The 66,792-nt window shown below is 43.8% G+C and overlaps 1 protein-coding gene and 1 long non-coding RNA gene across 2 annotated transcripts; both read left to right on the top strand.

Moving 5' to 3' along the window:
• Positions 1-6,116: 6,116 nt before the first annotated feature.
• Positions 6,117-21,540, top strand: LOC311134193 (uncharacterized protein). The gene is made up of 3 exons (XM_084167804.1): positions 6,117-6,838; positions 18,777-18,964; positions 19,769-21,540. Exons 1-3 carry the CDS (start codon positions 6,233-6,235, stop codon positions 19,986-19,988), a joined length of 1,014 nt encoding a protein of 337 aa, XP_084023930.1. The 5' UTR covers positions 6,117-6,232; the 3' UTR covers positions 19,989-21,540.
• Positions 21,541-49,819: 28,279 nt separating this feature from the next.
• On the top strand, positions 49,820-51,417 carry LOC311133334. The gene is made up of 3 exons (XR_014613581.1): positions 49,820-49,894; positions 50,017-50,102; positions 51,375-51,417. It is a non-coding gene; the product is annotated as an uncharacterized lncRNA (long non-coding RNA).
• Positions 51,418-66,792: the final 15,375 nt, after the last annotated feature.

The following is a 66,792-nucleotide window of genomic DNA, read 5'->3' as shown; positions in this document are numbered from 1 at the left end:
AGCGTTCGATTGAAGAGCATGCATTTAGTTTTACTAGCGCGTAAGAGCAGTTGGAGGCCACGGAAGGAGTGTTGTATGGCATTGAAGCTCATTTGGAGGTTTGTTAACACAGTGTCCAATGAAGGGCCAGATGTATACAAAATGGTGTTGTCTGCGTAGAGGTGGATCTGAGAGTCACCAGCAGCAAGAGCGACATCATTGATATACACAGAAAATAGAGTCGGCCTGAGAATTGAGCCTGTGGCATCCCCATAGAGACTGCCAGAGGTCCAGACAACAGGCCCTCCGATTTGACACATTGAACTCTATCTGAGACATAGTTGGTGAACCAGGCGAGGCAGTCATTTGAGAAACTAAGGCTATTTAGTCTGCCAATAAGAATGTGGTGATTGACAGAGTCAAAAGCCTTGGCCAGGTCGATGAAGACTGCTGCACAGTACTGTATTTTATCGATTGCGGTTATTATATCGTTTAGGACCTTGAGCGTGGCTGAGGTGCACCCATGACCAGCTCGGAAACCAGATTGCATAGCGGAGAAGGTACGTGGGATTCGAAATGGTCGGTGGTCTGTTTGTTAACTTGGCTTTCAAATACTTTTGAAAGGCAGGGCAGGATGGATATAGGTCTGTAACAGTTTGGATCTAAAGTGTCACCCCCTTTGATGAGGGGGATGACCGCGGCAGCTTTCCAATCTCTGGGGATATCAGACGATACGAAAGAGAGGTTGAACAGGCTAGTAATAGGGGTTGCGACAATTTCGGCGGCTAATTTTAGAAAGAAAGGGTTCAGATTGTCTAGCCCAGCTGATTTGTAGGTGTCCAGATTTTGCAGCTCTTTCAGGACATCAGCTATCTGAATTTGGGTGAAGGAGAAGCAGGGGGGGCATGGGCAAGTTGCAGCGGCGGGTGCAGAGCTGGTGGCCTGGGTAGGGGTAGCCAGGTGGAAAGAATGGCCAGCCGTAGCAAAATGCTTATTGAAATTCTCGATTATCGTAGATTTATTGGTGGTGACAGTGTTTCTAGCCTCAGTGCAGTGGGTAGCTGGGAGGAGGTGCTCTTATTCTCCTTGGACTTTACAGTGTCCCAAAACTTTTTGGAGTTAGTGCTACAAATGCACATTTCTGTTTGAAAAAGCTAGCCTTTGCTTTCCTAACTGATTGTGTATATTGGTTCCTGACTTCCCTGAAAAGTTGCATATCGCGGGGGCTGTCCGATGCTTATGAAGAAAGCCACAGGATGTTTTTATGCTGGTCAAGGGCAGTCAAGTCTGGGTTGAACCAGGGGCTATATCTGTTCTTAGTTCTGAAATTTTTGAACGGGGCATGCTTATTTAAGATGGAGAGGAAAGCACTTTTGAAGAACATCCAGGCATCCTCTACTGACAGAATGAGGTCAATATCCATCCAGGATACCCGGGCCAGGTCAATTAGAAAGGCCTGCTCGCTGAAGTGTTTTAGGGAGCGTTTGACAGTGATGATGGGTGGTCGTTTGACCTCAGACCCATTACGGACGCAGGCAATGAGGAAGTGATCTCTGAGATATTTAGAGGGTAAATTAGTCCGGATGACATCTATGAGGGTGCCCATATTTACGAATGTAGGGTTGTACCTGGTAGGTTCCTTGATAATTTGTGTGAGATTGAGGGCATCTAGTTTAGATTGTAGGACGGCCAGGGTGTTAAGCATATCCCAGTTTAGGTCACCAAGCAGTACAAACTCTGAGGATAGATGGGGGGCAATCAATTCACATATGGTGTCCAGGGCATAGCTGGGGGCTGAGGGGGGTCTGTAGCAAGCGACAACAGTGAGAGATGGATTTTTTGAAGTAGAAGCTCAAACTGTTTGGGCACAGACCTGGATAGTATGCTCTGCAGGCTGTATCTACAGTAGATTGCAACTCCGCCCCCTTTGGCAGTTCTATCTAGACGGAAAATGTTGTAATTCGGGATGGAAATGTCTGAATTTTTGGTGGCCTTCCTAAGGCAGGATTCAGACACTGCTAGAACATCAGGGTTGGCAGAGTGTGCTAATGCAGTGAATAACTCAAACTTGGGGAGGAGGCTTCTGATGGTAACATGCAAGAAACCAAGGCTTTTACGGTTACAGAAGTCAACAAATGATAGCGCCTGTATGGGGGGTGGGACAAAGGAGCTCTCTGAGGCTGGTTGAGTGGGATTGGGGGCTCTACAGTGAAATAGTACAATAAGAACTAGCCCAAACAGCAATAGGCTAGACATATTGACATGGGAGAAAGGCATAACACAATCACAGGTGTTATTCGAGAGGGCTAAGACAACAACTGGTAATGGCGACGAAAGTTTGGGCTGAGGTTAAACAGATAAACAGGATAAGGTACCATGTAAAATGAACAGTCCAGCAGGCATCAGCTGTGTAGCTGAGTGATCATAAGGTCCAGTGAACAGCAATAGGTAAGTCTGGGAGCAGCTTGTAGGCTGCTGCAGCACATGCGAGCAGGACGCATGGCTGTTGATTGCGCGTGCTAGCGGGCCGGGGCTGGCAGATGGATCTTCGTGGTCGTCGCAACGGGAAGCCTGTTGAAACCACATCAGACGATTACATTTAAATGTACATTTACGATTACGTCGGCAGACCAGTCGTGATGGATCGGCGGGGCTCCGTGTCGACACTAGGAGGTCCCGTCCGGTTGACAGAGAAGTAGATAGCCGGGAGATGGGCCTGGCTCAAGGCTAGCTCAAGGCTAACTGCTGCGTCGGGACAGTGGTGAATTAGCCAACAACAGCCATTCGGTTGCAGCTAGCTAGTTGCGATGATCCGGTGTTAAGGTCCAGTGATTCAGTGATTCCGGCAGAAAATCCGATATGCTCTGGGTCGATAGCACGCTGTGCAGACTGGCCGATAATTGTCCAGGCTAGAGCTGGCTGGTAGGTAGTGCAGGCCACGGACAGTGGTGAAGACCGCTAACGGTAGCTAATAGCAAGTAGCTAGTTAGTTAGCTGGCTAGTTTCAGCCGTAGGTTCTTGATAAAAATAAAGAAATAATAGAATCCGTTCCACATTGGATAACCTTATCTGTACCCAGACACAATGGGGCAAATGAATATCTGAAAAACTGATAGGCTACACTTGAACTGTTTTTTAGTTGGTATACAGCCCTACAGTTTACGTACACTTAGGTTTGAGTCATTAAAACTCGTTTTTCAACCACTCCACAAATTTCTTGTTAACAAACTATAGTTTTGGCAAGTCGGTTAAGACATCTACTTTGTGCATGACCCAAGTAATTTTTCCAACAATTGTTTACAGACAGATTATTTCACTTATAATTCACTGTATCACAATTCCAGTGGGTCAGAGGTTTACATACACTAAGTTGACAGTGCCTTTAAACAGCTTGGAAAATTCCAGAAAATGATGTCATGGCTTTAGAAGCTTCTGATAGGCTAATTGACATCATTTGAGTCAATTGGAGGTGTACCTGTGGATGTATTTCAAGGCCTACCTTCAAACTCAGTGCCTCTTTGCTTGACATCATGGGAAAATCAAAAGAAATCAGCCAAGACCTCAGAAAGAAAATTGTAGACCTCCACAAGTCTGGTTCATCCTTGGGAGCAATTTCCAAACGCATGAAGGTACCACGTTCATTTGTACAAACAATAGTACGCAAGTATAAACACCATGGGACCACGCAGCCGTCATACTGCTCAGGAAGGAGACGCGTTCTGTCTCCTAGTGTTGAACGTACTTTGGTGCGAAAAGTGCAAATCAATCCCAGAACAACAGCAAAGGACCTTGTGAAGATGCTGGAGGAAACAGGTACTATTGTTTGTACAGATGAACGTGGTACCTTCAGGCATTTGGAAATTGCTCCCAAGGATGAACCAGACTTGTGGAGGTCTACACATTTTTTTATGAGCTCTTGGCTGATTCCTTTTGATTTTCCTATGATGTCAAGCAAAGAGGCACTGAGTTTGAAGGTAGGCCTTGAAATACATCTACATGTACACCTCCAATTGACTAAAATGATGTAAATTAGCCTATCAGAACATTCTACAGCCATGACATCATTTTCTGGAATTTTCCAAGCTGTTTAAAGGCACAGTCAACTTATTGTATGTACATCTCTGACCCACTGGAATTGTGATACAGTGAATTATAAGTGAAATACACTGTCTGTAAACAATTGTTGGAAACATTACTTGTGTCATGCACAAAGTAGATGTCCTAACCAACTTGCCAAACTATAGTTTGTTAACAAGAAATGTGTGGAGCGGTTGAAAAACGAGTTTTAATGACTCCAACCTAAGTGTATGTCAACCTCCGACTTTAACTGTATGTACCCTGCCTACATTACATAATACGTTTCTGAAATGTAAAAGCTAGATAGGCTACGCAGAAAATTAGGCTCCCTATACAGGATCAGTGAGTATGGTAATGACATACTTTTGTGTATATAGTGTATGTGGACACCCCTTAAATTGAGTGGATTCGCTATTTCAGCCACACCCGTTGCTGACCGGTGTATAAAATCGAGCACACAGGCATGAAATCTCCATAGACAAATATTAGCAGTAGAATGGCCTTACTGAAGAGCTCAGTGACTTTCAACATGGCACCGTCATAGGATGCCACCTTTCCAACAAGTCAGTTCTGCCCTGCTAGAGCTGCCCCGGTCAACTGTAAGTAATGTTATTGTGAAGTGAGAACATCTAGGAGCAACAACGGCTCAGCCGCAAAGCGGTAGGCCACACAAGCTCACAGAAGGGACTGCTGAGTGCTGAAGCGCATAGAAATCGTCTGTCCTCGGTTGCAACAATCACTGCCGAGTTCCAAACTGCCTCTGGAAGCAAGGTCAGCACAATAACTGTTCGTTGGGAGCTTCATGAAATGGGTTTCCATGGACGAGCAGCCGCACACAAGCCTAAGATCACCATGCGCAACGCCAAACGTCGCCTGGAGTGGTGTAAAGCTTGCCGCCACTGGACTCTGGAGCAGCAGAAATGCGTTCTCTGGAGTGACGAATCATGCTTCACCATCTGGCAGTCCGACAGACGAATCTGGGTTTGGCGGATGCCAGGAGGACACGAATGCTATTGTCAACTGTAAAGTTTGGTGGAGGAGGAATAATGGTCTGGGTTTGTTTTTCATGGTTCGGGCTAGGCCCCTTAGTTCCAGGGAAGGGAAATATTAACGCTACAGCATACAATTACATTCTAGATGATTCTGTGCTTCCAACTTTGTGGCAACAGTTTGGGGAAGGCCCTTTCTTGTTTCAGCATGACAATGCCCCCGTGCACAAAGAGAGGTCCATACAGAAATGGTTTGTCGAGATCGGCTGTAGAATAACTTGACTGGCCTGCACATAGCCCCATCGAACACCTTTGGGATGAATTGGAACGCCGACTACGAGCCAGGCCTAATCGGCCAACATCAGTGCCCGACCTCACTAATGCTATTGTGGCTGAATGGAAGAAAGTCCCTGCAGCAATGTTCCAACATCTAGTGGAAAGCCTTCCCAGAAGAGTAGAGGCTGTAATAGCAGCAAAGGGGGGACAAACTCCACATTAACACCCATGATTTTGGAATTAGATGTTCGACGAGCAGGTGTCCACATACTTTTGGTAATGTAGGTTACATGTATTGAAGAGGCTCGATTAATCTCTCCCGGGCACCCATGTAGCGTTTGCACCGGCTGAAAATTGATTACATTGGTGAGCGAGTTGCCCCACTCTGTCTGACTCTGCTCTAAACAAACGTGATTTAGCCTAATTAAGCACGTGTAGTAATTGTTAGGATTCTGTGTTTTCCCATGCAAAAGTGATTGCTTTTGATAAAGATTGCTTTATCTGCCTTCCCAATGAAAACTACTTGGAAAATTGGAAAAAAATATTTCATGGAAAAGAGACGATGCACCTGCTGCCTTATTGACAAAATGACCTATCGGCTCAGATTACTGTTCGATTGGAGAATGGAACTCCTCCATCCCCGCCTTAGCCTGATAACGTGACGTGCCTTTGCCGGGTTCAACCCGGCCCAGTTTAAAATAACTCCCTCATTATTCCAGTTTTCACCTACATGCGGGCTCGTTATTGGTGGAGCCATGTCTGTCCCCTATTGGCTGTGCCACACACGACCTAATCAGCAGCGCGAGATGGACAGCATGTTGATAGCTATTTTTATTGGTATCCTCAACAAATGTTAGTTTATTTTAACTCATCCGCTTTACAGTCCGTGCTTTGTTTATAGTTTGAGAGACATGTTTTTGTGTCGAGGAGCGAGGCTCTCGGCGACGGCTTTGGAACAGGGTTTAAACTCCACGACAGCGGCAGCATTGCAAGCAGCGGCGCAACTTAAAACAAACAGACTAACGTTAGCTGACATTACCTGCCCATTGCCATTACGTAACATCCATACATTCAAATGTTCCCGAGCTTTTTGTGGATATATCGGTGGTGATGGTTGGGAAAAGGATGATTCTGCACTTTCGCCTGATGGAAAGCGAGAAAAAAGGGAGAAGGATATGTTTTCCGTCAAAAACCGGGACTCTGTTAGTTTCATAATCACGCATCAGGAACAATTAACTCGAGTAAACTCATTTGCTTTCCATCTCTCCAACAAAAGTAATCGTAAAAGTTTCTTCAGCCGTACACTTAACGTCACTAGCCCAACGCTTTATCGGACGAATGAAGGCCAAAGCTGGCAGAAGAAACTGAACGTAGATGCACTTGAATCTGTGTTTACGTCTGGCGCCAATGTCTGCAATCATTGCTTCAATCCCACATCGACTGTGCAAATGAGAGCTTTTTCCTCGGTTGATGTCGCTCCCAAACGGGTGGAGGACTTGCCCGCAGATCACAAAGTGGTAAATTCAACTTTGAATGCTATTTGTTTAACCCATGTGACTGTGACATCGAATTTAACAATGTTTGACCGTCAATCATGCCAGTGGTGTAAAGTACTCAGTGGTGATTTAGCATGTAAATCTTGGTGGGGAAAACAAAACAAACATTTGGGGGATGCATGCCATCAAAGCCATAACACTAAACAATACATTCACTGCACTATAACGGTGACAAACGGTGCCCACAATCTGTTAAGGCCTAGGCGGCAGGTAGCTTAGTGGGTAAGAGGATTGTGCCAGTAACCGAAAGGTCGCTGGTTCTAATCCCCGAGCCGACTAGGTGAAAAATCTGTCGATGTGCCCTTGAGCAAGGCACTTAACCCTAATTGCTCCTGTAAGTCGCTCTGGATAAGGGCGTCTGCTAAATGACTAAAAATGTAAAAAAATATATATACATAATGCTGTCCCAACAGCATTCCCAACACCTTACCACTACTACACCACAGCGGAGTCTTGTCTGGCAGCGAAACAGTTCATTCGGCCTCATTTACTGCCTTTTTAAAAAACATTGCTGATATGGCTGACTTGCTTAAACACATGTGGTTTCTACTGACAATTGAGATGTACAAAGTATGTCATAAGGGGACGAGCGGATAAGAGGCAATCCGTAATTTCGATTAAGACATTAATGAGCGAGTTAGGACGGACCTAGTCAATATAACTATTTGTTAAGCACTTTTGAAATGCACAGCGACAGAATTCAGAACATGGGCCGTCCTTAGTGTTCTCCCTGTAGACCAAGTCAGAACCTTATGATAAATAAAAGGGTGCATATAAGCAGACAATTCAAGTTCTTAGAATATTCAATGATTACATTTCTCTAAAACAGGTTATAGGCTACATGTGCACTACCAAGTCAGAACAGTAGGCGAAATTAAGAGGGGAAAAGGGACCAAATTATTAGGGTGAGGCACATGGGCTACTAACAGCTTACTACACAACATACACTTAGTATTACTTTCTTGCCTTCTGAAAGTTTTCAGACCCTTGACTTTTTCCACATTTTGTTACGTTACAGCCTTATTCTAAAATGAATTAAATTGCTTTTTTCCCCCTCAATCTACACACAATATCCCATAATGACAAAGGAAAAACAAGTTTAGAAATGTTTGCTACTTTATGAAAAAAATCATTTACATAAGTATTCAGACCCTTTACTCAGTACTTTGTTGAAGCACCTTTGGCAGCGATTACAGCCTCGAGTCGTCTTGGGTATGACCCTACAAGCTTGGCACACCTGTATTTGGGGAGTTTCTTCCATTCTTCTCTGCAGATCCTCTCAAGCTCTGTCAGGTTGGCTAGGGAGCATTGCTGCACAGCTATTCTAAGGTTTCTCCATAGCTGTTTGATCGGTTCAAGTCTCAGCTCTGGCGGGGCCACTCAAGGACTTTCAGAGACTTGTCCTGAAGCCACTCCTGCGTTGTCTTGGCTGTGTGCTTAGGGTCGTTGTCCTGTTGGAAGGTGAACCTTCTCCCCAGTCTGAGGTCCTGAGCGCTCTGGAGCAGGTTTTCATCAAGGATCTCTCTGTACTTTGCTCTGTTCATCTTTGCCTCAATCCTGACTAGTCTCCCAGTCCCTGCCGCTGAAAAACATCCCCACAGCATGATGGTGCCACCACCATGCTTCACCGTAGTGACGGTGCCAGGTTTCCTCCAGATGTGACGCTTGGCATTCAGGCCCAAAGAGTTCAATCTTGGTTTCATCCGACCAGAGAATCTTGTTTCTCATGGTCTGAAAGTCTTTAGGTGCCTTTTGGAGAACTCCAAGCGGGCTGTCATGTTCCTTTTACTGAGGAGTGGCTTCCAGACGGCCACTCTACCATAAAGGCCTGATTTGTGGAGTGCTGCAGAGATGGTTGTCCTTCTGGAAGGTTCTCCCATCTCCACAGAGGAACTCTAGAGCTCTGTCAGAGTGACCATCGGGTTCTTGGTTACCTCTCTGACTAAGGCCCTTCTCCACCGATTGCTCAGTTTGGCCAGGCGGCCAGCTCTAGGAAGAATCTTGGTGGTTCCAAACTTCATCCATTTAAGAATGATGAAGGCCACTGTGTTCTTGGACCTTCAATGCTGGATACATTTTTTGGTACCCTTCCCCAGATCTGTGCCTCGACACAATCCTGTCTCGGAGCTCTACAGACCATTCCTTCGACCTCATGGTTTGGTTTTTGCTCTGACATGCACTGTCAACTGTGGGACCTTATATAGACAGGTGTGTGCCTTTCCAAATCATGTCCAATCAATTGAATTTACCACAGGTGGACTCCAATCAAGTTGTAGAAACATCTCAATGATGATCAATGGAAACCAGGATGCACCTGAGCTAAATTTCGAGTCTCATAGCAAAGGGTCTGAATACTAATGTAAATAAGGTATTTCTGTTGTAATTTTTTTATACATTTACATTTACATTTACGTCATTTAGCAGACGCTCTTATCCAGAGCGACTTACATTATTATTATTTTTTTCATACCCCCTGTGGGAATCGAACCCACAACCCTGGCGTTGCAAACGCCATGCTCTACCAACTGAGCTACATCCCTGCCGGCCATTCCCTCCCCTACCCTGGACGACGCTGGGCCAATTGCGCGCCGCCCCATGGGTCTCCCGGTCACGGCCGGCTACGACAGAGCCTGGATTCGAACCAGGATCTCTAATGGCACAGCTAGACCACTGCGCCACTCGGGACACATCACCTTCTGTCTGAAATGGCACGCTATTTCCTATAGACTGCACTAGCCGGGCCCTGGTCAAAAGTAGTATACTATATAAGGAATAGGGTGCCATTTCAGACACAACCTGTCTCTTTGTCATGGTTTAAAGACAGCCTAGTTCTGTCTTTGTCATGGTTTAAAGACAGCCTAGTGACCAATGCAATGACCCACAGCATGTACTGAAACGTACACAAACAAAACAGACATGAGTTCCACCAAACACGGGCAGTTTGACATGGTATTTTAAGACAGGGAATTTAGCAGTAAACTAGGAAGAATGCCTTGGAGTTCAGTGTTTTATTGAGTAGCTTAATTATACCACTACTATATATTCTCACAACGCTTCTCATTCACCAACCTGTCCAATATGTCTAGGTCTACTATGTCCATATTTATCAGTGTTGTAAAGACACGACAGACAGAGACAGGCAGGCAGACAGAGACAGGCAGGCAGACAGAGACAGGCAGGCAGACAGAGACAGGCAGGCAGACAGAGACAGGCAGGCAGACAGAGACAGGCAGGCAGGCAGGCAGACAGAGACAGGCAGGCAGACAGAGACAGGGAGGCAGACAGAGACAGGCAGGCAGACAGAGACAGACAGGCAGGCAGACAGAGAGACAGGCAGGCAGACAGACAGAGATAGAGAGACAGGCAGACAGACAATCAGACAGACAGATAGACAGACAGCATGTCCTAAGGGTTAGTGTCTCAGTTATTTGGGTCTTCCCATTTGTATGCAACATTTCCTGTGATTGAATGAATCATTATTTAAACTATCATATAAAAGCCCAATGTATTTGTTAACCTACAACCTCTCCTTTCCAGCTAAGAGTGGAATAAAACTATAGTTAGTCATTAACAGGAGAGAAACGTAAACATAACGAAACACATAGCGAAACCGGTGTGTCAGGAATGTATGGGGATTATGCTAGACAAAAGGGTGAATGAAGCCTAGCAATGCTGTCATGGATGTGTTCTGAAAAAGAAGACACTTGGAAAAGAGGCGTCAGCCATTTTGGAAAGGGCCCTGAGGTTTGAATACAACAGGTTCTGTTGTTATTGATGAGCCTAATTAAAAGGAAAACAAATTACATAAGAGTTTCAGTTGAACAACGGTTTGAGACTCAGAACAGCATCATAATGGGGTATTGTGTGTAGATTGCTGGGGATAAAAAAATATATATCTGTTTGAGAAAAAGGCTCTAACATAACAAAATGTGGAAAAGGTCAAGGGGTCTGAATACTTTCCGAAGGCACTGTACATATCTCCCTGGCATATTACATAATTTATGCAGCAGCATACAATACATTTTTGGACTCATCTTGCTTGTTGTGCTGTGCTCACTTGAACAGGAACAACGTGGTCCTCTGTAGCTCAGCTGGTAGAGCACGGCGCTTGTAACGCCAAGGTAGTGGGTTCGATCCCCGGGACCACCCATACACAAAAAAATGTATGCACGCATGACTGTAAGTCGCTTTGGATAAAAGCGTCTGCTAAATGGCATATTATTATTTTATTATAGGAAGGTGGCGCGGTGGTCCTTCGTGGGCAAATTTTGTCATCAAACTTTGTCATCAAATTCTGGCATTCTCTGGATTTATGGTTCTTTCAAGACAACTGGGAACTGGGAATCAAATCATGATAACGTCAGTGATCTTCAGGTCGTAGCTCTAGAAAGAGGCCAGAGTTCCCGACTTACAATTCCGAGTTGGATGACCGTTCAAAACAAATTTTCCTAGTCGGAGCTCGTTGTTTTTCCCCCGAGTTCCCAGTTGTCTTGAACTCACTGAAGTCAGTTTTCCCAGTTCAGCGTTTCCAGTTGTTTTGAGCGTGGCAGAAGTCATGCTGGCTTGACAGCATGACCAATGTTGAATGTTTATCCTTTTAAGCTTGGGAAAGAGACCCTTAAACCCAGACTTGGGTCCACACACCCACTCCACTGAATAGCAGGCTAGTGATTGCTTTGAAATGCTTGCAGTTAGCCACTGATTCCTTCCAAACCACTCATTGTTGAATTTGCAATTTCCAACTTGTTGTGTAATGTGTATGTCCAATGGCCGATGAGCACGGATACGTTTGATCTATAATTTCTCTTCATTATTTCTCTTCATATGACAAGGATTTAAAATAATTTGCCAGTAGATTGTCGACTTGATTCATGATGATGACTGCTAGCTAAGATTTTGAAAGTATGATGTTGACATGATCAGTCCAATCAGTGTTGCCAGGTTAAGCAAACATTTCTAGCCCAATGACCCCTCAAAACCCGCCAACAAGGCCAGAAAACTAGTCTACATTTTTCTTCCATTAGCAAGAGAGGAGTTCGCACATTTATCTAAATACTTATGGTCAAATTGCTTCTGCATTTCTCCCTTTGTTATTGGTTCATCACACCAAATTATTTAATTTGAACTATAGAAGTGATTGATAGTGAATGGTTAAGAGGTATGTTTTTTTCAGAAAATATTATTGTGAAATGGTGTTAACAAAATGTTAATCATTGAGAAATAGTGTTAATACAAGTCACATTGCTCTAAAATAATCGTATTCCTTTAAACTGGAGTATTAAAATCTCTAAGCCCTAACAGTTTGCTTTTGGCTTCTTTTCATAATAGATGTCAATGTGTAGAGATAAGTACTCACCAAAACAGTAGTGCTGGTTTGGTAATAACCCTCCATCTAGAGGATCCCCATACAAGTTGGTGCTGCTGCTGCCATTCCCCATATGTTGCTCTACAGAGAGTAGAGGAAGAGACCTAGATTAAATGAGGGATGCGTTAGAGAAACAGGGGGAATGAGACTTTACAGACAGATGACTGAAGGAAGTGTCTGTGTGTGTGTTCTGCTCACCCCCAAATTGCTGGGTTAGGCCAACCAGGAGCCTCACTACCAGGTTGAAGCCATTTATTGGACTTTAGGGGACACTCAGCAACAGGGTTTCAGCCAGTGAGGGGCCAAAGGAGGTACATGCTTGTGATCCCCATGCATGCTGGTGCTCCTACCATTCCTCATCACCACATAACAGAGAAAGAGAGTAGAGGAACAGACAGAGATATCATGAGGGGTGAGTTCGAGAAACAGGGGGAATGAGACTTTACAGACAGATGACTGAAGTGTCTCAAATTGATTAGTAGATGTCTGTGTGTATACTCAAAAATAACGCTTGTAAAAGTTATTCACCCTGGTTTTTTCTTGTGTTTAGCAAACTCCCTGCCCGTATCCAGTGCACTCTTCTGCTGTGAACTCTGTTCTTTTTTGTTCCACAGATCCAAACGATTCACATCAAATCGAACTATTTACAGTCTGTTTCCTCTTCTTTTAGATAAGAGGGTTGTCCTTATCTACCTCAGCCTGTTGTGCTGAGTAGATGTCAGCGGTGAACAATGAGAGCATCCTTGCTGACGGTCTGAATTTGTGACGGCCTGAATTTGTGGCAGCATATGTCGTTCCTTTGAATGTGGGCTCGGACTCTCATGATGTTCTCAAGGGATCTTTCCTGTATTCTGTTTCTCAGCTTGTTGTTAATCAGTGTCATCTGGGAGATGGCATGTTTAACAGAAGCATTGCTGAATGGCAAAGAAAGCATGGAGAGAGCAACATTTCCAAGTTCCTGAAAAACACTGGACGCTCTGGCTATTTTTTGCCAACGTTTACTGATACCGGCCATATTCAACGGGTGTTGAGCATTCGTAAATTCGTCTGTTATTCTGCGCTCTGGTACACTCAGACGAGAGTGCTCTGAAATCGGAGTAGATAGCCATAGCGAATTTACCAGCTACATCTATCGACAGTTGTCGCAGTGACCTCATAAACATTCTATTGAAATAGTTACTGGCATAGTGGAGTATTATGTTTAGACATGTAGCTAGCTAGCTAAACAATGAACCATAATCCCTACTCATAACGTTACTACCCTGCATGAATCTGCAGGTAGCTAACCAACTAGGTTCAATGTTAGCTAGCTAACATTAGGCTATAACTAGCAATGCAAATGTCTCTGAGATACGAATAATATTACTACACAGATCATAATGTAATGTTAGCTAGCTAACGTTAGCTAGCTAGCTAACAGTACACTTTAACACTTTAAATGAAAACGACTTTCTGACAAAATTAGAAATGTGTAATATCTGAAATTGTAGCTAGCTAGACTATCTTACCCGTATACATGGATGGACGCTTCTCCCTTTCTGTCACGGATGCCATGGTTGCCCTTAGTTTGAAGATGTAAACCAGAGACAGGTGTTTTGTATAATAGCCTTCTGTGTGTTCCCTTTTCGACTCCAATCTGCATATATTTTTTTGTCATTTAGCAGACGCTCTTATCCAGAGCGACTTACATATTTGCAATCAAACGCCAGAATTGTCTCTGTCTCCTTTGCTATCATACTCTAATTCCACTGATTTCAAAACTTGGTCCTCCAGAAAGTGGAGAGCAACACTTATGTAGTTCTACTACGTGATATCTTTAAAAAAAAGCCAGGATTACCTACACATACTGACCAGCTCATGTTTATAGACAGAAGCGCACTACATGGCAGACTAATCCGAACTCATCTCTCGGCATGTCCAGCCCACTCATTATCTCAGCCAATCATGGTTAGCGGGAAGCTTGCTGTCTTTTTCCATGGCTAAACCAACTAGGCTTGTAATTTAACAATTTTATTCGTATTTACAGATTGCATACACGTTTGTTATTAAGGCACATGAAAGTTCACATGTTCCAGAAGGCATTTCTGCCAAAAAAATCGCAACTTTCTAATGGCCCTTCTGTGAAGTAGTGACGCATGACATACGCCTAGTTTCCTGAAACAAGTCATATATTCAACATTTCGTGGAAGAACATTCACTGCTTTGGAGTTGCAGGGAATGACGCATATATTTAATGTAAACGATATTCGGATTCAGTGTTTGAAGTTTTGTCAGTACAGAATTGTTTTTTGCCACACATTGTATTGCTGCCATCTGTGGCTAGACGGATGCTGTTGTCAATGTGCATTTTATTGTCATTAAGAAACTTGAACATGGCATTGGCAATGGTCCGTGAATAACCAGGTGGAATGTTGATTATTCCTCCAGATGTCCTTATGATTTCAGAGTTTCTTGCTTCGGTATCTTATCACCACACACAGTTGCTTCTTGGTTGTGACATCAGTACTTTCATCAATAATCAATGAGTAAGACTCATTCCCAATGTCCTTTATTAGTTCCTCATGCACTGCAGGCCCTATAACTGCATTTATGAGCGCTGTGCATTTTGTTCTGTGGATATTGATTCCTTTCTTTGCAGTATCTTCAACAACACATCCCAGGTGATCTACAGTTGCAATGCTGGAGTGGCATGCAATATGTGCAGCCATCTGTAACTCTGATCGTTTAACTGTGTTATTATCTCTTACAAATGTAGTTTCAAACAATGTTCTTGCATTAGAAAATGGAGTAGCATCTCTTTTGTGTTTCTCTGCTTGTGCATGAGAAATACCTACAGTAAACCTTTCTGTTATCTCCTGGGATGCTCTTAATCCATTCCATTATACCTGGTTCTCTTTCCCAGTCTTTGCAATATTTTTGCCCACTTACCTGCCATTCTGACAGTAGAATAGTGTCTAGCCAGTAAACTAGCGTGTCAAATCGGTTCGTTCCCATGTCCTCACCTCTGCTCGTTGTTCCCTCTCCTGACTTCAACTTTCTGGCCAATGACGTTAGCTAGCTAGCTACATACCCAGAGAGAAAGCACATTGTTCGATTCTCTCTGAAACTGTTGGATGATTATTATTTTTTTGTTGGTTAAGTATATTTAAAACCAAATACTTTTATTAGACTTACTCAAGTAGTATTTTAAGGGGTGACTTTCACTTGTACTTGAGTCATTTTATATTAAGGTGTCTTTTACTTTTACTCAAGTATGACAATTGGGTACTTTTTCCACCACTGAATCATGCCCCACTTAGCTATGCCAAACATTGCGACTCTAAACCCTGTGGCTGTGATTTTGGGTCTAGTCAACTGTTGCAGTTGTCTAAATGTCAGACTGTTACCATGGTTACTCCATGGATTATCAGTCTTACCCAAGTCCACCGTAAAAAAGACGCAATAGTCTCTAACGTTACAATCCAGAATGTTCAATGCATTTATATTTACCCTTACTCTACCGGTTGTGCATGCTGTTGGTCCTTTTGGCGGTAGGAGGTGGAGATAGGGTATCCAAAGGAAAGGGTCGTTTACCCTATTTTTTGAGGTGCTGGTTGGTTCTGTCACTAGTATTTTCAATCTCTTCACGCACAATATGGCAACAATAGCTGAATGTAACCAAACTTAGTTGACCCCACCCCCTCGAACATCCCATTGGTTCCTGCATGACCCCCCCCATTTCCTCTTTTGAATATGGGTCAAAAGGGAAATAGAAGTATTATCTGAGTTTCTTCACCCCCGCCTACCAGAGTCTTCCTTGCTAGCTAGCGGTGTCCTTCGCTCCCGCCTGCCGAATACCTGCCCACACCGTCGTTAACAGAACTGCAGGAAAACGGTGCCAGACAGGCGGGGCCAAAGGGCATTGTCTAGCGGTCGCCCCCGCCTCCCGCTAGCATAGCAGGCGGGAGGCTGGGGTGACGGCGTGTACTAACTAGCTTGATAGTTAGCAACACTGTGTGCTTGCTAGTTAGTTAGCTAGCACACAGTGTCGCCCCCGCCGGCTGTGTACCGGAGTCCTCCTTAGGACTAACTGGCTAAGTTAGCACACAGTGTCCTTTGGTCCCCGCCTGCCGATCACCTGCCCTCACCGTCGATAACAGAACTGTGGGAAAACAGTGCCCTACATGCGGGGGCGAAGGACACTGCCTACCGGTGTATGGTTAGCTAGCTACCGTTTACGCCCCCGCCCCTTCTTCTGTGGGGTTTATCGCCGGCTGGCATCCAACATTATTGTACGTTAACACCACCTAATTTACTGGAGAACCCCCGTATCCCTCCTGTCCTAACTTCAAAATGGATCAATAGAAGTATGAAGAGGGGTTCCTGCCAATGCAGGAATGCCCAAATGCAGGAACACCCCGAATTGCGGGCTGCAATTTCACCCTTCTCTATCAGCTCTGGTTCGGTTATGCTCGGCCATATAGAGAGAAATAGTAATGGCCGTCTTTTTGTAGACACTAACTGCGCCATGGTTCGTTGGACAAAGCCTATGAGGAAAATGAATTTTTGGATAAATGCCAAAAAAAATATGTTCTGTGGTAAACATAGGCTTAGGAGATGTTATACGTTTTGTATGAGAGAATCTTGTTTCTCATGGTCAGAGTCTTTAGGTGCCTTTTGGCACAGATCTCTGGAGAGACCTGAAAATAGCTGTGCAGTGACACTCCCCATCCAACCTGACAGAGCTTGAGAGGATCTGCAGAGAATAATGGGAGAAACTCCCCAAATACAGGTGTGCCAAGCTTGTAGCGTCATTCCCAAGAAGACTTGAGGCTGTAATCGCTGTCAAAGGTGCATCAACAAAGTACTGAGCAAAGGGTCTGAATACCTATGTAAATTAGATATTTACATTTGCAAAAACGTCTAAACCTGTTTTTGCCTTGTCATCATGGGGTATTTTGTGTAGATTATTATTTATTATTATTATTATTATTAGATTGATGAGGGGGGAGGGGGGGGGGGACATTTAAATCAATTTTAGAATAAGGCTATAATGTAACAATGTGGAAAAAGTCAAGGGGTCTAAATACTTTCCAAATGCACTGTATCTTTTAATCATAATTCGGAGTAGATATTTAACACTGTTTTTGGAAAACTTGGTCACATAAAGAACTGAGGGAGATTTTACCATCATTCTGATACTACATTTTACATCTGCACTGTTCTTTGAGTAAACGTGTTTTTGTAAAAATGTCTGTGTACATTTTTTAAACTAGTCCTTGTGCACAGTTGTGAGGTTTATTTAACTTTTCAATCAATAGTTTTTGTTTGGCTTACTTTTAAAGTGAAAAGTCTGTCATTCTGTTTCCGTGGAATTGCCTTTCTCTATCTATCCAGAGAGAGAAACTCTGTATTTGTCCAAATTTTGAGTCTGCTTGATGCGGACCGTGGCTAGTTATTTTCTACTCTGCTATGTCAGCCCCTCCTGGATTCCTATTGGTCTTGGAATGAGTTGTTGGCCTCCCTGTGACACTCAGCAGGCAATATCATAGCACTCACCACTCTCACTCTGACTGGCAGTGGTACAATAATGTACACTCCAGATTACACTCCAGCTTCTACCCTCTGTGTGTTTATGATTTGCATCTTATTTGGTTCTTACCTATTGGAGCACGGCTGCTTTATGGGGCTGACTATAGCTCTATGTCTACCCTATAATACCTCTGTATTCCATGCCAATAATACAGGCTGACGCTCTATTGCCTCTACTACATGTAATCTCTGGAAGAGTGTGTGCTGCCCTGCATGCCGCAGTACATGTAATCATCCTACAGATAGTGTCTAATCTCCCTTCCTGTTCATCTGAGTGTGTCTGTGGCCCTGGGTTCACAGACAAAGAGTAATCACAGCCCCGCGTCATGTCTCGTGAGTGAAGCACCCGCCCGCCTGCCATCAGCTACAGGCCTCTCAGACGATCTCCTTTCTCTCCCAGTAGATTACATGAATAACACAACACTTCTCCAGGCAGACTCCATCTAATCAGCTGACTCAGTAGTACACTGATTCAATATTCAATAGAGTCTGCAGTACCCAGGCTCGGTCAGGACCCCCAGGTTTAATGAATAGTGTGTGGAATGGTTGGGAAGGGTGCTGTGGCTTATTATTCAACATATTGGCTATGTATGATGCATATATATATGATAAAAGCACATTATGACAACTGCTGATGTAAAAGGGGCTATATCAATTTGATTGATGATGGTACCTGCTTGTTTATTTTCTGCTGACTCATAGGCTGAGGCTAACACTTCTTACTCTCACTTTCTAGACTCACTCAACCAAACCCATAGGTGAGTCTCAACTAATACAAAGGCAGAATTCCATTTCACATACATTTCATGACTACTTTTTGAATTAGACTATTTTATATGTGGAACCAGTATTGATCTTCCTCGTCCAGGGCTCATTTGAAAACGATGTAAATCTCAATGTGACTTCCCTGAGTTTAATTAAAGGATAAATACAAAAATGTATCTCTCTCTCTGACCCGATCAGGACCAGACTCCAAAGGAGGCCTCAGCCAAAGGCCCTGAGGAGCCCAAGGTACCGGAGCCTGAGGAGGACAAACCTAGCAAGACCCAGCAGCTGAAGAAGATCTTTAAAGAGTACGGAGCAGTGGGAGTCTCCTTCCACATATGTATGTCCCTCATGTCTCTGGGCATGTTCTACCTCGCTGTGTCCAGGTACTGTATGTTGCAAGACTTCAACAGTATTTGTCACATATACAAAAACATTACATTTGTCTTCCCAGTTGACATGGCTCTGTTCATCCCAAACTGTTTGAGGCCTGAAAACATCTTGATTGATTTTGTGAACTACTGTAGCACTTTAAGCACACTGCATTCAGTCATTTCACATGCCATTTTAATTTGGAAGGTGCCAATGACAATAGGGGGAAGGTCCTCGACTGATTGTGTAATGTAGGCCAAGCTGTTGTTAGTAAGACTGTCTGTAGCCGTGGACCCATGGCCTGGTTATGTGAGCACCATCTCTGACTGACTGCCTGCCTGCTGGCTCTCTGCCAGCCCAGTAGGCTGAATACCAGAGGGATTGAGTCCAGATTATCAGCCAGCTCACAGATCTCCCCTGATAGCTGTAATGGCCCTTGGATTCAACACCCTATTGGCCCGCCCGGTGCTACAGTTCACTAAAACACCACATAATTGCTGTGGGAGAGACATGGGGACATTCTGAAATGGCACCCTATTCCCTATAGTGGTCTGATAATACATTGCAGTGCAATAGGGAGCCATTTTAGACTTAGTTAGATGAGTGTAGAGCAGCATTCTAATGGGATGAGCAATTAGAAACTTTTGATACATTTGATTACTTAATAGTTTATTTCTTCATAAAGCCTTTCAATAGTCTGCATCTTTGAGGTACAAGTTAGCAATATCCAACAATTGCTTTGAGGACCATGATGAAATCCTATCCAGTGCTAAAGTTATATGGCTCCCTCTGGTGTGTGTGTGTGTTCCTCTCCACAGTGGGATCGACATGGCTGCTATCCTGTACAAGATAGGGTTCAGTGAATCTCTGGTTCAGTCCAAGTTGGCAGCAGGGACAAGTACGTTTGTCCTGGCATACGCCATCCACAAGCTGTTTGCTCCGCTCCGTATCAGCATCACTCTGATGTCAGTGCCTCTTCTTGTACGACACGTCAGAAAGACCGGCCTCTTCAAGACACCCACCTCACCTACACCCTGAGTGGCTGAGACACCAACCACCTCTAACTTCGATAACTGAGACTTTCCAAATATTACCAGGGTTTTTTTCTTAAGAAATTCAGGATTTCTGGAATCAGGAGGGAATAAGCTGTGAGAAATTCCTCCAACCATCCATCATTCTTCAACTGGAATTTCTGCGGGAGGAAAAACAGAATTTTGAATCTCCTCGATAACCCACCGAGGCTCACTTTTAACCCACCTGTAAATCAATGGCGGTCTGTGCCGTTTTAAGATTTTTTTTATGAGCATGTTCTTATTTCTATTACAGTATATTGGATGACTGTCATTCATATTCCATTCACCCAGCTCAATGTAACATCGATAGGTTTAGGCTACTACAAGATACTCAATGTCCCTGCACCCATCATGAGGTTGCTACAACCTAGTTTATGAATGAATTTTGAGTAATCAAGGTGACAGACAGTAACACATTAAATACCGCTGTGAACTCTTGTGCCTGCATCTAGCTGATCTAGGGTGTGATCATTAGTCCAACAGTTGCAAATGAGAGATTCTATTGGACAAATTCAGGTATGTTTATCCCCGTTCCATTTAAAAAACGTTTTTAAACAGAATCGGCAGAATAAATACACCCCCGATCACACGCAAACACAGATCACTTTCATAGCAGCCATATAAAAACAGCATGATCACTTTGCTCGTTGTATACAGTGCATTCGGAAAGTATTCAGACCCCTTGACTTCTTCCACATTTTGTTATGTTACAGCCTTATTCTAAAATGTATAAAATTGTTTTTAGAATTTTTTGCAAATGTATTACAAAAAAAAAAAAAAACGGATCACATTTACATAAGTATTCAGACCGTTTACTCAGTACTTTGTTGAAGCACCTTTGGCAGCGATTACAGCCTCGAGTCTTCTTGGGTATGACGCTACAAGCTTCAAATACACCTGTATTTGGGGAGTTTCTCCCATTCTTCTCTGCAGATCCTCTCAAGTTCTGTCAGGTTGGATGGGGAGCGTCGCTACACGGCTATTTTCAGGTCTCTCCAGAGATGTTCGATCGGGTTCAAGTCCGGATTCTGGCTGGGCCACTCAAGGACATTCAGAGACTTGTCCTGAAGCCACTCCTGTGTTGTCTTGGCTGTGTGTTTAGTGTCATTGTCCTGTTGGAAGGTGAACCTTCACCCCAGTCTGAGGTCCTGAGGGCTCTGGAGCAGGTTTTTCATCAAGGATCTCTGTACTTTGCTCCGTTCATCTTTGCCTCAATCCTGACTAGTCTCCCAGTCCCTGCCGCTGAAAAGCATCCCCACAGCATGATGCTGCCACCACCATGCTTCACCGTAGGGATGGTGCCAGGTTTCCTCCAGACGTGACGCTTGGTATTCAGGCCAAAGAGTTCAATCTTGGTTTCATCAGACCAGAGAATCTTGTTTCTCATGGTCTGAGAGTCCTTTCGGTGCCTTTTGGCAAACTCCAAGCGGGCTGTCATGTTCCTTTTACTGAGTGGCGGCTTCCGTCTGGCCACTCTACCATGAAGGCCTGATTGGTGGAGTGCTGCATAGATGGTTGTCCTTCTGGAAGGTTCTCCACAGAGGAACTCTGGAGCTCTGTCAGAGTGAACATTGGGTTCTTGGTCACCTCCTTGACCAAGGCCCTTTTCCCCCGATTGCTCAGTTTGGTCGTGCGGCCAGCTCTAGGAAGAGTCTTAGTGGTTCCAAACTTCTTCCATTTAAGAATTATGGAGTCCACTGTGTTCTTGGACCTTCAATGCTGCAGAAATGTTTTGGTACCTTGTCTCCTGAGTGGCGCAGTGGTCTAAGGCACTGCATCGCAGTGTTAACTGTGCCACTAGAGATCCTGGTTCGAATCCAGGCTCTGTCGCAGCCGGCCGCGACCGGGAGACTCATGGGCGGCGCACAATTGGCCCAGCGTCATCCAGGGTAGGGGAGGGAATGGCCGGCAGGGATGTAGCTCAGTTGATAGAGCATGGCGTTTGCAACGCCAGGGTTGTGGGTTTGATTCCCACGGGGGGCCAGTATAAAAAAAAAAAGATGTATTCACTAACTGTAAGTCGCTCTGGATAAGAGCGTCTGCTAAATGACTAAAATGTAAATGTAAATGTACCCTTCCCCAGATCTGTGCCTCGACTCAATCCTGTCTCAGAGCTCTACGGACAATTCTTTGACCTCAAGGCTTGGTTTTTCCTCTGACATGCACTGTCAAATGTGGGACTATATATATATATATATATATATATATATATACATACACAGGTGTGTGTGCCTTTCCAAATCATGTCCAATCAATTGAAATTACCACAGGTGGACTCCAATCAAGTTGTAGAAACATCTCAAGGATGATCGATGGAATTAGGATGCACTTGAGCGCAATTTCGAGTCTCATAGTAAAGGGTCTGGATACTTATGTAAATACATTCTAAAAACCTGTTTTCGCTTTGTAATTTTTTTTTCTTCATCCATTTTAGAATAAGGCTGTAACGTAACATGTGAAAAAAGTCAAGGGGTCTGAATACTTTCCGAATGCACTGTGTATAAGTCCTTCTCGCAACTATCTATGCGTTCTCCTCCTCTCACTTTTTCCCTTCACTTCTGGACTTCAGTGCACAACACCTTCATATCATGACCGCTGACCACTACACACAGCCTACATCGTTGTCACCTCATAGTCAACATAGCTACTAGAACTAACGCTGTAATAAACCCGCTAGCTACAATCAAGCAGTACAGTCAGAAAGCAGTTTAGCAGTTACACTGGCAGCAAAAGCTTACCTTGACTTTGAAGAGTTCCAGTGTTGGATAGCCATAGCCAGCTAGCTAACATATTATCCCTTTCTGTTTGAGTAGGCTAAACTAGCTAGCTGCATTCAGCTAGCTAAGTGAAGTTTCAAATAATACAACCAAATATAGCTAGCCAGCTCGCTCTCTCTTGCTTCTCCTTCATTTTTGAAGAAATGAATTTGTTCAAAACTGTTCAACTATTATCTTTCTCTCTCTTCGAGTCAGCTACTCACCACATTTTATGCACTGCAGTGCTAGCTAGCTATAGCTTGTGCTTTCAGTATTAGATTTATTCTCTGATCCTTTGATTGGGTGGACAACATGTCAGTTCATGCTGCAAGAGCTCTGATAGGTTGGAGGACATCCTCCGGAAGTTGTCATAATCACTGTGTAAGTCTGTGAAAGGGGATGAGAACCATGAGCCTCCTAGGTTTTGTATTGAAGTCAATGTACCCAGAGGAGGACAGAAGATAGCTGTCCTCTGGCTACACCATGATGCTACCCTACAGAGTGCAGCTGAGGCTACTGTATACCATTGCAAAACATTGTTTTAATCAATTATTTGGTGATGTGAATATATTTAGTATAGTTTTATCTAAAAAGTTTAACTTTGTTTCACTATTTTTATTAAATTCACTAAGGATGGTCCTCCCCTTCCTCCTCTGAGGAGCCTCCACTGCTGTAAATATCCATATCCATTTGCCTTTACAAACTCAATATCCTCAATATGCATGTTTTAAGATTCTCTGCAGTTGCCCTTGTGTTTTGAGGCAATTGTGTTTACCTTAGCTTCTGCTTCCTTTTTGTTACAGAAGTAAGTAAAGCATCTGTCTGAATTATTGAAAGAAAATAATGAATTCACTGTTACAGGTTTATCATTGATTTTATAGTGATATAACTTGAGTTGAAATTCATCCATTCATGACCAAAAAAAGACAACACAAGGGCCATCTGTCTTAGATATATTTATTTACAATCATATGGAACCAGTGGCACTGGACGAAGTTTGATCATCAGGGACTTTCTGAATGATACTAGAATCTAAACCCTACCTTGAAGTTCTGAAGGTTCTAAGGAATGTTCTAAATAATGTTTTTTAGGAATAGGAGTTGTGGATGCAGGTCGGTCAGTCAGCATCTCTTTGTGCTGTGAAGGTTCTCTACGGGGAAGGTTTGTAAAAAAGCTGATCACTCACCTCCACTGGCGGGTCTTGCTGTTAGCTGAGTAGCCATGTTCTCTTCTGTTCTTAGTGCTAGGTGAATGAATCAGCAGAAATATTCAGGTTACCTTCTTAACTCTCCCCCTTGTCATTTAGCCTGGAAACACATATGCTACGTTAACTCTGGTGAAACAGAGCATACCAGTTTGGATTCCAGACTAGTTGTAATTAGCTAAGCAATAATTTAGTGTCCAATGCAAGTTCTTGTCCGATTAGCTCTGTATGAAGTAAGGATTTACAGGGATGTTTGTATCCTTCCATATCATAATTATGTGTGAAATATTTTTTGGAAATGTGTGGAGTTGTATTTAACTATTAAAAGGGACTGTTATTATTTCTATGTGGGTTTATTCTGACTGTAAGTAGCTCTGGATAAACGGGTCTGCTAAAGGACAAACGTTTTATATAGTTTATATAAAATGTGTAATACATTTTTTTTTGTCAAGGATACAGCCATGATTATAATCTGCATTATCTATGGCTGCTCTTAAAGGAAAGCATGTACACACAGTCAAATACCACCAAGTGCCACACAGTGGCGGTCCTGAACTACAAATCATTCTGTTTCCATCCTTTATGGATGCTATGATTGTACTATAAAGAGCTTTACTGCGTCTCTACACAGCGAACAGCATTTATTAAAACCTAATTCATTTAACCAAGACTGTTCAAATAGCCTCCAGAGCAGCAGCTTGTTTAAAAGGAAACATTTCTCTTGAAAATGCCCTAAATATCTTCATAAAAATAAAAAATATATATACTAGATTTATTTAATTAATCTCAATGGCCCCGTACATATTCAGCTTGAACATGCACAACAGTTGTGATACAACAGATAATGTTGATGAGTTTGTCTGCACAAAAAATGTTTTCACATTTGGTTTCATAATTTTCTTTCTGCTCAACCCTAAAACGTTTGGTTATAGCCCCTGTTCTATCAGGTCAGGTCTACAGGAGCTTCTCACTCTCTTGCTTCCCATTTTAAGGTTTCATAGGTCAGGGAAAAGGGAAACTACCAGCCCTGTCTGACTCTGTATCCCCCAATAACCACTATTGTACAGGCCTGTCTTGGACCCACGCTAGACCTGGGTTATAATTTTTTTGGTCAGAAAGCTAAATAATTTATAGTGTTTTCAGAGTTGTATAATTAAAAAAATCTCTGTCCAGTTACAGTAGAGAAATATGAAGTGCCAGACAGTTATCAGTCACAGTCTCAGGGAAATGTACAGGTATATGGCTCAAGCAGCTTGAACACAGGCACGTACATGCACACAGACAGGCACACACACACTCAAGGCTCATTATCTGGGCTGAGGAGGACTTTTAGTTGCCATCACCTCGCCATCCCCTGGATGTCCCCCATGGCTAGGAACAAATTGGTGACAGCTAGGCAGGATGGCAGCACTTCTAACCACACTGGCAGGCTGTTCTTGCTAGCCTCTTTCCCTCTTGCTCCACTCTCTCTCTCCCTCTCATCTTTCTCCCTTTCCATGTCTCTCTCCCCCCTCTCTCTTCTCTCCCCTCTCTCTCTGAGGAGCAGGTCAACTCCCTGGGTACTCTAATAATAATCACCCCTAGCTGAGTCCCAGATGAGTCCAGTTGTGATGAGGAGTTAAGGACATAAATACTGTTGTTGACACAGTATGAATGCTGCCTGCCATCCACAACATCTTCTACCTGTCTGAGACCCAGTCTGCGTTCCAAATGGCTCCCTATGTAGTGCACTATTTCCCCAGTGTGACTTGTCCTCTCGGAGTCTGAATAGAAAGTCAACAATTCAACAAGTCTCACTACTTGCAACAGGATCTCTGAGCAGGCGAGCCGGCTGGTCTACAGTGAGGAGCTGAGCACTCTTCCCTTTCTCACGCTCGTTTTCTCTCGCTCCCTCTCGCCCCCCCCCCCCCCCCCCCCGTTCTCTCTGTCTCTTCCTCTCTGAGTTAAGTTTTGTGGCTATAGCGGATGGTGGAGTCAACCTGGCTGTGCTGTCAACTGTCTTCCTTCATCATGACGAGGCTCAGTTGCCATAGAGGCCACAGAATACTGGGGTTGAGACAATGACGGTTAGAACTCAGAACAGCTACATCTTATTATTTTAAAAACAGGAGCTTCTGCCAGTCTCAAATAGATTTTATTTATTTTTCATTCATTGCATTCCCCTCTCACATTTTCCTCTGGGTTTTTGCAAGATTGTGGCAATTTATAGTAGAAGGAAGGAGGCTGGCGAGGAGAGGTAGGATACTGTTCCAGCTCTGACAAAGGTAGGAAAGTGTATATAAAGTAAGGTCACAACCTGTCACAGTATTTTTGACAGTTGGATTGGTGTTTATTTGGGCTGTGTCATCAACTGAGGTGAATCTAGTAATTATCTGTAATGGCCAGCCAGGTAATAATTTGGTGGGGGCTCGATTTTGTTTCCACTCGGCTCCAGTCAATTCAGGAAGTGCATTGAAATTCTATTCATGAATTGAAAAGCGAGTCCACCTAGAAAAACGAAATGTTCATTTTTCAACTCAATTCATGAGTTGAGTTTTAATTCCTTGAATTGACTGAATTGAAATGACACTGACCCTAACCCTGTTAGAACTAACCTTAATCCTGTCCATCCAGTAGCTGCAGAGCTCAGCTGTGTGCTGGTGGCTAAAACCTTCAGCTTTAAAACCAACCCTTCTCTACTTCCACTCGACTGACTCCCCAGCCACCTCAGAACCTTCTCAAACACTGTGGAAAGCAAACAGACAGACAATTTCTTTCAATTAGCCCATGCAGGCCAGCCCAATCAATTTTAGTTTGTACCTTCAGACGCAAGGGCCCTGTTGCGCGTCCGGGGCCAAATGATGACTAATGGCTGTTGGGGAGCTGCTGAGCTGGTCTTCCACTCTGCTCTCTTTCTTTCTCACCTTCTCTCTCCCTCTTTCTCCTCTCTGTCTCTCTCGGTCTCTCTCTCTCTTTGTGTCTCTCTCTCTCTGTGTGTCTCTCTCTCTCTGTGTCTCTCTCTCTGTCAGTCAAATTCAGATTGCTTTATTGGCATGAAATACAATTAGTAGATCTTGCCAAAGCAGTAGTGGTACAGCATTTCAGTAAATACAGTAAAATGCAATGAGGTTAATAATAGTGTGTGTGTATATATATATATATATATATATATATATATATATATATATATATATATATATATATATATATATATATATATATATATATATATATATATATATATATATAATCATGTATACAGGTACAACACTACTGCTGTTGTGTAATCTACGGTCGATTTAAAATAAAAATACGATTCTAAAAAGAGAAAATTGCTAATAAATAAACAACTAAATGTACATGGATGATGGTTACACTATGTATTACTTGTAAGTTATATACAATGTTATATACAATGTACAATACATACTTATTAATGGTCATGGGATGTCCCTGAGGCTATGGCAATCATATACACCCCCTTATTTGAGCTGTTCTTGCAATAATATGGACTTTTACCAAATAGTGCTATCTTCTGTATACCACCCCTATCTTGTCACAACACAACTGACTGGCTTTGTGAAATAAATTCCACAAATTAACTTTTAACAAGGCACACCTGTTAATTGAAATGCAGCTGGTTGAGAGAATGCCAAGAGTGTGCAAAGCTGTCATCAAGGCAAAGGGTGGCTACTTTGAAGAATCTCAAATATATATATTTCGATTTGTTTAACACTTTTCTTGGTTACTACATGATTCCATGTGTTATTTCATAGTTTTGATGTTTTCACTATTATTCTACAATGTAGAAAATAGTAAAATAAAATAAAAACCCTTGAATGAGTAGGTGTGTATAAACCTTTGACTGGCACTGTACATACAGTGGGGGAAAAAAAGTATTTAGTCAGCCACCAATTGTGCAAGTTCTCCCACTTAAAAAGATGAGAGAGGCCTGTAATTTTCATCATAGGTACACGTCAACTATGACAGACAAATTGAGGGAAAAAAATCCAGAAAATCACATTTGTAGGATTTTTAATAAATTTATTTGCAAATTATGGTGGAAAATAAGTATTTGGTCACCTACAAACAAGCAAGATTTCTGGCTCTCACAGACCTGTAACTTCTTCTTTAGGAGGCTCCTCTGTCCTCCACTCATTACCTGTATTAATGGCACCTGTTTTTAACTTGTTATCAGTATAAAAGACACCTGTCCACAACCTCAAACAGTCATACTCCAAACTCCACTATGGCCAAGACCAAAGAGCTGTCAAAGGACACCAGAAACAAAATTGTAGACCTGCACCAGGCTGGGAAGACTGAATCTGCAATAGGTAAGCAGCTTGGTTTGAAGAAATCAACAGTGGGAGCAATTATTAGGAAATGGAAGACATACAAGACCACTGATAATCTCCCTCGATCTGGGGCTCCACGCAAGATCTCACCCCGTGGGGTCAAAATGATCACAAGAACAGTGAGCAAAAATCCCAGAACCACACGGGGGGACCTAGTGAATGACCTGCAGAGAGCTGGGACCAAAGTAACAAAGGCTACCATCAGTAACACACTACGCCGCCAGGGACTCAAATCCTGCAGTGCCAGACGTGTCCCCCTGCTTAAGCCAGTACATGTCCAGGCCCGTCTGAAGTTTGCTAGAGTGCATTTGGATGATCCAGAAGAGGATTGGGAGAATGTCATATGGTCAGATGAAACCAAAATAGAACTTTTTGGTAAAAACTCAACTCGTTGTGTTTGGAGGACAAAGAATGCTGAGCTGCATCCAAAGAACACCATACCTACTGTGAAGCATGGGGGTGGAAACATCATGCTTTGGGGCTGTTTTTCTGCAAAGGGACCAGGACGACTGATCCGTGTAAAGGAAAGAATGAATGGGGCCATGTATCGTGAGATTTTGAGTGAAAACCTCCTTCCATCAGCAAGGGCATTGAAGATGAAACGTGGCTGGGTCTTTCAGCATGACAATGATCCCAAACACACCGCCCGGGCAACGAAGGAGTGGCTTCGTAAGAAGCATTTCAAGGTCCTGGAGTGGCCTAGCCAGTCTCCAGATCTCAACCCCATAGAAAATCTTTGGAGGGAGTTGAAAGTCTGTGTTGCCCAGCGACAGCCCCAAAACATCACTGCTCTAGAGGAGATCTGCATGGAGGAATGGGCCAAAATACCAGCAACAGTGTGTGAACCTTGTGAAGACTTACAGAAAACATTTGACCTGTGTCATTGCCAACAAAGGGTATATAACAAAGTATTGAGAAACTGTTGTTATTGACCAAATACTTATTTTCCACCATAATTTGCAAATAAATTCATAAAAAATCCTACAATGTGATTTTCTGTTTTTTTTTCTCATTTTGTATGTCATAGTTGACGTGTTCCTAAGATGAAAATTACAGGCCTCTCTCATCTTTTTAAGTGGGAGAACTTGCACAATTGGTGGCTGACTAAATACTTTTTTCCCCCACTGTATCTGGCAGTGATATTTGTGGTTTCTCCCTCACCCAAAATAATTCCCATCTTTGTCATTAGTACAGTGCCTTCTGAAAGTATTCATACCCCTTGGCTTATTCCACATTTTGTTGTGTTACAGCATGAATTGAAAATGGATGAAATATTTAAAAAAATCTCACCCATCTACACACAATACCCCATAAAGGCAAGTTTTTAGAAATTGTAGCAAATGTATAGAAAATTAAATAGTCAATACTTTGTAGAAGCATCTTTACAGCTGCGAGTCTTCCTGGGTAAGTATAAGAGCGTTCCACACCTGGATTGTGCAACATTTGCCCATTTATTATTTTCAAAGTTCTTCAAGCTCTGTCAAATTGGTTGTTGATCATTGCTAAACAACCATTTTCAGGTCTTGCCGTAGATTTAAGTCAAAACTGTAACTCGGCCACTCAGGAACATACACTGTCTTCTTGGTAAGCAACTTGAGTGTAGATTTGGCCTTGTGTTTTAGGTTATTGTCCTGCTAAAAGGTGAATTAATCTACCAGCATCTGGTGGAAAGCTGACTGAACCAGGTTTTCCTCTATGATTTTGCCTGTGCTTAGCTCCATTCCGTTTCTTTTTTTTTTATCCTGAAAAACTCCCCAGTCCTTGACGATTACCATCATACCCATAACATGATGCAGCCAGCACTATGCTTGGAAACATAGAGAGTGGTAGGCCCTCCTGTAGCTCAGTTGGTAGAGCATGGTGCTTGCAACGCAAGGGTTGTGGGTTCGGTTCCCACGGAGGGCCAGTATGAAAAATGTATGCACTCACTAATTGTAAGTTGCTCTGGATAAGAGCGTTCGTCGTCACCGGAGTACTAACCACTGCCGCCCCAATCATCATCACAATTGTCTTGTCAATCACACACACCTGGTTCTATTCCCCTAATTAGTCTGTGTATAAGTGTTCCCTCTGCCCCCTTGTCCTTGTGGGTGATTGTTTATTTGTGGAGGTTAGTGAAGCTCGGTGGAGCTCGTGTATTGTGTATCGACGGGTGTATTTTCCCGTATGCCTTGTATTTTCCAGTGCGCCTGTTTTGTGCCCTGAAATGTGTTTGACGCATTTCTGCGTAAACCTGTATTTTGCGGATTAAAGCCTGTTATTCTGTGATTTACCTTCCTGCGCCTGACTCCTTCATCACCACCTCAGCACAGAATCACCCACCTGAATATGGAGTCAGGAGAGACGCACATGCCTGGAGTCGTGGAACGGGTCCAGGAGCATTCAACTATGCTAGCCAGCTTGGGTGAAGCGATGGGTCAGGGTTCTTCAGGTCGTCCAACGCCTGGAGAGGAGAGAGCCCGATCCGTCGAGACCAGCTCGACAACCGGATCCCGCCACCTACACCCCAGCACCCGGAGGGATCAAGATATCCTGACCAGGGGAGTTCGACGGGACAGCGGCGCTGTGCCAAGGATTCCTCCTCCAACTGGAGCTCTACTTCTCCAGCATCCGGCCGGTTCAATCGGAGCGGGAGAAGGTGTCCGCCCTCGTCTCCTGCCTCTCGGGGAAAGCCCTGGAGTGGGCCAACACGGTGTGGAACGAAGGTGGAGAACTACAGGGAGTTCGCTCGCCTCTTCCAGGCGGTCTTCGATCACCCGCCCGAGGGTCGAGAGGCAGGCGAGCGGCTGGTCCACCTGACGCAGGGGACGAGGACTGCGCAGGACTTCGCATTGGAGTTTCGAACTCTGGCAGCTGGGTCCGGGTGAAACGAGCGGGCCCTGATCGACCAGTTCCGGTGCCATCTGCGAGAGGACGTCCGACGGGAGCTAGCCTGCCGTGACACCATGTTGTCCTTCTCGCAACTGGTGGACATGGCCATTTGTTTGGACAGAGGACGTCCTGGAGGAGGTCTGCCCGTTTCCACCCCGGACAACTCTGATCCCGAACCGATGGAGCTGGGTGGAGCCGCCGGCCGAGAGAGCGGAGGAGGACAGCGCCGGTGGCGCGAAGGGACATTTCACCACACGTTGTCATCAACCCCCTTCTGGGTTTGGAGGCGGCAGGCAGGGCACTCTCGCATCACCCCAGGTATCGAACACCCACACTCGTTCAGAGCCCTCTGCTGCGCACTGTAAAATACTAGTCTCTTTTCCTGAGCACACGGTAGTTCCCCAGTTTAAGGCGCTAGTCGATTCAGGCGCAGCTGGGAACTTTATGGACAGGGCATTCACACACCGTATAGGCATTCCATTGATTCCCCTATCCATTCCACGCCCCATCAGAGCACTTGATAGTCGACCATTGGGGTCTGGGTTGGTTAAGGAAGTTACTGCACCAGTCACCATGATTACCCAGGAGACTCATTGTGAGCAGGTTACTTTTTCCATTATTGAGTCTCCTGCTTTCCCTGTGGTATTAGGTATCCCTTGGCTAGCACTCCACAACCCCACCTTCTCATGGCCGCAGAGGGTTCTCACAGGGTGGTCGCGAGAGTGTCAGGGTAGGTGTCTAGGTGATTCCATTGGTGCAACCACGGTGGAAAGTACAGACAGTACCTCCACCGTGCGCATTCCCCCTGAATACCTCGATCTGGCGCAAGCGTTCTCTAAAACGCAGGTGACTAAATTACCACCTCATCGGGCGGGGGATTGCGTGATAAACCTCCGGGTAGACGCAGTACCTCCCAGGAGTCATATACCCCCTGTCACAGGCTGAAACGGTGGCTATGGAAAAATATGTCACGAGTCCATGCGCCAGGGGTATATACGTCCCTCCACTTCACCCGCCTCCTCGAGTTTCTTTTTTGTAAAGAAGAATAGGAAGAAGGACCCGACAGTGTGCCTGTTTTGTGCCCTGGAGTGTGTTTCACGCATTTCTGCGTAAACCTGTATTTTGCGGATTAAAGCCTGTTATTCTTGATTTATCCTCCTGCGCCTGACTCCTTCATCACCACCTCATCACACTAGTACCCTACTCAATAATGTATTGGATTTGCACCAAACATAACACTTTGTATTCAGGACAAAAAGTGAATTGCTTTGCCACATTTTTTTCAGTATTACTTTAGTGCCTTGTTGCAAACAGGATGCATGTTTTGGAATATTTTAATCTGTACAGGCTTTCTTCTTTTCACTCAGTCAATTAGGTTAATCAGCACAACAGTTTTCACCTGTGCTATCATAATTGCAAAAAGGTTTTCTAATGATCAATTAGCCTTTTTAAATGATAAACTTGGATTAGCAAATACAACGTGCCATTGGAACACAGGACTGATGGTTGCTGATAATGGGCCTATGTAGATATTCCATAAAAAATCAGCCGTTTCCAGCTACAATAGCCATTTACCACATTAACAATGTCTACACTGTATTTCTGATCAATTTGATGTTATTTTAATGGACAAAACAATTGCTTTTCTTTTGAAAACAAGGACATTTCTAAGTGACCCCAAACTTTTGAACGGTAGTGTATATACAGTACCAGTCAAAAGTTTGGACACAGCTACTCATTCAAGGGTTTTCTTTATTTTTACTATTTTCTACATTGTAGATAATAGTGAAGACATCAAAACTATGAAATAACACATATGGAATCATGTAGTAACCAAAAAAGTGTTAAACAAATCAAATCAAAATATATGTTATATTTTAGATTATTCAATGTAGCCACCCTTTGCCTTGATGACAGCTTTGCACACTCTTGGCATTCTCTCAACCAGCTTCACCTGGAATGCATTTCCAACAGTCTTGAAGGAGTTCCCACATATGCTGAGCACTTTTTGGCTGCTTTTCCTTCACTCTGCAGTCCAACTAATCTCAAACCATCTCAATTGGGTTGAGTTCGGGTAGGTCATCTGATGCAGCACTCCATCACTCTCCTTGGTCAAATAGCCCTTACTCAGCCTGGAGGTGTGTTTTGAGTCATTGTCCTGTTGAAAAACAAATGATAGTCCCACTAAGCCCAAACCAGATGGGATGGTGTATCGCTGAAGAATGCTGTGGTAGACATGCAGGTTAAGTGTGCATTGAATTTTAAATAAATCACAGACAGTGTCACCAGCAATGCACCATCACACCTCCTCCTCCATGCTTCATGGTGGGAACCACCTACTCTGCATCTCACAAAGACACAGCGGTTGGAACCAATAATCTCAAATTTGGACTCGTCAGACCAAAGGACAGATTTCCACCGGTCTAATGTCCATTGCTCGTGTTTCTTGGCCCAAGCAAGGCTCTTCTTCTTATTGGTGTCCTTTAGTAGTGGTTCTTTGCAGCAATTCGACCATGAAGGCCTGATTGACGCAGTCTCCTCTGAACAGTTGATGTTGAGATGTCTGTTACTTGAAATCTGTGATCTGAAGTGCAGTTAATTGCCGATTTCTGAGGCTGGTAACTCTAATGAACTTATCCTCTGCAGCAGAGATAACTTTGGGTCTTCCTTTCCTGTGGCGGTTCTCATGAGAGCCAGTTTCATCATAGATCTTGATGGTTTTTGCGACTGCACTTGAATAAACGTTCAAAGTTCTTGAAATCTTCCGGATTGACTGACCTTAATGTCTTAAAGTAATGATGGACTGTCGTTTCTCGTTGCTTATTTGAGCTGTTCTTGCCATAATATGGACTTAGCCCTATTTGGTAAAAGACCATCTTCTGTATACCAACGCTATCTTGTCACAACACAACTGATTGGCTCAAACGCATTAAGAAGGAAATAAATTCCACGAATTAACTTTTAACAAGGCACACCCCCAGATCGAGGGAGATTATCAGTGGTCTTGTATGTCTTCCATTTCCTCTAATTGCTCCCACAGTTGATTTCTTCAAACCAAGCTGCTTACCTATTGCAGATTCAGTCTTCCCAGCCTGGTGCAGGTCTACAATTTTGTTTCTGGTGTCCTTTGACAGATCTTTGGTCTTGGCCATAGTGGAGTTTGGAGTGTGACTGTTTGAGGTTGTGGACAGGTGTATTTTATACTGATAACAAGTTCAAACAGGTGGCATTAATATAGGAAATGAGTGGAGGACAGAGGAGCCTCTTAAATAAGAAGGTACAGGTCTGTGAGAGCCAGAAATCTTGCTTGTTTGTAGGTGACCAAATACTTATTTTCCACCATAATTTGCAAATAAATTCATGAAAAATCCTACAATGTGATTCTCTGGATTTTCTTTCCTCAATTTGTCTGTCATAGTTGACGTGTACCTATGATGAAAATTACAGGCCTCTCTCATCTTTTTAAGTGGGAGAACTTGCACAATTGGTGGCTGACTAAATACTTTGTTTCCCCACTGTATATAATCTTTCTCTCTGTCTTGGAAGGTAAAGACTTTGTGTCCCCGAAATGGCACCCTATTCCCTATATAGTGCACTAATGTTGACCAAGGCCCATGGAATAGGGTGCCCCGGAATAGGGTGCCATTTAGGACGAACACTTGTTTAAGATGGTTGGAAACTTATTGGTTGGAAACTTATATTACTCTGTTATTATTCAGTGTATTCATATGTTAGGGCTGAACTGCATATCTGATTCACTGCTGTCATTTTTCTTCCCATGGATTTCTTAGTTTACTCCACTCCACTCCATATAGGGATTTCTCTGGTATACTGTAGATATTGACCGGTTTCAGTTTGAATGAGAAGTATATTTCACACGCTAAGGCCCCTCGTCTCCAAAGAACATAATAATAATGTCAATAATAATAATAAAGATGAATAATGCAGAGGTTGTTGCTATGATACGATATGTGTGTCCCAAATGCCATCCCTTTCCCTTTATAGGGCCCATAGGTCTCCGGTCAAAAGTAGTGCACTATATAGGTAAAAGGGTGCCATTTGGGACAAACACTTGAAAAACCGTAGGTCATGCAGATGGTTGATTGAGGAAGAAACACTGTTTCTCTGCCATGGAAAGATATTTATTATTTACAAGTGTGTGAAGCAGGAAGAAATAGATTTTGCAATACAGAATTCAAAGAGAATTATAGATTGCTAGCTGGACCACTGTGATTTGCCCCCTACTCTACTTTATTTATATTGCTGACGTTCCCCACGGCTTTAGGAAGGAGATTTAAAGGCGGGTGAATAGTGTGTTGAGGAAATAGGGAGGTCAAGACCTGATAGTTGAATGTAGGGGAATTTTAATAAGGCAACTTTGTAGAGAGACACCACACAATGGTTATGTAAACATTTCTGTGCAGACAAACTCTTCAAAACGTGTTGTATCGCAACCGTTGTGTCAAATGCGTTGTTCATCAGTTGTACAACCTGTGTGTTTTGGAGCCTTTGGAAACTGAGTGAGAGGGAGAATGATAGACATAAATAAAGACTCCCTACAGACTCCCTATAATAACAGCACAACACCACACATAAACTACACGCATCAGAGAGTACCATTTATTGAAATATTATTTTTATGTCTGCATGCTTCGGGGGCATGGAAATGAGAGCCCTACATTCAATACATTCAACCCATCAATACGGTAGCAGCCACGTAGCGCAGCGTAACAGAGATGTATTGCTTTTTTAGATCCCCAATCAGATTTGGTTGCTGCTCCCCGCGGGCACTTATACCAGTCAGCCACAAAGGAGTGGGCCCTGCCAGGCTGACAAATACTACAATCACTCAGAGAGAGGGGGTATAGAGTGAAAAGGGTAGGAGGATAAAGAGAAGTGTGTGTGTGTGTGAGAGAGAGACACTAATGTTATTTCTCACGCTAATATTAAAGTCCCTTTTAATAACCCCAAAAATATTGCGAAAAACAGGTAGGGGAGAGAATGGTAAGTTTAGTCATGTTTTACATTCAGCATCACTCCGTCAAGGGAAATACAGTTTTATTTCTAACAAAGATATCTACATATATTTCAGGATTCCTGGAAATTATCAGATTTCATGTAAATATTACGGTTTTGAAAATATATATTGACAAAAAAAAAGTACATTGGCACAACTTACCCCAGGCATGGGGTAAATTAAGCCGCGAGATGGGGTAAGTTAAGCATCATTAAACCTCTAACACAAATTCATTTGACTTGGTGAAAAGCAGTTTTTTGGACCTAACTTGCTACCACTTTTTCCATGTGGTTTCTTCCTTCACAGACTCCATGAAATTATGACCTCTTTCTAAATATTTGGTAAAATTATACATTTTGTGTATGGTTTCCTAGAAACAAGGGTGGTTCAACTTAACCCTTAGGCTCAACTTACCCAAGTCTTCCCTAATACTTTGTGAAGATTTTATTAAAAGCCATTGTCACACCTGCAGGTAATTCCATTATGGTTCTGCAATTAAAATGAAGGACATGTTCCCCCACATTCTGAAATTGAATTTTTTGTCCCCCCCGGTTTTATCATTGGAATGTGATACAAAACAAGGCAACGGTGTGCTTTAGGACCAAGCGGACACCTCCGAGCGGTCGGGTAGGCTGTTTGGAGTGTTTATCCGACTGGAAACAATTTAATAAAAATGTATGACTTCTAAAACCAAAGTTGCGTCCCTGGATGAATCACGCTTCACCATCTGGCAGGCCGACGGACTAATCTGGGTTTGGCGAATGCCAGGAGAACGATACCTGCCCCAATGCATAGTGCCAATTGTAAAGTTTTTGGTGGAGGAGGAATAATGGTCTGGGGCTGTTTTTCATGGTTCTGGCTAGGCCCCTTAGTTCCAGTGAAGGGAAATCTTAACGCTACAGATTACAATGACATTCTATACGATTCTGTGCTTCCAACTTTGGGGAAGGTCCTTTCCTGTTTCAGCATGACAAGGCCTCCATGCACAAAGCGAGGTCCATACAGAAATGGTTGGTCAAGATTATTGTCGAGATGTTCATGTAGTGTACCACCACTCATTTCAGCACTGTGAACCTTTCGAAACAAACAAGTAGACTATACAAACATGCAAACAAGTAAACAAACATGCAACATAGAAAATGACAAGAACCTGAATGCTTGTTTATTTTCACACAGTGAGGATGGGCTGGTAGTTAGCACTTACAGAACAACCCACGGAGGTGTTTACACATTTACGTTCACCCCTCACGTGGGAAACACAGACCTGCAAAACATCTGGTTCCACCATAACACAGAGCAAAGTGAAAACCAACACAGCACAGCTTCTCACTGGGTTCCAATACTATTTGGAATGATTTCAAAGATTTACTTAATCTGGGCTTAATTCAGCTTGCCTGGCACAATGGAACCATCAGAATAGTCACGAGTGCAAACCCATCTGGAACTCCAGGCAGACTAGAGCAAATGCTCTAAGTATTTGAAAGACTTCAAATAGTGTTTGAACCCAGGTCTGGAGCCAAGTGAATACCACAGCTTCTCACAGTGCCACCATTCTGTCAGCAGGGAGCACACAGGTCTCACAGGGATGAGACCGGGAGGCAGGGAGGGAGAAGACAGTCACAGTGCACCAGGTTCAACAAAGACAAAGAGAGAAGGAGAAAGAGAGGGCAGACATTGTATTTTTTATGTGTGCTAGAATTGGGCCATGGCATTTGTGTCACAGTCTTTTGAAAAATGCATCAAAGCCAATGGAAAAAGTAGGAGAGACCGGGACTCTGGGCATACGGGTAGCCAAAACATAGCACAATGATTTGAGGCTAGGCTACTCTGGCTGCCTTTCTCCCTACTCACACAGGTGGCTTTGAAATGAAATGTCACATCTTATGAAAATGAAAACTGTCTGAAATTATGGAAATATGGATATGTTTTTCTTTCTTCTATCACTGTACACCGAGACAAACTTTGCAACTTAATTAGAAGGTTTGCTCAATTTACATAGGAAAAAAAGAGACCAGATGTCATTCAAACCTGAAGAGAAGAGGTGAGTGTGAATTACAACAACCACAAAGAACATTTCTATTTTACATTTGGTTTGTCATTTTGAGTGCAAATGTCACATCCATAATGCTGGCATTGCGCCAATAGCCTGTCCACCTTATGTAGCCCCGCCCATTTGACCTAGTTTCTTTCTACTTCTGGCCCATTCACAAACAAGTAATCCCATCGTTAAATATGAATGACATTTGTAAAAACTATTATATAAAGAGCACAGAATTTGAAAGGTTAATTCTATGTTAAGGAAAATTATTGAAAAACATTTTCACATAGTATAAGCACTTGGAAGCCAACGTTAGCATAATTATCATTCTCATAGACTAAACATGGCGGCCGAGCTACTTAGCATATTACACTGTACTTAGTGGGGCATTCAGGTAGCCTGGCGGGTAGGAGCATTGGGCCAGTAACCGAAAGGTTGCTGGATCGAGTCCCCGAGCTGACAAGGTATAAATCTGTCGTTCTGCCCCTGTGGAAGGCAGTTGTTCCTCTGTTCCTCGGGCGCCGTGGATGTCGATTAAGGCAGCCCTCCACACCTCTCTGATTCAGAGGGGTTGGGTTAAATGTGGAAGACACATTTCAGTTGAATGCACTCAGTTGTATAACTGACTAGAAATTCACATGCTCGTTGAGAAGTGGGAAGTTGTAAATCCGACATGATTGTGTTCAAGTGCTTTTAAAGTTGGAACAATTCTTCAACCAATAAGATTTTACCTAGCTTGATAAACTAGCTAGCTAGCATTGCTAATAATAAAGTTAGCTAGCTTGCTTAACATTGACAATATGGTGTCAAACTAGCTACATTATCCAATTGTAATTATGTAATTGTAAAAAATGAAAAGGTCAATGGTGAAACGTCAACTCTGCAACTCGGAGTTTCACACTTGTACAGTGGGGGAAAAAAGCATTTAGTCAGCCACCAATTTTGCAAGTTCTCCCACTTAAAAAGATGAGAGAGGCCTGTAATTTTCATCAAATTGAGATTTTTTTTCTCCAGAAAATCACATTGTAGGATTTTTTATGAATTTATTTGCAAATTATGGTGGAAAATAAGTATTTGGTCACCTACAAACAAGCAAGATGTCTGGCTCTCACAGACCTGTAACTTCTTCTTTAGGAGGCTCCTCTGTCCTCCACTCGTTACCTGTATTAATGGCACCTGTTTGAACTTGTTATCAGTATAAAAGACACCTGTCCACAACCTCAAACAGTCACACTCCAAACTCCACTATGGCCAAGACCAAACAGCTGTCAAAGGACACCAGAAACAAAATTGTAGACCTGCACCAGGCTGGGAAGACTGAATCTGCAATAGGTAAGCAGCTTGGTTTGAAGAAATCAACTGTGGGAGCAATTATTAGGAAATGGAAGACATACAAGACCACTGATAATCTCCCTCGATCTGGGGCTCCACGCAAGATCTCACCCCGTGGGGTCAAAATGATCACAAGAACAGTGAGCAAAAATCCCAGAACCACACGGGGGGACCTAGTGAATGACCTGCAGAGAGCTGGGACCAAAGTAACAAAGCCTACCATCAGTAACACACTACGCCGCCAGGGACTCAAATCCTGCAGTGCCAGACGTGTCCCCCTGCTTAAGCCAGTACATGTCCAGGCCCGTCTGAAGTTTGCTAGAGTGCATTTGGATGATCCAGAAGAGGATTGGGAGAATGTCATATGGTCAGATGAAACCGAAATAGAACTTTTTGGTAAAAACTCAACTCGTCGTGTTTGGAGGACAAAGAATGCCGAGTTGCATCCAAAGAACACCATACCTACTGTGAAGCATGGGGGTGGAAACATCATGCTTTGGGGCTGTTCTTCTGCAAAGGGACCAGGACGACTGATCCGTGTAAAGGAAAGAATGAATGGGGCCATGTATCGTGAGATTTTGAGTGAAAACCTCCTTCCATCAGCAAGGGCATTGAAGATTAAACGTGGCTGGGTCTTTCAGCATGACAATGTTCCCAAATACACCGCCCGGGCAACGAAGGAGTGGCTTCGTAAGAAGCATTTCAAGGTCCTGGAGTGGCCTAGCCAGTCTCCAGATCTCAACCCCATAGAAAATCTTTGGAGGGAGTTGAAAGTCTGTGTTGCCCAGCGACAGCCCCAAAACATCACTGCTCTAGAGGAGATCTGCATGGAGGAATGGGCCAAAATACCAGCAACAGTGTGTGAAAACCTTGTGAAGACTTACAGAAAACGTTTGACCTGTGTCATTGCCAACAAAGGGTATATAACAAAATATTGAGAAACTTTTGTTATTGACCAAATACTTATTTTCCACCATAATTTGCAAATAAATTCATTACAAATCCTACAATGTGATTTTCTGGATTTTTTTTCTTCTCATTTTGTCTGTCATAGTTGACGTGTACCTATGATGAAAATTACAGGCCTCTCTCATCTTTTTAAGTGGGAGAACTTGCACAATTGGTGGCTGACTAAATACTTTTTTCCCCCACTGTAATTACGACTTGGAGGGTCATTCAAGTGAAACTTCCCAGTCGGAAGTACGACCCTCCAATAACTCCGATAGCATGTGAACACCCCATAATGGTTGTTATCCATACAGGCTGTATACCTTTCCAATCAAAGATCAGTGCTTGAAATGACAATGTTGTTAGACACAGAATATCAATGACAAAAGACAGAAATAGTGCCGAAATGTTTTATGTAAATAACATTAGGATATTTGCAATCTGTTGTTCCACAAAGCTAACTAGGTAATCCCCATGTTAAGTCTATGAGAATGATAATAATGCTAACGTCAGCTTCCGAGTGCTTATACTACGTGAAAGCAAATATATATATTTTTTTATCTATAATTTTCCTCACCAGAGAATTGCCATATCTTTCCAATTCTGTGCACGTTATTTTATAGTTTTCTAAATAATAAGGTATATTTAACGACCTCATCAGCTGTGTGTCAATGCACAATCGCAACAAATTGGATGCGCCCTTGTTGCCAGGCTGCATAAGCTGGATACGATTTAGGAAGTACAGACTTATTATAGGTGTTTTTATCAGGTAGGAAAATCTCCCCACTCTTCTACTTCCAGTTATTTTTAGTGGTTGTGAGTTGTGTTGTCAGTGGCTGTGGTTTGTCAGTGGTTAAGTGTTCTTACCTCCTGAAAAAAATTCTAACAGATTGTGTTGAATCAAAAATGGTCATTCACTCACAGCCTTAGCTGCCAATGCCTTCTGTTTATGAACAACCATTCCTCACACCTTCTGCTGCGAGGGATGGTGAATATCAATGTTAGTTGGATTTTACCTCTAACAAGCATCTCACTGTTAATGCAAATGAGATACAAATGATTAATTCATGTTTTCTTTAACCAGGTAAGCCAATGAAGAACGCCCCCGTATTTATTTACAATGACAACCTGGCAAGGGTCAAACGGACATAGACAGGTTGAATAGGACTCGATGTAATATAATGGTCCGGTTTGGCTCAGTTGGCTAAAGCATGGCGCTAGCAACACCAAGGTCCTGGGTTAAATTCCTGCAGGGATCATATCTGTGCACTCACTGTACTGTAAGTCGCTTTGAATATGTGTCTGCTAAGTGACATTGTGTTTACTTTCATGTCTATAACTGTTTCAGTGTAGCCCCTGCTCTGGTCCAGTTCCATTGTATAATAAAACCATGGCCACAGAGGAGCAGAAAGCAGTCAAAGCAGCATCCATTATTTGTCAGGGAGGCGGGTGGGTCATAGCCAGGGTCAGTATGTTGCTCCAGACCTGGTTTAGTTGAAATGAGACGTCTGTATTCCCCTAGCAAAGCATGGCAAACTCCTGTCACTGAGACTGCACCTGCGTATCAAATTGCACCCTTATACTATATAGGGGATAGGGGGCCACACACTGGGACTCACATCTCTCCACTCCTTTCCTCTCTCCACTTTGCAGCCTGAAGGTAAAGCAGGTAAAGCAGCAGTGTGCCGGGTCGTGCAATTTGTCGGGGATCCAGGCCTGGGCTGGCGGCTGGTTTGACCTCCCTGTAGTAGAGGATGGTGTGGGGCATAGGGAGGAGTGTGTGTGGTATCCATGTGCGCGTGTGTGTGTGTTATCCTAATCCATTTTTACAGAGAAATCTCATCAGAAGCACTCTTCCTGTTAACTGAATCATAAATGGAAAACATTTAAATGTGCTGGATTGATATTGCACTCTGATTCTTCTTTTGAACACAGAGCGGAGCAATCCTTTGGGAGAACAATGGCTGATGCCTGAGACTGATGTGGAAGGGGCCAAAAGTATTGACTTTTTTCCCTCTCGTAATGCATCTCATTTTCCCATCAGTCTTTTGTTGAACACCTTTCCTTCCCGACCGTCATCAATTTCTCTATCCTCGATTCCTCGCTGCGTGTTGAAAGATGGTGGCCATTACCGTTGTCATGATGAGGTACAAAAATAGCATATTGTTCTCCTGAGAAATGTCAAATACAACTTCTTTATATAAACTCACATAGATTTTTCTGGGCAGGGCACATCATAACATAGAAGTAGAATGAATAGAACGGGCTTGGAAACTCTGGCAATTTGACTGGTAAACTCATTGGTACACTCACAATGGCTGCCTGGTATTGTGATGCAATAATTTCCATGGTAATTTGGAATGTTCTATCAACTGATGCTGGATTGCCATGGTAATGTAGAATGTTCATTCAAATGATGCTAACTGATATGGCTCATGCAATGGAATGTATTTGTTGTAATATCAGTTGAGTTGACTCAACAGATCACCACTAATGGAAGGGTACACTTCCTGCTTTTACTTCCTGGCATGGGTACACTCAAAATGGCTGCCAGCCCACCCATTATGCCATCATTGCCTTGAATTGGGACATCAGTTCTATTAATTATATTTATATGCATCAGAATCACATTGATGTGCTTCTGTGTTCTGGATTTAGAACTTGCTACTACTTAGATTTTAGAATGTTTTGGCCATGCATTCTAAATATTATGGTAGTGTGGACAGTGGATATTGACGTACAGGTACATCCAAAGTAATATATTTAATTGGCTCTGGGTACACCCTTTGCCCTGTAGAGGACATTAACATTAACAAATTGTGTCTCATTACTTCCATATATAACACCTTGTCTCTGTCCAGTTGTGTTGTGCTGTCTGGAGCGGTTCTATTTCCCCTGAGGTGCAACCTTTGACTCAGGGATGATAATAGTCATTGATTGGCCCGTAATGCAGCGACTGCAGACCTTTTAAATTCATTAACTTCCTAAATGCAACGTTCAACAAAACCACACAATTATTTACCTTGCTTCTGACACCTACTGTATAATCACTGCGACACACTACAGGTGATGCCCCCCTGCTGTATCCACACACACACTCACATGCTTCATTGTGTATATTCCCCATTATCAAGTCAGTGTCCGCCCTGAGATTGGAAGTTTTGGGTGGTGTTCTACTAAGACCCTTGAAGTATCCCAAAAATTATTTGCAGAAAAATTATTTTTGGCCTTACTGCTATTAGCCCATACAAAGGCATTGAATAACAGATTCACAACATTGAACAGCAGTCCCCCCCCAAAAAAAAATCTAAAGGAAGTTTGTTCTGAAGTTTCTGTCCTATATCTGAGACATAAAAGAAAGATCAGGAAACATCTTTTTTTTTTTTTTTTTTTACATGTATTTAACCCCTTATTTTTGGCACCCTTACAGTCTCCAACTGGGGGTCCTTCAGACGAGTCTTGTGAGGCGTCCTAGAGCAAAACAATATGTACGTGTTCGTGACAGTCTCACCTTTCCACAGAGGGGTCATATTAGTGTGTAGCCCAAACTGTTCAGGCGCTACAGACAGAAGTTGGCAGATCGGCTGTACCGACTTCAGACGAGTCCCAAGACTCTTGTGGGGGTTGTAGAGTAAAACGTAATAGTCTGTAGGCTCATGGACTGACACACACTGCTCTAGCTCTGTCACCTCTCACCGCAGATGCGGAAGTGCGACCTCGGCGGATGCGGTGGATTGAGACACATCCAATGCAAACCCCCAGATATCTCTATCTTAAACTGACAGATTTTTATGGGGATTTTTTTATTATGCTAATTAGATAAATGCAGGGGCGTGGACATCGCCTCTAGGGGTTTTTAAATACTATTTGAACCCAGGTCTGGTTGTCCCTCTCAGAGCAGATGTAATTATAAGGATTTACAGCGAGGGAAAAAAGTATTTGATCCCCTGCTGATTTTGTACGTTTGCCCACTGACAAAGAAATGATCAGTCTATAATTTCAATGGTAGGTTTATTTGAACAGTGAGAGACAGAATAACAACAACAAAAATCCAGAAAAACGCATGTCAAAAATGTTATAAATTGATTTGCATTTTATTGAGGGAAATAAGTATTTGACCCCCTCTCAATCAGAAAGATTTCTGGCTCCCAGGTGTCTTTTATACAGGTAACGAGCTGAGATTAGGAGCACACTCTTAAAGGGAGTGCTCCTAATCTCAGCTTGTTACCTGTATGAAAGATACCTGTCCACAGAAGTAATCAATCAATCAGATTCCAAACTCTCCACCATGGCCAAGACCAAAGAGCTTTCCAAGGATGTCAGGGACAAGATTGTATACCTACACAAGGGTGGAATGGGCTACAAGACCATCGCCAAGCAGCTTGGTGAGAAAGTGACAACAGTTGGTGTGATTATTCGCAAATGGAACAAACACAAAAGAACTGTCAATATCCCTCGGCCTGGGGGTCCATGCAAGATCTCACCTCGTGGAGTTGCAATGATCATGAGAACGGTGAGGAATCAGCCCAGAACTACACGGGAGGATCTTGTCAATGATCTCAAGGCAGCTGGGACCATAGTCACCAAGAAAACAATTGGTAACACACTACGCCGTGAAGGACTGAAATCCTGCAGCACACGCAAGGTCCCCCTTCTCAAGAAAGCACATATACAGGCCCGTCTGAAGTTTGCCAATGAACATCTGAATGATTCAGAGGAGAACTGGGTGAAAGTGTTGTGGTCAGATGAGACCAAAATGGAGCTCTTTGGCATCAACTCAACTCGCCGTGTTTGGAGGAGGAGGAATGCTGCCTATGACCCCAAGAACACCATCCCCACCGTCAAACATGGATTGCCATTGTATTACATTTAATTTATTGACAAGCAATTATTATTCTAGCAAACAATTACCACGGTCCTATCATACTCCCCTCAACATCCCCACCCCCCACAACAGATGCGGGACAAACACACACGCACATACTCACATACTCCAACACACTCAACCCCCCTCCCCCACAATCAACCATAAAATTAGATGCTCAACGGTTATTACATCCCAGAGCCCAACTCAAGAAAGGCACTGATTTACGGGTGCACATACAGTTACATCTGATTGAGAAAGCATGCAAGATTGACAACAATGTGAGATTTGATTAATCTATTTAATCTATGTCATGTCCTAGGTGATGGAGATCAGATCCACCCTCTTCACCTGAGACACAAACACTCTGGTCCCCCGTTGTAACCATTTTTCCCAAGCATCTCTGTGCAGTCAGACCATTGATTATTTTGTGCCACCAGGGCCACAATGATAAACCCCCTCTCTGATTGTCCGAGTGTGACCCCCCCCCATGGGTTACTGCAGCCAGTGTTGCCAGCACTGCCACTACCTAAGTGGGGGTACCCCACCGGAATCCCCACCGGCTAGGTACAAGGTCGTCAAGGTTCCTTGTATATAATGCTCTCCCATCAGGGGGCTCTGGCTTTGTAGGAACAACCCTGCCAGGCAGGCTCAGAATCTTGAGGGGGCGATGCTGCTCAAGTAGGTCTCTGACCACATTTATTTCTCTGTTTAGGCTGCATACTCACAGCAGGTCCATAAAACAGATAGGAACTTCTCTTTGGTGTATGGGTCGCTCAGGTGGGTGTCCAGGATATAGGGTTGGGGATCTTTCCATCATGATAGGACAATAAAAAATTAGATTAGATGTACACTATATTTAAAAATGTATATCCCTCATTGACACAAAATTGAAAGCTCTCTCTCACTACCCCTGCTCATAGACCTCCGTCGGCTCTGGGATATGCAACCATTTCCCCTCTCACTCACTTAACGCCGCACCTTTCCAAACACAAAAATGCACCCCACATGGTTGACTGCTGAGGAAATGGGCCGAGTGCGCAAACCGCATCCACACCTGCCGCAAGGGGGAAAGGACGCCAGGGAGAACACAGGACCAACCACAACAACCGTCCGCCAAAACAACAATTGCCCGCCAAAAAAGTGTTCTAATTAGTTGTATTTGAAGATGTATTATTCTGCTTGTTATCTTTTCTTGTTATATCGTTTTATCCTTTTATAAAATACTATACTTACTATAAATATTCTTTAATATTACTATCCCTATCATTGCTAGTATTGGGTGTTCCATTATTCGACTCCTCTATTACAACTTTTAGAATAGCCATGGAGTAGTCTTTGTGTTTCTGAACATTTGGTTGTCGATATACAGTTTATCTACCACCAGTGCAACACGTTTCCCTTTTAATCTATTTTCCTTGAAGATTGGATACAGAACTTTGCGCCTTTCTGCAATCTCCCTCGGGAACTGATCATTCATGCCTATTTTCGTGCCAGCAAGTCTTTTCCCTAGGCTTTTTACCATTGCTTTATCCTTAAAGAATGCAAATTTGGCAACGATTGGGCGCTCATATTTCTGTCCTCTTTTTCCGAAACGGTGCACACGTTCGAGTTGTATTTTATCGACAACCTCGAGTGGTATTTGAAGCGCTGTATGCAGGAAATCCTTCATAATATTCTCGGTTATTTCTCCCTCCTTTTCCTGAATACCCGTAAGTACTAGATTTTCTCTCATCGATCTAGTTTGGATGTCTAGTAAGGTTTCTCTCAGAAGGTTGTTCTCCTTTTTAAGTTCCCTAACGTCCGTTTCCATCTTAGAGACTGTCACTTTTATTTATTTTTTTTCACAATTTTTTGGTTTCTTTCTCCATTAACGCAGCTTTTTCGTCACTCATTTCAAGACTCGATTTCAACTCTTTTACGTCCTTACTGACCAATTCTAGGATGCCCAATTTGTCATTTATCGACTTCAACAGGTCGCTTTCCACACTTACCAGACCCAGTGGTGAAAAGCATATATCATCTGTATCAGTCGATGAGTCGCGTTTCCTCTTGGAGATTGGTTCTCCTCGTTTATCTTCCGCCATGTTTGGGTGTTGTTGTAATATTTGTCGATATATTTCTCTAGCCTTATGATTTGTTTTGTGTTTTTATCCAGATTGAATTTTATTAACTGTGAATATATGAAAAGCTAATATTTAGTCTAACTAACTGATTTTCAATATTATGTTTTTATCTTGAGGTGGTTTGTACCGCTTTCTATTCAATACGCCATCTTGTCTAACGCACGCGCAACGCACGAGGGGTCAAATACTTATTTCCTTCATTAAAATGCAAATCAATTTATAACATTTTTGACATGGGTTTTTCTAGATTGTGTTGTTGTTATTCTGTCTCTCACTGTTCAAATAAACCTACCATTAAAATTATAGACTGATCATGTCTTTGTCAGTGGGCAAACGTACAAAATCAGCAGGGGATACTTTTTTCCCTCACTGTAGCTAACCCCTCCCTCCCCCTCTCTCACCCTCCCTTCGCCCTCACTCACCCCTCTCTCCCCTCCCTGCCTGTTCCTCTGACCCCCTTCTGCAATCTAAGGAGCAGGAAGGGCTTGCAACAGGTCCTACAGCATACATTTAGTTAGTTTGTTTAAAATATATATATATATATATATATATATATATGTGTATGTGTAAGTGTTTTGGGATCTGGGATAAAGATGCCGATTAGGACAATGGTTGATTAGATTTTAACCCTCTGAGTCTGGTTTAATCTGTAGCACTTGTCACATATTTTAGTACTTTAAGCTAATAATCAGTGGTGGAAATAGGGGGACCCGGTTCTCCAAGGGAGGGAAATCATTTTGACAGGTGAATTCAAGGATTTTACATTAGTGGATTCCCACAGTGACTTTTTTCCATTACATCCCTACTAATAATCAGTAACATGTTGCTGACTCTCTCATGGATTATGCCCATAATCTGCCCATTGTCTCACCACTATGCTGGTTGTAGTCTAGGCAGGGTTGTGCACATACCAAAGTAGCACATGCTTTGTTTAATACCTTTCATAACACATTATTAAATACTTCATAACACATTATTCAATAAAAAGAGATATAGTCACAGCAGTACATATATTTACCAAATACTAAAAAGCACCGACGCAGTCCTAGTGCTTTATTTTTTGTGAATCAAGCTGCGGGCGACCCAAATTCTTAAATCGACAGACTTGACTTGGCACTCCACCAAAATAGTAATAAGTGCAACCACAATATCGAACCGAGCTCACAGAATAAGCATGCTTTGTCTCGTGTTGGTCGGAGTCATGATAATGTAGGTAGGGAAACTTTCACAGCTGCCAGTGCCGCAGCTGTTTAAACTTCCATACTAGGAATACATCAGCACTAGTGTACCGTTTCCTGTTTGCGTCCAAAATGGCACCATATTCCCTATATAGTGCACTATATGCCAGGACCCACAGGGCTCTGGCACTATATAGGGAGGGGAATTGGGTGTCATTTGGGACGCAGAGCCTATCCAGTACCAACTACTCTTTCCCTGTCTGTCTGTTCGCTGCCCAGGAAACATATTAATGTTCTGCAACACTGGTAAAGGCTGGATTACTTTCTGTGGTGACCTAATCATCTGGTCTATCAAATAGCTTAGAGTCAGATTTAGACCAGCTCTGTTGACTGAATAGGCCCGAGTCAGTTATTGACCTCAGAAAGCTGTGAACAACATGTTCACATCTTAAATCACAAGTTTATTGTTAGGCTATCATGATCAAAACAATTTGTTTATCAGCCTATTGTCCATTCACTTAGGCCTACTAAAAGGCGGAATTAGAAAGGAATATTTATGGCAAAAACATAGCCTAGTTAAATAGGCTACTTAATCTACTTAATGGGTGGCTTATGCTGTAGGCTACTGTTTCACCAGCTGCTGGGGTGGTGGCACAAGTAGCATGTCATGTTATGACACAAAGCCTGGCAGTGTAATTAAAATTACTAGATCATAATATAATAACAAGAGGATTGAATCAGCCTCTCGCTCTCGCTCTCTCTCTCTCTCTCTCTCTCTCGCTCTCTCTTTCTCTCTCTCACCCCTGCCTTCGTGGTTTAATTTGAAGTTTCAACATCCCATCTATCCCTTAATGTGAGTTTTCTATTTAAATTCCTGTCGTCGTCACCCTGCTGTCCCGGAAGTCTGCGGTGTCTTATCTTGTCACTCAAATTGACAGGCAGTCAGGCAGAGGCAGGCAGGGTGGAAAGGAGCTCTGTGTGGATGGGTGGGTGTGGGGGTGGGTGCTTGTGTTTGAGAGAGGCTGGCACAACACAGGAAACCATGCAGTGAGCGAGCGAGCGAGCGAGCAGCGATCTCTCTCTTTACTCTGCTAGTGTCCTTGCCCGCTCAACCCAGCCTGACAGCCTCAGCGCCTCACATGGCCCTCTGGCTCATTCATATGGAGGAGGATAGGGAGAGGAGAGGAATAACAACTGCAAAAAGTGTGTGTATACCATATATCTTTCTTCCTGAATATGTGACAGGCAGCCCACAGACATACCCATAACAATGTGCACACACATGTCTTGCGGCTCTAACATCAATGTATCCTTCCTTCCTTCAGCTCATCCCTCAGTTCTTCTTCCTGATAATAGGCATGACTGGGGCTTCCTGCTATCTGATTCGTCTGGCCAAGGGACCCCACGTCAGGTAGGACCTCCTACTCTACTGCCTGAACATCTTAGTTGTTAATTTCTGTGAAGATTAAACATGTTACCTGTGCATTTTTTGACCAATTGTTTTTGCATCTTGGTTGAGCAGCTATATCTTAAAACGCAATCACTATTTTGTAATCAACATTGGCCATTCCTATTTTAATACAGTATTTGGACACTGTAGTCATCCCTTTGTTCTATTAAACTCTGGTCATTATTGGGCCACATGATAGAGAGCAGAGAGTCATGCTGGCCTGGCCATCAGTCTGTATGTATTTGTGTTTGACCATGCTGTAGGGAGGAATAGACATCCAGTCATCCACTATGGAAAACTGAACAGTGACGATATGAAGAGTTTATTTACAAAATGTTATATTTTTTTATCTGAAATGATTACTTATGAGTACCTTCATGTGTGTGTGTAAAATATTACTGTTCTCGAATGTTTTATTCATAGATTTTAGATGTGTATGAAAATGTTAATTGTTTTGCAAAACAATGCTGGAATGGAATGTTCGTATCCTGTGTATTTGACTGTGATATGTGGTTGTCTCACTTAGCGCTCAATCTTAAGATGAATGCACTACTGTAAGTTGCTTTGGATAAGAGCATCTGCTGAATTACTAAAATCTAAAATGTAAATATTTTACTTATAGGTCTCATTACTGTATTGAATTATTTTTGTAAAACATTTTTTAAATATTGATGTCTCAAATGTATCATTTGCACATTTATTTATAAGAAATTCAGTTATTTGTTACAATGTGTAAAACCTAGCAGTACTACCTATTTGTCTGAGAGTGAGGCGGATATATATATATATAGCGTTTAGCAAAAACACATGATTATTTCTTTCTCTGAAATGAAAGCATCAAGTGATACATTTTAATCAAATACATGTCTTTCATTGAACAACCCCACGCCATGATTAGATAGTGAAAAAACACACCAATCTCTTTCATAATTTGTTTAATCATTTCTGAAAATGGTATATAGTGTTTTGGAATGAAACCCTTCATATAGAGAGTAGGGGATGTGCTGGCCTGGCCACCATTGTCTAGACTCACTAGAGTGACTTTGTTTGAGTTTGACTGTGCAGAACAGTGACAACCACATTTTGTTACTGTAATGAATAGAGGAAGTCTGCCATGAACTGTCTGTCTTAACCTCATCTCATAATCTCTCTCTCTCTTTCAATATCCCCCCTCCGCCTCCCCGCTTCCTCCCTCTCTCTCTCTCCCTCCTTCCCTCCACCTATTCTCTCCAGCTGGAACAGAAAGAACAACCCAGAGCCTTGGAACACATACGGTCCAAACTATCAGTACAAGGTAAATATCACAGTACCACAGTAGCACTTCACTTCAAGGCTACAATACATCCCAAATGGCACCCTATTCCCTACATAGTGCCTAAAAGTCCATAGCCCTATGGGACATTTGGGATGCAACCCTAGACAGTGGCACTACACTTCGTGGCCAAAGCAATTCAAGCCTCTTCTTACTCTCATAACAAATTGAAGCATCTCTATTCTCCATAACAAACACAATATATTTTGTACGGCTAGTTTCCTGAATCCACATACACATGCCTTGAATAAGGGGCATCACCTCAGGCAGCTAATGTTCATATTAAACAAGAGAAACACAAACTGAATGGAAAGCAACTGAACAAAAGCCCCACAGGAGAGTCTGATTATTCCAACAGAAACTGTTTGAGTGGGTTTTTCAAGGCTGTACCTATGTGTGTCTGTGCTTCTGTGCGTGTGTACGTTTGTATGTGTATGTGTGTGTCAGCCGCAGTGCCATAGTGAAAGTCATGCCGGATGAAAGGTCACCACACATCCCATGTTTAATTCTCTAAAGCAGGCAAAGGTCTCACATTCACATTCCACTTTAGTCCACCACAATAATAGTATTGAAGAGAGGATAGCGGAAGAGGGGAGGGGAGAGGGAGGTGGGAGATGAAGGGAAGAGGAGAGGAGGGAGACAAGGGGTTGACAGCTGACCAATCAAGGAAAACATGCAGGGAGAAAATAATCATTGGCGAAGCAAAAACGTGTCGTCTGTCACGGTTGGTTGGGAGGCTGTGTAGCCCTGAACAGTGCTGTCCATGACACACACACACAGGCATGCACGCATGCACACACAGCGCTGTCTGTGACGTATGCAAAGAGCAGCAGTCCTGAGCGGCTCAGTGTGACCGAGGCCGTTGGAAAATAAATGAACATGCTAAATGATGTGTGTGTGTCCCTGGTGGCTGGGCTCATAGTAATGGATGGAATGAAATTGAATGGTTTCAAATACATCACACGTTTGATACCGTTCCATTCACTCCGTTCCAGCCATTATTATGAGCAGTCTTCCCCTCTCCAGCCTCCTGTGGTTTGTGCGCGTGTGTGTATGTATGCGTGCGCGTGTGTGTATGTATGCATGTGTGCGTGTGTGTAAACTGCCAGTTTGTATTCGCTTTCCTAAAAACACACTGATGAATTTAATTTAAGCAAAACGTATTTAAATGTATTCACTCCCTCCGCAGTTGGTGGCCGTCAACACGGACTACAAGGCTCTGAAGAAGGAGGGCCCTGACTTCTAAAGGTCCTTCAGGCAACTCCAGGGGCACCAAGTTTGGCAGGACCTCCTGTCATCCTAGTGGCAGGGTCGGGGCAGCCTGAGCCTCGGTCGGGTCCTCTGTCTGTCCCCTCTGCTGTCGCTTCATAATGCACAACATTTCAGTATAACTGTCTTTTCGTGCACAAACCTACAGTTATAGGAGCAACTGTCTCCTTGTGCACAACAATACTGTTATTATAACCTGCCTGTCTCTTCAGACACCACACTACAGTATAAATCTCTTAATTCATAAAAGCCCTAGTGATGTAATGTAACGGCCTCTTTCACGCACATCCCTACAGTTATTATAACCTGTCTCTTCACAACAGCACTGTTATATAGCCATCTCTTTGTTCATTTCACGCACAACAACCCTAAAGGGATGTATCCTTCTTCATGCACAACCCTGATGTTACATAACTGTCTCTTAACATTACCTTGAAAACAAAACTATTAAAGTATATATATATATATATATATATATATATGCCATTTAGCAGACGCTTTTATCCAAAGCGACTTACAGTCATGCGTGCATACATTTTTGTGTATGGGTGGTCCCGGGGATCGAACCCACTACCTTGGCGTTACAAGCGCCGTGATCTCACCTAGTGGAGTTGCAATACTCATGAGAACGGTGAGGAATCAGCCCAGAACTACACGGGAGGATCTTGTCAATGATCTCAAGGCAGCTGGGACCATAGTCACCAAGAAAACAATTGGTAACACACTATGCCGTGAAGGACTGAAAGGTCCCGCAAGGTCCCCTGCTCAAGAAAGCACATATACAGGGTCGTCTGAAGTTTGCCAATGAACATCTGAATGATTCAGAGGAGAACTGGGTAAAGGTGTTGTGGTCAGATGAGACCAAAATCGAGCTCTTTGGCATCAACTCAACTCGCCGTGTTTGGAGGAGGAGGAATGCTGCCTATGACCCCAAGAACACCATCCCCACCGTCAAACATGGAGGTGGAAACATTATGCTTTGCGGGTGTTTTTCTGCTAAGTGGACAGGACAACTTCACTGCATCAAAGGGTCGATGGACAGGGCCATGTACCGTCAAATCTTGGGTGAGAACCTCCTTCCCTCAGCCAGGGCATTGAAAATGGGTCGTGGATGGGTATTCCAGCATGACAATGACCCAAAACACACGGCCAAGGCAACAAAGGAGTGGCTCAAGAAGAAGCACATTAAGGTCCTGGAGTGGCCTAGCCAGTCTCCAGACCTTTATCCCATAGAACATTTGTGGAGGGAGCTGAAGGTTCGAGTTGCCAAACGTCAGCCTCGAAACCTTAATGACTTGGAGAAGATCTGCAAAGAGGAGTGGAACAAAATCCCTGCTGAGATGTGTGCAAACCTGGTGGCTGACTACAAGAAACGTCTGACCTCTGTGATTACCAACAAGGGTTTTGCCACCAAGTACTAAGTCATGTTTTGCAGAGGGGTCAAATACTTATTTCCCTCATTAAATGCAAATCAATTCATAACATTTTTGACATGCGTTTTTCTGGATTTGTTGGTTGTTATTCTATCTCTCACTGTTCAAATAAACCTACCATTAAAATTATAGACTGATCATGTCTTTGTCAGTGGGCAAACGTACAAAATCAGCAGGGGATCAAATACTTTTTTCCCTCACTGTACACCTCCAGTTGACTCAAATGATGTCAATCAGCCTATCAGAAACTTCTAAAGCCATGATATCAGTTTATGGAATTTTCCAAGCTGTTTAAAGGCACAGTCAACTTAGTGTATGTAAACTTCTGACCCACTGGAATTGTGACACAATGAATTATAAGTGAAATAATCTGTCTGTAAACAATTGTTGGAAAAATTACTTGTGTCATGCACAAAGTAGATGTCCTAACCGACTTGCCAAAACTATAGTGGTTGAAAAATGAGTTTTAATGACTCCAACCTAAGTGTATGTATACTTCCGACTGTATGTAAAAAGCCTTGGGTGGCAAGTTGATACAATTCGAAGTCTGGAAGGTTAAAACCCCCCTCAGACTTAGGAAGATGTAAACCTTTCCTTTTTATTCTATGAGTTTTATTTGCCCATATAAAGTCTGTTATGACCGAATATACTTTTTAAAAGAATGTCTTCGGTGGGGTGATTGGCATTCCCGAGAATAAATATAAAACCTTTGGGAGCCATGCCCTTTTGAAAAGGTTTATTCTTCCTGTACGATTTATGGGAAGATTGTTTAATTTAATTAGATCTGTTTTCATATTGTTGAGAAAGGAGATAAAGTTGTCTTTACATAGTTGTTGTTTGTTGTCACTTATTAAGCATCGTAAGTATTTCATATTTTTTGTGGTCCACTTAAAGAATTGTTGTAGATCATGAGTTATTATTTTTTATTTTTCCTATTGCCATTATTTCCTTTTTTTTTCACGTTAATTTTATATCCTGAGATTTTGGAGTATTCTGAAAATATTTTTTTGCAAGGGTGGCATTGAGTTTTCAATATTGGTCATTTATATCAGGAGATCATCTGCAAATAAGTTCAGTTTATATTCATGTTTACCAATAATGGTACCTGTTACGTTTAGGTCCTGTCTAATTATTTCTGCAAGCGGTTCAATTGCCAGTGCAAACAGGAGGGGGGAAAGAGGAAATGTCTTGTGGCCCTTTCTAAAGCAAATTCATCAGAAAATGTATTATTTGTGTATATTTTTGCTTTAGGACATTTACAGTGCCTTCTGAAAGTATTCATGCCCCTTTACTTATTTCACATTTTGTTACAGCATGAATTCAAAATGGATTAAATATATTTTTTTCTCACCCATCTATACACAATACCCCATAATGAAGAAGTGAAAACATGTTTTTAGACATTTGAGCAAATTTATTGAAAATTAAATACAGAACTAACTCATTTACATTCACACCCCTGAGTCAATACTTTGTAGAAGCACCTTTGGCAGTGATTACAGATGTGAGTCTTTCTGAATAAGTCTCTAAAGCTTTCCACAGCTGGATTGTGCAACATTGGCCATTATTCTTTTCAAAATTCTTCACGCTCTGTGAAATTAGTTGTTAATCATTGCTAAACAACCATTTTCAGGTCTTGCCATAGATTTTCAAGTAAATGTCAGTCAAAACTGTAACTCGGACACTCAGGAAAATTCACTGTCGTCTTGGTAACAACTCCAGTGTAGATTTGGCCTTGTGTTTTAGGTTATTGTCCTGCTGAAAGGTGAATTCATCTCTGGAGGAAAGCTGACTTAACCAGGTTTTCCTCTAGGATTTTGCCTGTGCTTAGCTCCATTCCATTTATTTTTTAATCCTGAAAAACTCCCCAGTCCTTAATGATTACAAGCATACCCATAACATGATGCAGCCACTACTATGCTTGAAAATATGGAGAGTGGTACTTAGTAATGTGTTGTATTGGATTTGACCCAAACATAACACTTTGCATTCAGGACAAAAAGTTAATTTCTTTGCCACATATTTATCAGTATTACTTTAGTGCCTTGTTAAAAAACAGGATGCAGGTTTTGGAATATATTTATTCAGTACAGGCTTCCTTCTTCTCACTCTGTCAATTAGGTTAGTATTGTAGAGTAACTACAATCTTGTTGATCCATCCTCAGTTTTCTCCTATCACAGCCATTCAACTCTGTAAATGTTTTAAAGTCACCATTGGCCTCATGGTGAAATCCCTGAGCGGTTTCCTTCCTCTACGGCAACTGAGTTAGGAAGGACGCCTGTATCTCTGTAGTGACTAGGTGTATTGATACACCATCCAAAGTGTAATTAATAACTTCACCATGCTCAAAGGGATATTCATTGTCTGCTTTTTTATTTTGACCTATCTACAAATAGGTATTTGGTATTTTACTAGGATCCCCATTAGCTGTTGTAAAAGAAGCAGCTACTCTTCCTGGGTTCCACACAAAACATGAAACATGACATCATACAGAACATTAATAGACAAGAACAGCTCATGAATAGAATTACATTAATTAAAAATAAATTGTAAAAAAGGCACAGGTAGCCTACATATCAATACATACACACAAACTACCTAGGTCAAATAGAGGAGAGGCGTTGTTTTGTGAGGTGTTGCTTTATCTGTTTTTTGAAACCAGGTTTGTTGTTCATTTGAGCAATATCAGATGGAACGGAGTTCCCCATTGAATAATGGCTCTATATAATACTGTACGCTTTCTTGAATTTGTTCTGGATTTGGGGACTGTGAAAAGATCCAAAGAAGGTGGCATGTCTGGTGGGGTACGTGTGTGTGTCAGAGCTGTGTGTAAGTTGACTATGCAAACAATTTGGGATTTTCAACTGAGGTCTAGAACTTACGGAATGATTTGTACCAAATACAATGCTCTTAGTTTTAAAGATGTTCATGACCAGTTTCTTTGCGAGGCATTGGAAAACCTCCCTGGTCTTTGTGGTTGAATCTGTGTTTGAAATTCACTGCTCGACTAAGGGACCTTACAGATAATTGTATGTGTGGGGTACAGAGATGAGTTAGTCATTAACAAATCACGTTAAACCCTATTATTGCACACAGAATGAGTCCATGCAACTTGTGACTTGATAAGCACATTTTTACTCCTGAACTTATTTGGGGTTGCCATAACAAAGGGGTTTGATACTTATTAACTCAAGACATTTCAGATTTTCATTTTGAATTAATTTGTAAACATTTCTAAAAACATAATTCCACTTTGACATTATTGGGTGTTGTGTATAGGCCATCTCAATTTAATCAATTTCATATTCAGGCTGTAAGTCAACAAAATGTGGAAAAACTCAAGGGGTGTGAACCCTTTCTGAAGGCAGTGTATATAATATTTTTTATGACATATATTATTTCAGCTGGAAAGTTGAAAGCTTCCAAAGTTTTGAATAGAAAAGGCCATTCAAGACAGTCGAAAGCCTTTTCGATTTATGAACAGCCATTATTGATGAATCTATATCTTGTTTTTTAGCGTATTAAACTGAAATATGTTCTATATCGTGGAGCTCCGCCCCATAGGGGAGCTCTGCTCCTAGTGGTTTACCCTCTGCCCTAAGGCAGCAGCAGCCTGAGACAAAATTATGCACACACCTACAGCCAATAGGAGTACAGGTGTCCCTATAAGAGGGGATGCCTCCCCTCAATCAGCCTCCCTTTTTCTTCAGCGACTGGATGACTAGACTGAAGAGCCAAGAAGAGACGAAGCACGAAGACTCAGGACGAAAAAACGCTGTTGATATTCCAGTCATCAACGTCGTCTAAATGAGCACACCGGGAGATTTTCCACCCCCAAAAGCTCTTTTCAGAGCTCAGTGCAGATGCACTTCCATGGCGGCCGGTGACCACCACGACCTATGTTTCGTGTGTTTGGGATCCCAGCATGCCAAGGAAGGCGTCTGCAGTCCCCCGAATTGCGCCTCCTGCGCCCTCCTTTCTTTAAAGGAGAGGAAGCAGCGTTGGGCGTTTTTCAGGGAGGACATCCCCCTTGAGGATGTGCTGTCGATACTAGCCTCTGCTTCAGAGGCGTCGTCCGACGGCGCAGACTCGGGGGAAGATAGGGATTTTGAGGAAGGGTCTGGCATTCCAATGGAACAGTCGGACCCCGTCCCTCATACTTTCAAGCCCCCCTTTCCCTTGGAGAGCGAGAGGGCTTGTAGTCCCTATAGCGAAGGGGATACGAGCTCTGAGAGATCAGAAGCTCTCTCTTTCGCTGCAGCCTCTCTGAGAGCGGATTTTCCGGGTCTCATTGAGAGAGCTGCTCAACGGCTGGCAATAAGGCTGCCCCCTCTTCCCTCCGCACCGGAGGTTGATATGATGGAGGGCGGTCCTTATTCCATGCCAATGAAGGCGGCAGAGCCAGTGGCTCCTGCCATGCCTTCTTTGGCTAGGTACGTTGAGGGCTCGTGGGAGGCACCTTTAGCGGCGCGTTCGCCTGTGAAAGCGTATCTCCCATTCACGAGAGTGGAAGGAAGGTTTCAGGGTCAGGGAATCCCCAGGTTAGAGAGCGCCATGGCGGCATATCTCGTACCGGGTTCGAGCCCTTGGCCCTCTTCCAAGAAGGCCACGTTGCCATCCCAGAAGGACAGACTCACAGCGTCGCTGTTGGAGAAGTATTTTGGGTTGGGAGCCCAAGCTGTAGCAGCAGCTAACAACATTGCCCTCTTGGCGGCCTCTCTGTCCCGTTTAACCACGGGTAAGACAGAGATGGCACCGGAGGAGGTGGAGGAGGCGTCCAGAATTTCTGGCGCCATACTCCACCTTACACAGGCGTCCGAAGTCTGCGCGGGGAGGTCCATGGCCACTTCGGTGGTCGGGGAACGACACCTCTGGTTGTCATTGACATCCATGAAAGAGGCAGACAGGACGTCTCTCTTGAACGCCCCCCTCTCTGACGACGGCCTCTTTGGGGTCGCAGTCAAAGAGGCGACGGATCGTTTTTCAAAGTTAGAGGAGGAGAAGAAGCAGTTGGCCAAGCACCTGCCGTTGGCAGGACGACTCGGCCCCCCTCCTCCCCAAAGGCCATCTACCTCCGCCCCTCTAAGTAGACCGGGGTCTACGACGAGGCGGTGTAATCAGCGTCATCCGGCGGCCACGAGCAGCAAGGGAGCGGGCTCGGCCCTCCCAGCAGCTACGGTAGCCCCACTACAGCCGGCGAGGGAGGTGACGAGGATGCCGACCTGGCCCTCCAAGGGAGGCAAGAGGAGGCGTACGTGACGGGACGCGGGGGAGAGGATGGAGGACGCATCGATGGTGTCGAACGTGCCCACTGTTCCCCCCCACCCTTCGGTTGAAGGGACGGGTGTTGATGTAAATGCCTTTGTTGATGTGTTTAATAAAGAGTTGGCTCCACCTGACTTTGTCAAAAAAGAGCCTCTTTTCCATAATACGTCCGAGAGCGTTCAAATCTCACCCTCTCCTCCTTACCACTCTAAGAGCCGTTCAGCCCACCGAGGGTGCGTTGCTGAACAGGCACTAAGAGTAGGTATCCAGAAGACCTCAATCAGGTCGTCACATCACACTTCACGTATAAGAAGTGCTTTACATAGAAGGCAGCAGTCCCGGTCAGATTCTGACATGAGGACGCAGCCGCTATTTGGGGATGGCGCACTAGCACAGACTAAGGTCTCCACTAGTACGAGCCAGACCCATGCTGCGTTCACGGAGGGCCCGATTACCGCGGTCACCAAGGTGCCCAGAGTATCGGCGCCCCCAGGCATTGTAACACAGCAGCTATCTGGGGACGGCGCATTATCGCAGACCAAGGTCTCGGTTAATGCGATTCAGACCCATGCTACGTTCACGGAGGGCAGGATTACTAGCGTTATGGGTATAACCAAAGTATCAGCTCCCCTGACAGAACGAGCCAGTACTCACCACACTGAGCGTGAATCAACCCACCAGGGGTGCAGAGTTGAACACACACAGAAGGTGAAAGTTAAGAAGGTATCAAGGCGCCGCCTTGTTTTACCTCATAGAGACCTAATACTACAGACTTCTAGGAGTACTGTAGTGAAGGGCTCTGATAGCGAATTGCAGTCACCTAAGATGATGCAATCGCTTGCTGGGGATGGTGCCCTGCCGCAGGCTGTGGCCTCGGTCAGCGCAATTTAGACCCGCGATGCGTTCAAGGAGGGCAGGAATACGACGGTTACGGGTTTAACCGACGTTCCTACTCTTCCTTCTTTCTCAGAACGCATTTCCTCTCCCTTTCACGGGAGGCCCACCTTGGGCTGTTCCACCACTTCAATGTTGGGGAACAGTGGCGGTAAGGGCCATAGAGGAATACAGGTCCTTCCTACTGGATGCACCACAGCTTCGCGCCCAGCCACTTTCTCTGCATTGCTGGCAGTGGCGAAGAAGCTGCACCCTCTCACGCTGGCTAGAACAGACGTTGCAGAAGGGTTATGCTCTCCAATTCCACCGGACCCCACCCCCGTTCAGGGGAGTGGTGGAGACGGTGATGAAAACGCCAGACAAAGTGGCCGCTCTGATGACAGAGATTACGGAACTTTTGGCGAAGGAGGCGGTGACAGTAGTTCCCCGGGAGCAAAGGAACAAAGGGCTATATTCGCCTTATTTCCTAGTGCCCAAAAAGACGGGGGGAGTGAGGCCGATTTTGGATTTACGCATTCTCAACGAGAGCATAACCAAACGGCCCTTCCGAATGCTAACGACAAAACGTCTGCTGGAATGTGTCCAGAGAGAAGACTTTTGTACGAGCATAGACCTAAAGGACGCGTACTTTCATGTGCCGGTTCAGCCGCGTCACAGGAAGTTTCTGCGGTTCGCCTTTCAAGGGGTGGCGTACGAATACACGAGGATGCCATTTGGGTACGCCCTGGCACCTCGCACATTTTCCAAGTGTGTGGAGGCGGCATTGGAACCGTTGCGTCATCAGGGAATACGGCTACTAGCCTACCTGGACGACCTACTGGTTCTCGCCCCGTCAGCAGAGCTGGCGATCACTCACACAACACAGACAGTGATGCATCTCACAAGTCTGGGGTTTGCTGTGAATTGGAAAAAGAGCGCGCCCTGGCCCACTCATCAGATTATCTACCTGGGGATACAGATAGACACTGTGAGGATGAGGGCTCGAATTTCGGACCCCCGAAGGGTAGCCTTGTTGCTAGCCCTAAGGAAGTGCCGTCCGAATCACACGGTGACAGCGCTGTCGATCATGTCACTTTTGGGTCTCATGTCGTCAGCGCACTCTGTGGTTCCGCTGGGACTCCTGCATATGTGCAGGACGCAGCGATGGTTTGCCCAACTAAGACTAGACCCATTGCGTCAACGTCATCGGTTGGTGGTGGTTCCCCTCTCGCTCAGTGCAGACCTAAACTATTGGAGAAACTCGAGCGTTCTCACGCACGGAGTCCCGATAGGAAAGGTGTCCTCTCACATCCCAGTATTCACGGATGCGTCCCTGACGGGATGGGGAGGGACATGTCAGACACAAGCGATAGGAGGTGTGTGGCCTCAATCAGGTCGTCACATCAACCTCCTGGAGTTGGAAACGGTTCGACTGGTTCTGACCCACTTCGCGTCTACCCTTCGGGGTCGCGATGTGCTGGTCTGGTCAGACAACCGGACCACAGTAGCCCACATAAATCGCCAGGGAGGAGTCAGGTCTCCTGCTCTCCATCGGGCGGCAGAGGAATTGTGGCTGTGGGCTCACGAGCACCTTCGCTCATTGAGAGCAGCACACATTCCGGGCTACTTGAACGTAGGAGCAGACCTCATGTCAAGAGGGGGTCCTCGAGACGACGAGCGGTGTCTGCATCCAGACATTGTTCTCCAGATTTGGGAACAATTCGGGAGAGCCGAGGTGGACCTATTCGCGTCACGCGTGAAAGCGCAATGTCCTCTGTGGTTCTCTCTGAGGGAACAGGACGAACCGCCGCTGGGAAGGGACGCCTTTGCGCACCAACCGTGGCCGAGAGTTCTCCTGTATGCATTCCCTCCGCTGTCCTGCATTCTCCCACTGCTAGACAGGGTGAGGTCAGGGGGGCTGTCAGTGATACTGATAGCGCCCGATCGCCCGGGGGCTCCGTGGTTTGCGGAGATGAGTCAGATGTTGATTGCGCCACCTTGGCCAATTCCACATCGACGGGACGCGCTGTCTCAGGCGGCTGGCATGATAGGGAAATTGCCCATAATCGGCCAACCACTGAAGGCCTGGCTGCTGAGAGGGACAGGCTAGAGCGCCGTGGGTTATCTGATGCAGTGATCAGGACCATACAGGGTTCACGTGCCAGTTCCACTTCTAAGATGTATGCCAGTAGATGGAACGTGTTTTCACGATGGTGTGTCACACAAGGTGTAGACCCCATGAGCTGTCAGGTGGAGAGTATTCTCTCTTTTCTACAGCTCATGTTTGATAAGCAAAAATCGCCTGCCACGATTAGAGTGTTTGCAGCAGCGATTTCAGCTTGTCATGAGGGTTTTGGCAGAGACAATGTCTTTAGCCACCCTCTAGTGAAACGCTTCCTATTAGGAATGCGGCGACTTAGGCCAACACCTAGAGTCACGCTTCCTCAGTGGGATTTGGCTTTGGTACTCGAAGCGCTATGTAAGTCGCAGTTCGAGCCATTGAATCAAATACCCCTCAAGATGCTGTCTATAAAGACAGCACTGTTGCTCGCTTTGACTACAGCTAAGCGGGTCAGTGATTTGTGTGCTCTTTCGACGAGACCTGACTGCTTGGCCATCAATGGTGACCTGAGCAGAGCAGTGTTACGTCCTAACCCGGCATTTGTGCCGAAGGTTATTAAGAGTTCATATAGGTCACAGACAGTGGAGCTGTGGGCTTTTTCTCCTCCTCCTCATAGAGAGAGGAGTGAGGAAAAGCTCCATCGCCTGTGCCCGGTACGCGCTTTGGCGTGTTACGTCGAGCGCACAGCAGCGATTAGGTCATCGCCTCAGTTGTTTGTGTGTCACGGTGCGGCTGCACTAGGTAGACCACTTTCAAAACAGAGGTTGTCTCACTGGCTTTGTGAAGGCATTGAGACAGCTTATGAGGTAGCAGGGCAGCAATTGCCTCAGGGTATCAGAGCTCACTCCACTCGTGGAGTAGCGGCTTCTACTGCCCTTTTCAGAGGAACAGAAGTAGAGGATATCTGTAGAGCAGCATCCTGGTCGACGCCGTCTCCATTTATCCGTTTCTATCTCTTAGATATGTCTTCTAATTCTCTGGCTCGATCTGTACTCAGCGTGGCTGAAGGGAGATCTTGAGCAAGAAAGAGAGGAGAAGCAGGACTGTGGACACAGGTTTCCATCAGGTCCGCTTTGGTTAGGAAGACGTGTTTTTGACAGATGTGTTTTCTAACTCTTTGGCTCGGTCTGTACTCAGCATAGCTGAAGGGAGATCTTGAGCTAGGAAGAGAGGGAAAAGCAGGACTATGGACAGGGTTTCCATCAGGTCCGCATGAATCCTGACTGACAGGGTCAGTACAGTAGAGGCATGCGTTGATTACAGAATGTGAGGTCATCTATCTGCTTGTTCAGTTAGTATGACTCATGTTTTTGTTCCTGCCCACTAATCTCTGGGATTCCATTGAGTGAGTGAGGCGGTCTACCGCGTTCACAATGTAGAGTGACACTTGATGTCATTCCATTAGTGGTCGGTAGTGTTTTCACAGGATATTGAGGCACATCTATCTGCTAGTACAGGTTAGTATGGCTTCTATTCTGGTGATCTGCCCACTAGTCATTGGCATTGCCATTGGACTAGGTGGGGCAGGTCTTTTAACCGATGACGCGGTATATTGTGACGCCCGTAGGGGTTTATAGTTGCAGTACTGCGGGACTCGGTTGCAGCCATTGCTAGGCCGGACTTTCTCGTTTCGATGGGAAGTGTTAGGCTCGGCAGGGAGTACATTTTGGAGCGCTACGCTCCGCCTTAAACCACTAGGAGCAGAGCTCCCCTATGGGGCGGAGCTCCACGATATAGAACGATTAGTTACCGGAGTGTAACTCCAGTTCTATGAGAGGAGCGGAGCCCCATAGGACTTAAGGCCCTGCCGACCCTCTCTAGTCTCGCTGAAGAAAAATATCTCGAGAGGCTGATTGAGGGGAGGCATCCCCTCTTATAGGGACACCTGTACTCCTATTGGCTGTAGGTGTGTGCATAATTTTGTCTCAGGCTGCTGCTGCCTTAGGGCAGAGGGTAAACCACTAGGAGCAGAGCTCCCCTATGGGGCTCCGCTCCACTCATAGAACTGGAGTTACACTCCGGTAACTAATCGTTCTTGTATTTGTTTGTGTCTATTTTTAATAAACATTGTTTGATTAATATGTATCAAGTCTGGTAAGACTTTTGCCATTCTATTGCTTATGAGCTTTGTTATTATTTTATTGTCACAATTTATTAAACTTATGAGTCTGTAATCAGCATGGGCTCTCCATATTTTCCTGGTTTTAATATAACTGAACTAACAGTTTGATACATGGAACTAGCCTTTTCACGTGTGAGTTCCAAATGTCTCTAACGGTCGCCCCAGCATAGGTTTTTTTTATGCATGTGATGTCAGAATGCACCACTGTTCCAAAATGTGATTGTTACACAACAGGACAGTTAACCTGCACTGCCCTCAAACTAAGGCACGCTGCCTGCTAATTATCTATAGGCTGTTTCAACTTGTCAATTTCAAATTATTTTCTAACAAGTTTTTTTTTATAGCAACAGTTTTAGAAGTAGCCCATTTCACTGTTGCGTACAATTGTGACTCGTTTCAGGAAACTAGGCATATGTATCCTGTCACTACTTCACAGGAGAGGCATTTGAATGTAAACATTTATTTTGTATCAAAATGAATGTAAACATTTATTTTGTATCAAAATGTGCTTTTTGGCAGAAATGCCTTCTGGAACATGTGAACTTTAATGTGCATTAATAACAAACTTGTATGCCATCCGTAAATACAAATACAATTGTTAAATTACAAGCTTAGTTGGTTTAGCCACAGAAAAAGACAAGAACCTTCCCGCTAGCAATGATTGGCTGAGTTAATGGTGGGCTGGACATGCCGAGAGATGAGTTCGGATTGGTCTGCCATGTAGCGCGCTTCTGTCTATAACATGTGCTGCTCAGTATGGTAGTTAATCCTTTCTAATAAAAAGCATGAGCTGCCGCAAACCCAGAGAAAATTATTTAGTGTAGAGGTGCTGACTAACGGTGAATAAACTGTAAGCTATAAAAACAAAGAGAGTCGCACACTCCATATGTATAACCTCTCAGTAATGTATTGGGTAAAAAAATACCAACGTTTCGGCATCACCCTGAAGAAGGCACAGTTGGTGGTTTTTAACCCAATAAATTACTGGGATGTTATACATATGGAGTGTGCGACTCTCTTTGTTTTTATAGGTAATCCTTTCTAACACAGCTTTTTTGAAAGATGCTCTCTACTTTCTGGAGGACTGAGTTTTGAAATCAGTGGAATGTCCGGTGGAAGCAGAGTATGATAGCTAAGGAGATGGAGAAAATTCTGGCTTTTGATTGCAAATATGTGGAGGGAGTCGAAAAGAGAACACACAGAAGGCTGTTGTATAAAACACCTGTCTCTGGATTACATCTTCAAACTAAGGGCAGCCATGGCATTCATGACAGAGAGGGAGAAGCGTTCATCCATATATTCGGGTAAGAGAGTTTAGCTAGCTACATTTTCAGATATTATACGTTTCAAATTTTTGTCAGAAGGTCGTTTTCATTGCAAGTTAAAGCGTACTGTTAGCTAGCTAATGTTAGCTGGCTGGCTCGCTAGCTAACGTTACGTGTATGATCTGTGTAGTAATATTATTCATATCTCAGAAGTCTAAACTAATCATATAAGCGTATAGATTTGGCCAACTTGACGGTTTTCCCACCCTCCTAAAAAGAAATCACACCGGCCAGTTGAGGTAGTAATTATAGACAATGATACCTCTACAATTCCTCCAGAATTAAGATCATGGTCTTTATTAGTTGTCCCAGTTCTTCCATGGCCTGCATACTCACCAGACATGTCACCGATTTAGCATATTTGGGATGCTCTGGATCGACGTGTACGACAGCGTGTTCCAGTTCCCGCCAATATCCAGCAACTTCGCACAGCCATTGAAGAGGAGTGGTACAACATTCCACAGGCCACAATCAACAGCCTGATCAACTCTATGCGAAGGAGATGTGTCGCGCCGCATGAGGCAAATGGTGGCCACACCAGATACTGACTGGTTTTCTGATCCCCTACCTTTTTTTAAAGGTATCTGTGACAACAGATGTATATCTGTATTCCCAGTCATTTGGAATACATAGATTAGGGCCTAATGAAGTTTGCCAATGACCATCTGGATGATCCAGAGGAGGAATGGGAGAAGGTCATGTGGTCTGATGAGACAAAAATAGAGCTTTTTGGTCTAAACTCCACTCGCCGTGTTTGGAGGAAGAAGAAGGATGAGTACAACCCCAAGAACACCATCCCAACCGTGAAGCATGGAGGTGGAAACATCATTCTTTGGGGATGCTTTTCTGCAAAGGGGACAGGACGACTGCACCGTATTGAGGGGAGGATGGATGGGGCCATGTATCGCGAGATCTTGGCCAACAACATC

This window comes from Coregonus lavaretus (genome assembly GCF_964263955.1).
Source record: "Coregonus lavaretus genome assembly, chromosome: 8".
Lineage (NCBI taxonomy): Eukaryota > Metazoa > Chordata > Actinopteri > Salmoniformes > Salmonidae > Coregonus > Coregonus lavaretus.
The sequence above is the reverse complement of the archived record's forward strand: the minus strand, read 5'-3'. Positions and strand labels throughout refer to the sequence as shown.

Bases quoted from the DNA above. Each gene is read 5' to 3' on its own strand.
- LOC311134193 (XM_084167804.1), top strand. From the start codon at position 6,233: ATGTTTTTGTGTCGAGGAGCGAGGCTCTCGGCGACGGCTTTGGAACAG. The intron at 6,839-18,776 runs GTAAATTCAACT...TGACCCGATCAG, and splicing joins TGCCCGCAGATCACAAAGTG to GACCAGACTCCAAAGGAGGC. The intron at 18,965-19,768 runs GTACTGTATGTT...TCCTCTCCACAG, and splicing joins TTCTACCTCGCTGTGTCCAG to TGGGATCGACATGGCTGCTA.